Source organism: Pelodiscus sinensis, chromosome 2 (genome assembly GCF_049634645.1).
Source record: "Pelodiscus sinensis isolate JC-2024 chromosome 2, ASM4963464v1, whole genome shotgun sequence".
NCBI classification, from domain to species: Eukaryota; Metazoa; Chordata; order Testudines; family Trionychidae; genus Pelodiscus; species Pelodiscus sinensis.
In genome coordinates this window covers 205707127-205779215 of record NC_134712.1, presented here as the reverse complement: position 1 = coordinate 205779215, position 72089 = coordinate 205707127, and the positions used below count along the sequence as shown (strand labels likewise).

Sequence of the window (72089 nt, the reverse complement as noted above, 5' to 3'; positions counted from 1 at the left end):
AATACAGAAATTGGGTTGAAATAGATTTTCGTTATTTTGTCAAGGTGGAAAGATGCAATTTCTAAAGCTATTCTCAGTGAATCATTGTATGGCTGTAGTGCAGAACTTCTTCTGCTATATCTATTTGTGTATAAACTAATACGCTTGGTTGGCAAAAAGTAGCAACTGATTACAAAATTAGATTTTAGAATCTCTCAGTTAAGACTGGGACCATGAAATAAAACCATTATCATTACATTTGAAATGCCTGAGCATGGTGCAAGGCACCTCAGCTGGTGCCTAATCCAACTTCCAATGGAGATGTTTTTGTGGTAGAGCAGGAATTGCACCTGGATGTCTCACACATGAGTAGAGCATCCTTTGAGCTTCATCTCTTCTGGTGTAAAACAATCATTTCAATGACAAATGGCACTGAGTCATCATTTTTACCCTGGTCTGAACTCTTTCAAATCTATGCAATAACTTTGAAAGTCTTCATGGGCATTCACATAGAAGCTGAATTCCCTGTGTCCTCCTCTGCCACATAACAGTTACCAACTTGATTGCCAGTCTTGAAAATTACACAGAAGGCACCCTTTCTAATGTGATTTTCTCATTATAATTTGCTGTAGGGTGAAGTATTAGAGTTTTTGCTTTAATACCTTTTTTTCCTCCATGTTTTAGTGCCTGACAAATCAGTATTATAATACATTTAGGGGAAATCTGAAGTCTCTACCTCTTCTCCTAATCACACTTGCTGAATTGACTTTTTGGACAATATCAGGAGCCAGTGGTCAAGTTGTCAGTGTCAATTGTGCACAAGGCTTTTAGAACTTCAGGTTCAGTGCTGTGGAATGGGGTGACAGCTGTCTATAGTGCATTAATACAAATCAGCCATAAGCATAACGATTTTCCCCAGGTTTTAATCCTAGCTCATTTAGATAGGTCATCAAACCAATTTATTTTTATGTCTTTTTCCAAATAAAGTGTTTTATCAATAAAGATTTGAGAAGAAGCTATGAAAAAAAATAAATCTTTTTGCTGAGGAAACTTAACTAATAGCATTAAAATTCAGACTGCATAACCTTGTTGTTTCTTTTTCCATTAAGAGTCCATCCATTTTAATTAGTTTTAATTTAATGATTTTAAGTGCCCAGAAGCTAGGATAGGTCTAGTTTGTTGAGGAGGATACATTTTCCAACAAATTGAATTATCAACTTTGGATAGATAGGCTAAAAGATAATCAATACCCTCACGGGGATGTGTGTTCAGGTTTAATGGGTTTTACCAAAGAAGCATTTCTAAGTATTTGCAGTTGCTTTTCATTGGATTTTTAAGAAAACATATGTGGTGGCTGGAGTTTGTGATTTAATTGCAAAACAGCAAAGGACTCTGGCAATCTTATCCACTAAGCAATCAATGTTTGTGGTTTTAGTTATCTCTAGGTAATTTTCTTTGGCAGATGATACGTGTTTAACTCTTTATGACATTCCACTCTGTGGTTTAAAGCAATAGAGTAACTCAGTCTCATTGGGAATTACACCTACAGCTGGCCTGGGATGTCTTGAGAACTGATTGGATGGAACATTCAGAAGAAAGTCTGGTCAGTCATTCTCCTAGATCGGGGAGGTCTCAAACTTCACTGCATCACAACCCCCTTGTGACAACAAAAAATACTACACAACTCCAAGAGAGGGGACTGAAGCTTGAGCCTGCCTAAATCCTGTAGCCTCAGGTACAGGGGCAGGGGCAAGGGCAGGCAAATCCAAAGCCTGAGCTCTGAGGCTCTCGGTGAGGGAGCCTGAACCCAAGCCCCAGTGCTTTGGGTAGGTTAAAGGTCCTGAGCTCCAGGTAGGGAGCATGTAGCCTGAGCCCTACCAGGTGGACTTTGGCACTGGCTGGGATGGGGGCCAGACTTTTTGGCTTTGTCCCAGACTCTGGCAAGTCTAACACCAACCCTGGCAATCCCATATACATAAACATACACATTCTTTCCACCACTGAATGTCTCCAAAATTGATACAAAAGCTTCTACTGTGTGCCATGTATTTTTCCCTTAGGAAGACTATGCTGCAATAGCACTCTTGTGCGTTCTCTCTGGGTCATGAGGGTACCTTGCCCAGCACAGGAGTTCTCAGTACCTCACAGGATTGAGGACATACTTAACATTGGTTGTTCACACATCAGTAATTCTTTCTCTTCTCGCAAAGAATAATGTCCTTGAAGGACAGAGTCACAGACCATGATCTTTCCTGCCTCTCAATCCTCTTACAAACCTTCTTTAAGAATATCTGTGTGTGTTTCATGCTGTCCCCTCAGCTATGAACCTTTTTTTCTAGCTCTGATTTATCTTTGTCATTTCTGTGCAATAATTTGAATTACACATAACCATTCCAGGGAGTGAGATACATCTTGCTTGTGCTACCTGAATCTTGGATCCAGGCATGTACCTTTAAATAGGCTCTTAGGATCAGAGAAGCAGGGAGGGATGAGGCAAGGGCAGTGGGTAAAGGCCCAGTTGGGGAAGCCTAAGGCCCTGCAGGTGGCATGGCCACACCCTTCCCAGGTGGCCATAACACCTTGGGCAGCCTGTGGCCCCACCCTCCCCAGCATCTGGGGAGCCAGGCTACCATGCCATGGCCCCAGACCTCCTGGGCAGCTGGCAGAGAGCATAGGCAGTTTTGGGAAGGCAATGCCTTCCCTTGCCTACGTTGCCTGCCGTCCAAGGGGGAAGAGCTCCATTCTCCCATTCTCTTGCTAGCATACTTGAACTAGCAAGGTGTGTGTCAGAATTTGCTACTGAGATATGCTAGATTATTACCACCTGGAGCCACAAGGAGGCAGCAGGAAAGTGACCTTGACACAGAAGTGTGTTTTTCAGCTCTCGTGCTTCCTGGCTGGCTCAGCTTCTTCAGGGCTATGGCTTGCTTTTCACCCCATTCACCGGATGCTAATATCCCGTGCTTCATTTCCATAATCACGTTATGGCGCTATTTTGAAATGGCACTATTTTGAAATAACAGACGCTTTGTAGACGCATTATTTCAAGAGAAAACCCTTCTTTTGAAATAACTTTTAAACCTCGTTTTATGAGGAATAAGGGTTATTTCGAGAGAAGGGTTTTCTCTAGAAATAACGCATCTACCCAGCGTCTGTTATTCCGAAATAGCGCTGATTATGCAAATGAAGCATGGGATATTTAAATCTCGGTTTCATTTGCAATTTCGAATGTCTTCATTTGCATCCCTCTATCAAAAGAGGGTGCAAGTGCAGACATACCCCTAGAGACCAGGGGCTGTGTGCTCCCTTTCTTGAGTCAGACTGACTTGTGTGTGGCTTAAAGCGGGGGCTTGGACTCAAACCTGAGCCAAAGGCCAGGCTTAGTGTACAGAGAAGAGAGAGTATTGAGAGACGATGTACATGTCTGCGCAATGTAGTAAGGTCCCTTTTCCCCCACTTTTTCCCTCAATTTTTACATGCCTCTATGTTTTCAGGTTCTGTTTAGTTCCAAAATTCTGAAATATTACCAAAGGCTGCTTGCAGAAAATGTGTAGCAGACACACAAAGTTTAGATGGTTTTGATAAGCAGACAAGTACAAGTTTAGTTAGATTGGATATGCATCCAAATTCTTGGATTTGACCCAAAGTGACCCTCTGAATCCTGTTGGATTATTTCAACAATTTATTTAATGAATTTCCAAATAATTTCCTGAATAGATTATTTGGGTTTTTTTTTCATTTTGTGTCCAACTTGTAAAGTAGATGAATCCATAGTTGTTGACCAAGGACATTTTTCAATGGAAAAAATAATAAAACTTTCCTCCAAACAACAAATATGATGAAGGTAATTTTTTAAAAAAATCCTTCCCCAAATTTTACAATTTTTTTTTTAATGGAAAGCTCAAAATAATACAAATTGATGTTTTTCAATATTTTTGGTGACATACAAGTGGGCGACAGAGGAAACAAAAAAGGATAGAGAGAAAATAATTCATAACACCTGAGTTCTTTTTCACTTTTTCACTGAACAATTAAAATATTTTTATAGGAAATCTCTTAAAAAAATGCATTTTTTTCAGTATTACCATGAAAAGAGTTGGCATTTTAACTAGCTTTATTTATGAGTATATGCTCTTAATGAAATAGTCACAACTATTGACCAGTTCCATATCAGAATTGCTGAGGATCCATCTATTGCTTATTCATAGATTACAGAGGTACCATACATTTATTATGATCATGAACCACTTTTGCATAACAATCCAGATAAATTACATACTGGAGGCAGAACATGGTAATATTAAAAATATATATTTGGTCATTTTACCGACCTCATACCAAATTCCTGTGTGAGAGTCAATATAATGCAATATGCTTTATCTTTCTTGTTTTTCCACAGCTCACTTACTGTTATAAGGCACATACTAACGTAGCCAGAACTGTACTTTACTTTGATATCCCCCAGCACTTTTAATGTTCTTAAAATAGAATTGATAAAACTATTTACATTAATGAACTTATCATTAATAAATTACTAAATAATGTTGTTCAATCTTTTAATAATGACCCCTTTTCATTCACAAAGAATGGCTAAGTGCTAAAGGAAATGAATTCTCCTATTGTAGGTAACAGATACTGACTATTGACCTTAAATTATGATTTGTGTAAAACTGATTTGAGATTTAAAGTAGCAGGCTGTCAAAAAGCCACTACAATCTTTGAGAGGAAAAAATTACCATACAGTTCACCAAACTAGTCATCTATTTCTCTTAATGTAAAGTCCATCATCAGCTGGAAAGGTTTCAGATTTTATGCTAATATAATTGAAATTCATATGTCAAGCTAGACATAAACATGGCATTATGAACTTGACTTTGCCTTAGCAGAAATATCAGATTCAATTACTCTTAAAGTAGTTTTCGAAGATGATCTGTGGTTTTAATAAACATTTTGGATATTAAGTGCAAGTTGTCATTCTGGTGATGGATTCAGTTAGGCAGAGGCTTGTGAAGAGGAATAGCTCTATTTTGAAATTGTTATTTTGAGAGTTATTTTGAAATAACTTATTTTTAGATAAGCTTATTACTCATCACAAGCCGAGTTATTTCAAAATAACAAGCCCATTATTTTGAAATAACAGGATAGGTAGTGTGGACGCTCACCTTGTTATTTCAAAATAAGGGGAGTTATTTCAAAATAACTCCCCAGTATAGATATGCCTTTAGAGAGATGCATTCAGTCAGTGATGATACAATTCTTCCAGAATCTTCATGGTTAATATCTACGACATGTAGAACCCCCAAAAAACCCCATGCAAAGTACATTCATAAAAGCATTTATTGCAGGGTTCATTGCCTTTGTTTAATACCATAATCTGGGGGAGAGGCTTGTTCTCTTTTTAGTAACATAGCAGACTCAGTGAAGAGCAAAGCTAAAACTGATTTTAAGAAAGATGTCTTTAATGCACTCTAAGTCTTGGTCATTAAGCATTAAATAGTTCCATCTTTTTTCTGTGAAGATTTAACTGAGATGAAATATTAAAATGCCATGGTGCAGCCTGCATGATTCTTATTGATCATGTTTATTATGTTGTGTAAGAACCAATCTAGAATGGGCTTCCACTGTGCTAGGTAGTAGTATACAAACACAGAGTATGAGACAGTTTTTACCCTGAAAATCTTGAAGTCTAAATAAACAAGAGGTCAAGTGTCTCTGAAATGCTTGCAAATTGCTGCCTGTGTTAATCTTACTTGTAATGTCTGTATCCCGTGAACTAAAGTAATATGTGGAGAATCATTCTAGATAGCATGACAGTAGGGCAAAGAGTTAACACCTGGGTCCTAAGTCCCTCCAAGTATATGTGTGTGTGTGGGGGGAGGGTGGAGCGGGGGAAAAGGGGTTCTCCCTTGTGCATTTCTGGGTCCAAGAAAGATGACTTGCTGAACCTTATTTTTCTGCTAGTTCAACAGTGTCTGCTTTGGATGCTTCTGCACTGCTAGTATGGGCTAGAATTTCCAACTGGCTCCTCTCTGTAGTTTTATCCCCAAAATCACAGAGCTGGAGCTGCTTTTTAATCTAAATTCTAATATGTTCTTAGTTAGATGAAGCCTCTCCCACTTTTGGAAAGTGTCTGTGTTTTGCCAGTTAATGAATTAATAAATTAGATCCAGATCCTTTAGAGCATTTAGGCTCCTTTGAGGATCTGGATGCTAGACATTTCGAGTAGTTGGTACATCAAGACTTATTCAAGATTATTCAGTTCAGTCATTTTATATCATTGTATCCTGTGAGGAAAATCAGAGATCACTGGAATAGATTGTAAAATAATAGTACACTGAGTACATGAAAAAGGAATACAATATTGTGACAATTCTCCCTCCCTCCATGCTTTATGAAATTTGGTTTATGAATAGAAATGTGCATAACCCAAAGATGCTTTGGGAAAAATTCCTCGTGAAACCTATCAGTTTTCATATTAATTTGCTGGATCCGTTTATCCTATATTTTGCATGTATCATTTTTGTGTATAAAGTTAGGAATATGAAGTATAAAACTGTTTATTATTTTCTGTGTGCTAATGAGACTCATTACTGAGGCCCAGGAAGTCTTAACAATTGGGTGATCAACTTAACAACTCATAAACAGCCTTGTTTGTCTTGTAAGTCCAAAGGTGATTGGACTAATAAGGCATGTGACCATACTACCTGGTACTGGAATTCCATTTTTAGCCAGGTAGTTTTCATGGAAGGGCGGGATGGGCAACAAAAGATTCTCATCCCAAGGAAAAGACTATTTAAGCAAGGGGAAGTTATCAGGTCTTTATCTTTGTCTGGCATGACACACCCAAAAAGAGAACTGGGGACCTAGGTCACAGTAAAAGTGTGTCTGACCTGAAGATTATGGCAAGGACAAGAACATCTTTTTTAGGTAAGAATCTGTTTGCCATAAGTTTTAGTGAATTAGAATTAGCTATGCATTTTTTTCATTTTAACTTTGTAACTTACTTCGATCTGTCTGCTTTCACTTGCAATCATATAAATCCTACTGTTTGTACTTAATAAAAACGTGCTTATTTACTATCAAGCCTAGTGAAAATAATGTTATGGGGTGAGGGAACCAATGTGCATATTCTTCTTTCATTGATAAAGGCGGCTTACCTCAATGAGCTCTCACTGTGTAAAATTATTACACAGAAAAAGACAGATTTATTTGGGGTTTTGATCCTTTTTGGGGATTGGTATCTTGGGTTCTGTGCCCTAGAACTGCATTCCCCCAAAGCTAAAGTATTCAGTGTCTGCTCTGATCTTCAGGGGGGCAGGAACCCCAAATCTGTGTCTTGTCTGGGGGAGATGAAAGGATCTGCTCAAGCAGAACAGAGTGGTGGGGAGCCCCAGAGAGCAAGAAGGCAGGAGGGGACTTCTGTGACCACACCGCATCACAAATATTATCTGAAAAATCATTTTAATTTTAATTTTTTTAAATTTGGTAGTCCGTTGTGTCCGACAATGACATCCTGAGCTTGCACAGGCTCATCAGTTGTGGATTCGCATGTAGCTGAGGAATCCAAGCCTTGAATGGTATGGGTGTTCACAGTGGGGGCAAAGGAATTGTCCTGGCTCTGTCGGTGTGGCTGCTACTGTTGCTTTTCTCCTCTCATGAGCATCAATCAGGCGTATGCGTCACTACTCTTCGAAGTTGTCATATGCGTGTCGTACGAGAGCACGCCAGCCTGTTCGGTGTTCTGCATGTTGCTCTAGCTGCCTTTGCTTTAATCCTGCATTATTAATGTTGGCTGTTATGCAGTCCTTATACCTGTTGCGGGGCCTACCTTGAATCCTTTTGCCCTGGGAGAGTTCACCATAGAGGAGTTGCTTAGGAATTCTTGACTCCTCCATTCAAATGACATGCCCTGTCCAATGAAGCTGGACTTTCAGAATCATGGCTTCAATGCTTGTGATTTCTGCTGTGTCAAGGACTTCCAAGTTCATGACTCTGTCCTGCCATCGAATGTGCAGTAATGACCTCAGGCTGCATGTGTGAAAGCGCTCCAGTAGTTTCACATGTTTTCTGTACAAGGTCCAGACTTTACATCCATAAAGGAGGCTGGTCAAGACTACAGCCCTGTACACTTTCAGTTTAGTGAACTGTCGGATATTGTGCTGATTCAACACTCATGCTCTCAGACATCCTAATGCCTGATTGGCTTTGCAGATAAACCGCTTTGACAGGCGGGCTAAATTAGGTGAGGGTAGCCAACAGGTTTGAGACCTTCGGTGAGATAGGGACTTGCCTACCCCAGCATGCTAAGTCGGCTCCAGCTGACCGTGCGGATGAGATCAACAGTGAGATCCAAGGACCAGGAAGGCAGTTCTGCAATGCTCTGTGGAGAGCGAAGGACATGACAAGGCACTGAAGACGCCATGGCCATCCAATGCAGCCTAGGAAGTTTCCAGCCGTGATGACTTTTGTACCACTGGAAACCAGGTTTCTTAGGCCAAGAGAGTGGAACTACCCCTGTGCAACGGCTTTTCCACTTTAAACACTATCTGAAAAATATTATGGCATTAAAATGCACTAGTTCAAACTCTGCCCTGATTTACACCCCTGCTAGTTACTAAAGTGAATAGACATCCCCAGGGTACAAGTCAGGCCAAAATTTGGAGCTTTTATATATATATAAAAGCTTTTCAACAGGTGTCCTGACTTTATCTATTTACAAATATTATAGAAATATCAGACAGGGGCTATCGACACTTGAACATATGAAAGCAGTCTGCTTTTTTCCATGAGATAAACTAATATCCTTATGGGAAACAAATTGGAGACGAGCACTGATTGGTTCTTAAAAGAAAAAGGGAAAGTAGCAGCTTGTTGTTACAGAAGGTAAAAGGAAAACAGCTCACTCCCGTGACCATTGAGCAGATGTTTTATTAATACTAATTATTATTGCAGTTAGTTTGGAGTTGATAAGTCTCAGGGTTGTTCAGAATGGGGTTTGAGTTTTAGCCCATCTTTCAACAACTATGTAGCAGCTGCCACGTTACACACAGGCATTTCAGAATGGTGCTTCGTCCTAGAACATTATACGTTTCCATTATGGGGGACATTAAGTCAAATACACAACCATGAATCAGACTGTGGTTAAGACCCTTTGTTGGTGTGCAAAGATCTGGAAAAGAAAACAGGCCTTCTCTATCCCCTTTCACCCATTGTAGCACCCAAACAAGGGACATCTGGCCATCTTTACAGTCCCTGGTATCTCCTGAGAACAGGGAATTCTCTCTACTGGTACTAAGCATCTGCAAAGGAGTGTGAAGGTGGTAGGATTAGCAGTCCATTCTCCTCAGAACTAGTCACAGGACTAGGCTGACCACGTGGAGGAGCATATGCTGCATCTGTTGTAGGCAGGCAGGTTTCCAAGAGCACAGGGGAGTCTCCTTGAGGCACAAGGCCTCCTTGTGCTCCTGCTGGTGCAGTGATCTCTCCATACTACCATCAATGCCAGGGTGTCACTGATTGCATCCACACAGCTCCATATACAGTATCATGTTGAAAATGACAAAGAAGTCCAAACTTGAATTGTCCCAGAGTTGCTTGAATATGGCCTGGAAGCCATGCGTTTATTATAGTTAGCGGCTTGTCTGTGCTTTTACTTAACCCAAAACACTCTCAGGAGCATCACATATCACATGCAGTTACAGAAATACCATAAGCAAGTCGCTGTGTGCCCTATGATGGTCCAGCATAGCTGGACATGTCAGAATGATCCATCAAGCACTGACAATTTAAAGACAATTGCATCTGACTGAAAAGGGCTGATACAAGAGACTTTTAGCTGATTTTGATCAGGTAACCACAGCTAGTATGGCATCCATAGGCATATATAAACTGTTTTGCATTAGTAGCCATGGAAAAGATCTCTATTACAAAATGTATTAGTACCATAACAAGCCAAATTCACTTAAAGACTCTCAGTGGTATGTCTATATTTTTGGGCTGGCTCTTCAGCTAATTTCAATTGGCCAGGTTCTGGAGAAGTCAGTGAGGATCTGGCCTGTTCAATTTTCAAGTATCTTTTAAAAAACCATGCCTCTTTTCCTTCTTTCCCCATCAGTAGCAGCTTGAAATTACCCTGTATTGCTGATTTTACTTTGTATAATCAAATAATCTGTATTTAATGTGTCATTAACTGAGGCACATTGAATAACAAATCATTTGTTGCTTTTTAAATAGGAAAAGAGAATTTTTACATGATATTTTCCAAATGTCATAGTAATGCACAAATTACAGCATAAAGGGAGGCTAATAAATTAGCACAATCTCTATGGAAATAATCAGGCATGTTTGAGGTGCTCATTTTGTCTTCTTGTTAGAGGCTATAGTAAACCTATCCAGAAACAGTTAAATTGCACAGCACTGTTATTATTCAGGCACTTTACTTAAGCTATTTTTCATTGGCCTTCTATGCATGGTTTTCATGATTAGCCTTACTGCTCATTGTGCCTTACAAAACCACACTTGTTTTTGGACAAGTTCAAGAGTATATTTGTTAAACATAATGAATCACATTTCTTCCCTCTGAAAGTAGGTACATTTCCACTGAAGTCAATTGAAGTGGCACTCAGTTGTGCCAGGGTTGAATTTCACCTCTAGTGTATGAAGCGAGTCAGCTTAGTGTTTCTGAAAGGGTCTTTGGTGACAGTCCTACGCGCTGAAGCCACCACGCCAACAGGAATGGCATGATTCACAGCTGTTACATACTACCTCACATTTCACAAATAATTGTGTCTGAACCCTGATCCGTAAGACTCACATCTAAGCTTATGTCTACACTGCACTGCACTACCAGGGGTGCATAGAATGTGTCAGTACACACCACAGCATCCATGCTGGAATATGAAGCTACCCACATCAATGAAAGGCTCTGGCAGGGCTCTGGCATCTGTGTGGCAGGGAAAATCTCCAGCAGCAAACAGTTTCCAGAGTCTTTTCCCACTGTCCTTCCTGCCAAACCTTTTCCTACTGCTGGAGCGTTTCCCCTGGGTGGAAAATGATTTTTGGCAGCAGAACACTACACTGCAAGAAATAGCAATGTAGACACGGGAGACCCTGCTTGATCATGAAGGCTATTTCTACACAGCAGTGTTATTTCGGAATAAACATAGTCCACCTCTACACATGACATAATATTGAAATAGTGTTGAGCTGGTGGCAGAATCAGGACCTCAGATGTGGTTTTGTGAGGTGAACACCTATGTTCAGTGAACTAGTCTGAAATTGCCTAGTCATTATACATAGGCCATCAGACACACAATAGATGGAAAATCTTTCAGTCTATACCAGGCATGTCCAATGTCCGGCCCGCGGGCCAATTGCGGCCCGTGTTCCGGTTTAATACGGCCCCCGCATCCTCCCCCTCTCCTGGCTCCCCGGCGCTCTTTTGAACTGGCGCGCCCAGCGCCCCGCTTCCGGCCGCGCCGCCGCCGCCGCCCATGGCCTCCGCAGTCCTAGAGCCTGCCCTGTAGGGCACGTCCGCAGCCCCGCTCCCCCGCTCGGCTGCGGGTTCGCCCTGCCCCCAGGCCGCCGTGAGACCGGTGTGCTCTGCGCTCTCTGCCCGCCTCCAACCCCGCGGGCCCTCCGCCTTGGGGCTGAGAGTGCGGGGACGGCCCTCACGCATGTTCACTTCTTCAAATCTGGCCCTCTTTGAAAAAAGTTTGGACACCCCTGGTCTATACTGACCCTAGAGTGAATTTGAAGGAATGGTTTATAAGAATCCAGTATCTTGATCCATCTGATCTCTTCATTTCTCTTCAAATTTGGTCTGTCCTTCCACTTAAGCAGAAAATCATATTATGACCCTTGTAATATATTATACAAATGATTCTAAAACCTGTACTGTGACTAATCAAACTGATATATATGTGCCTATGCTATTTAATGACATGGAAGTCAATGAGGTTTCACATAGGTAGACCAATCTACTAAGTTGTCATTTGAGCTGGTTCCATCCATAGGACAGTTCAGGGCATCCTGGGGAGATAATCAGTGGGCCCACAGCCAGCAGCAGGATTTGGGCCCACTCCTGCACTCACCAGCGGTGGTAAGAGTTGCTCCATTTAATTATGGCAGCAGGAAGTGGAGCGACCTGGCCCCAGCCCACTTTGTTCCCCTGAGCAACACAGCTGGCTGTCGTGGGGAGTGAAAGTGGGCCTGACCCCTGCTGCTGGCACCAGGTCCCCCCAGTAATCCCCTGGGTCGTATGTTCAGGGCAGGGGGCTTGGGTCTGGGGTGGATTGGGAGCAGCACAGGGATGAGAAGAAGTGAGCAGAGGCAGGATGTGGGAAGTGTCCTGCATCCCTCCTAGGTACAGTCCTGTCTGTTAGTATGCTACCCCACAGCCCATTATGCTGAACAAAATGGTCTTATTGTTTTCTTTCAGTCTCCCATCAATCTGTCATGTTTCATATTTAGATTATAAGCCATTTGAGGCAAGGCCCATCTTTTTGGTTTCTGTCTGGACAGTGCCTGGCACAATGAGCTCCTGTTCCATGACAGAGGCTCCTAGATGCTATGTTCATACAAGTACATAATAAATGATTGGGTCTAAATGTTCCCATTTTGTTTATGTGGGAGACAAAAGTACTTTACAAACTGGGAAATGTCACGGAAAAAGAATTACAATTGCCAGGGGGGCCTTCAGGGCAGGTGTTGTACCTGAAATTACTTTTCAATTCGTTGTTTGAAAGGAACTATATTTCTAGCTGATGTGGCCCCTTTAAGTTATACATAAAGGTAACCTGCTGTTGACTAAATATGGACCTATTTAAAATATCTCACATCTTGCATTGTGTAGGGAACCTGCTGACAACATTATGCTGACTACCCCCGGCTCTCAAGATTTTCTTTGATTAATATCAGAAACCAAAATTCTTAACAACAAAAATCTTATACCGCAAAATATCCTAACTTTTAAAAATAATAACTTGAGACTGTTTTGGATGTTTTTCGCAGCAACTGAACTATTTTTCAGAGAGAAGAATTACATGTACGATCCCCTGAAAAAAATTGTCCAGGCTCCCCTATCTCTCTTTCGCTTGTCAGACATGTTACACTTGGTTAGCAGTGGAGAAGAAAAAAAATCAATCTTTCCTGTCTGATTTCTGATGAATAGTATTTACCAGGCCCCTCAGCCCTGAAATTGCTGCTAGTGTAGAAAACAATACACTCAGGTAATGCACAGAATCACTGCATTGTATTCATATTTTTAGTGCTACCCCTTCATTCATGATTTTATGAAAGCAACCAAAGATGGAGGGAACAGTGAAAGAATATACATTTGCTACTGGGACAAAATTAAACTATATTATAGGCTGTAGTCCTGCAATGAGCTACATGCAAGCAGACAAACTGCACAGGCCCTGTGTGATTTAGTTGAAGCTCCAGATGAAGGCATAGGGTACCATCTGTGTGGAGTTCACAGCAGGATTGGGGCCATATGTTGCTATAAAACTGTTCATTGAACACCTGTTGTCCATGTCAGATCAAGGACAACATATCACATGGCCCTTAGGCATGTTACTTTGTCACTGAATCAAAGTGTTTTCAACCTTCATTTTGAGGATTTTGTTTGAGTTCTTCAGTAAATGAAAATTAGAGGGTTATTTTTTTGTTTTTATTTTGCCTTTAACATTTGTTCAGACACCATATAGAATGAGAAAGATGTTAGAGTATTTGCATAGTTGAAATGTACATCCATGTGGATATCCTGGCATCTTTGAAGTGAAGGGATGTTTTGTCATTGACTTGAATGGAGGGATGATTTCATCTCTAGGGAATTTTGCCTTTCAGAAAGCCTTTTATTTTGATTGCTGTTGCAATTTCTGTTTTCTTTTTTTAGAAGTATCATACAATACCAAGTCCTGATCTTGCAATGGCTTAACTTTAAGCCTTTGAAAAACAACAAGTAGTCTTGTGGCACCTGAGGGCACATCTACACAACATCTACACTGCCGTTATTCTGAAATAACAAAAACCGTGTCTACGCTGCAAGTCATTATTTCAAAATAATGATGAGATTCAGGACTTCTTACTCTGACTGATGGTAACCCTCATTTTACAAGGAGTAAGGGAAGTCGAAGAAAGAGTGTTCTTCCTTTTACTTCCTGCTGTGTAGACAGCGCCAAAAGCTGAATTAAACTATTTCAACTTAAGTTATGCAATTGATGTAGCTGAAGTTGCATAGCTTAATTCGACTTTAGCCCTGTTGTGTAGATTTACCCATAGCGAATAACAAATATATAGTATCGTGAGCTTTCATGGGCAAAATTCGCTTTTTCAAATCCTAATCTGTAGCTGGAATAAAGGGCTGATTCTAAAAGGGTTTGATCCAAAGCTTGATGTAATCAGTAGGTTGCATTCCAATGACATTAATAAACTTTAAACCAAGGTCCAAATGTTCAGTGTAGTGCTAATGGGAAATTTTAAGGACAAAGACTAGCACAGAAAAGGTTTAAGAATATATCTATCTTGCAGATGAATAATTGTGATGATGCAGTGGCATGGTTGCCAGATGGTGCAGCAAACTTGTGCTGAAGTTCTTGCTTCTCTGTCTTCACTACTATTTTTCCTGTGCTGGTTAGATTAAAGCTAGAGCCAAGATGCATATGTACACCACTATCACACCTTCATTTGCACTTTAGATGTACCTTAAGTCAAGATGTTACCCTAGGCCAGTGGTCTCCAAACTTTTTATGCCCAAGATCACTTTTTAAATGTCAGAACAAGCCAAGATCTACTCCATCTGTCCCTCAAGACTCCACACCTTCCTTGAAGCCCCGCCTTCTCTGTTCTCCTCCTCTTCATCACTTGCTATCCCCAGCCCTTATATGCTCTCAGAGTATAGCTACACTGCTGCTTTTTTTTGATTCCTCTGTAGAAAGAGGTTTTTCCAACAGTTGGCCTGTCTAGACTGGGCCAAATGTCAGAAAAACCCCTTCTTTCAGAAGCTCCTTTATTCCTCGTGAAATGAGGAATACAGGGTTGACAAAAGAGCATGTTTGCTCTTCTGCTTAAAAAAAAGCGGAAGAAGAAATGCATCCCTGGACGCGGAAGAGTTTTTCTGGGATAACTCTTATAGTCTAGCCTTACCCTCACTAGGCTGAGACAGGATGTGTGGGCTCTGGGGTGGGAAGGAGGGATTTGGGTATGAGAAGGGGTGAGAGGAGCAAGTTCTGGGAGGGAATTTGGATGCAGGAGAAGGTGAAGTGGATGCTGGCTCAGGGAGGGGGCTCCAGGCTGGGGAGTGTTGGGGTCAGGTGGAGGGTTGGGGTGCTGAGCAAGCCACAGGCTTGTGGATGTGAGGGTGCAGGAGTTTGGGTTGGGCTGTGTGAGGGGCGCAGGACAGGGAGGTTGCGAGTCTGATGGGCTCGGACACAGTTTTGTGGTGTGTGGATGGTGCAAAAATGTTGTGGCAAAAGACTGAGGGTGTGGGGGTGCAGGAGTTTGGGGATGTGAGAGGCTCAGGACAGGGGATTCCAGTGTATGATAGGCTCAGATTTGGGGCCAGGAAGTGATACAGGAGTGTTATGATGCTGTGGCCAGATAGGGGCTTGGCCCCAATTGGGGGTTTGCTTCATTTTTAAATAAAATATTATGTCAAACACAAAAAGTTTCACCATTGGCTTTATTTATGGGAAGAGCGAGGAACCTGTTTTGACTCAGGGGCCACTGACCCACAGAAAAGTCAGTTGAAGCCACATAAGTGAGATGCAAAAAAACCAATTGTCCTCCACCCCCACACCTCACTAATGTGGCCCCAACTGAGCTGGTGGGAGCAGGGGACATGGTACTAGGGAAGGATGCTAGTGGGGGCGGGGTCAGAGTGCCAGTGGGGACAGGGTGCCAGTTGGGGCAGGCGACAGGGTGCTGTTGCAGGAAGTCCCCAGTATGCCATAGACCTGGGTTGTGGCTCCGTGCTGGCTGTTTGGGGGAGGGAAGCAGCCACCACACTTCCTGAAACCCTGGAAGTGGCGTGCAGCTGCAAGACTTCCATCCACCCAGCAGGAAGCCAGCACTACCTCCATTGTCGCTGAAAGTAGGTAGTGGGGCTTCTTGGGGGTGGGAGGAAATGGGGGGGCCCTGAACACCTCGTGATCAACTGGTTGGGCCCTCCCAATTGACCAGTCAATCGTGACTGACTGGTTGGTGACCATGGCCCTAGGCCTATTCTCAAAACTTTTCCCAGTAGAGCGTATCAACTGGAGACTGTTATTTTCTTTATGAGACGGCCATTACTGGGTCCCAAGTAATTCACACAACCAGCACTGGCTTGGGTAAAGTAATTTAAGAGTTTTCTCCCTTTGTTAAACTTTCTGGAGACCAACAGATGTGTAAGTGGGTTCGTGGCAATTTTTTTATATAAAGAAAGAAGCTCAGTTGTTTCTTAATAATAGACATATCAAAACTTGGGCAATACTATTTGATCATTAAGATGATCAGAGATCTTGGGAGATTTTGGCTGATTTGCTCCTGTTTTGAGCATTAAAAAGCAGTGTGAGACAGTAGAACTTCATATTCATCAATATTTTTTAAACATTGATACTTGCAGCATCGCTCTGATGCAAACTGCTAGTCTAGTACATTTCCCAGCTGCATGTACCAACAATTATGGATTTTATTAGCACACTTTGAGAAAATCATTACAAGCATGATAGCAAGAGCATTTTCCCCTTTGCCAGATGCACTGAATGACATGCATCCCATTTCACAGTATTTCAACAATTTTTATTACTGACTTTATTTAGTGTCTTTCATTCACCAAACCCTTTGTGCAGAAAGCAGGAAGCACAGTGTTTAAAGAGTAGCTGATGGCTCATGGATCCTATACAAAAGCGAATTCTGCTGTCAGACAGCATATTTTCTGTGTGTCACCCTGATGATTTCAGGGGCAGTTGTGTGAAAGCATACTCTTCATTGCTACAGAATTCCGCTCTTCTTGCTGCTTATTTAACCCCTCACGATAAACTTTCTGTTAATGGCAATTTAATAATCTCCATTTCGAACAACCGTGATGTCTCTAAAAGTGACTTATGGGGCTTCATTCTTCAAAATTTGCATTGATTTAATTGAAAATGGCATTGAGCAGGAATGTCTAATCAAGCAGGATCTGGTTTTTCCTATAAATGCGGTTGGGGCTGGCTTTGTGAATGCTTTCCTCCCACTGGTGATCAGTAAGGCCAAGATTTTGTCATAGATATTTTTAGGAAAAGTCACAGATCACGAGCAATGAAAAAAATTCACAGACGCCTATGACCTGTCCCTTGGTTTTTACTAAAAATATCCATGACAAGATAGGGAGCCCAGCTTCGAGGTCCCCACACTGCTCACAGGTGCTAGGCCGAGGGACCCCACCTTCTCTGAGGGCTCAAAACTCCAAGATCCCCACAGTGCTCATGTTGGCCATGAGCTTTGAGGGGTCCTTGCCACCTACAGTGGGTGGGAGCTGCAGGTGATGGGAGATCCTACAGCTCCTGGCCATCATGGACTGAAGTCACAGAGGCCACTGGAAGTCATGGATTCTCTAACTTCTGCAGCTGCTGTGAAAAAAACCCCACATCATGGTTTTAGTGATCATTTGCACAAAATACCCACTGAAATCAACAGGATTACTGGTGTATGTAACCAACCACCAATGGGAGTAAGGAGTTAACAATCTAGTCCTTTGAAATTGAAAATGAAGGAGCAGGTGGAATACAGAGAGCGGTGCTATTGTAAATAACTGGGCACCTGTAGCTTCAGGTTCCCTCTTGTGCTATGACTCAAAGTTGTTGGCAGAGTACACATAGAGACTATGTTTACACAGCAACATTATTTCGAAAAAATATAGTCCACATCTGCACAGCAGGCAGTTATTTCGACATAATGTTGAAATATTGTCAAGCTGGAGGAATTTTTACTCTGACTCCTGTAACCCTCATTTTAGGAGAAGTAAGGGAAGTTGAAGGAAGAGTGCTCTGTTTCGAAATAACTGCTGTTCTAACTGGTGTTAGAAAGCACCAAAGCTCAAAATAAGCTATTTTGAAATAAGCTACGCAATTGACGTAGCTCAATTTGCATAGCTTGTTTCGAGTTAAGCCCTGCTGTGTAGACACACCCTCTAGAGTTAAAGGGGATCTCCATTATCATCAGTAAGGAGTCTATGATTAATTCTGATTTCAATCAGGAAAAGCTGTGACATAAATACTGACTAGTTCATTATAATAGTGTATACAAACAAAATCAGATATGAGGAACTGAAGCTATGTTTTCAGTCCAGCCAGCACCTTTGAATGTAAAATGGACACACCTTGAATTGCAACTATTCTGAGCAGCCCAACATAAAGATTGTAGGCTCTAGGATCCAACATTTGTGACATTAGACCCTCTTTCTACCTCTACTCCCAACTAATCTTGCTTTTTCCCTGGTTTTTAAGTTTGGGCAACAGATCAAACCAGAAAACATCTTGAGATAAATGATCATCTACTGATCAAATGTTTTCCATTGCAAAGAACTTTGCAGATACACAAATAATACACATATACACCATCCAAGAAGGAAATACAACCACTTCTTCACAGCAGTGTTGCAAACCTTTCCTTATAATGGTTCTGAATGTTCACTATGTCTGAGTGTAGGGATGGGTCGGAGCCAAGGGCTTCCTACAGCTTCTGACATTTTGCCAGTAGAGGATCAGGCAACCTCCCAAGCCCCTGGAACACACCTAACGTGTCCCTTCTCTCCCTGTAAAGGGCTGGGGGCTGGCAGGGGTGAGCAGCTGACACAGCAGGAGGTAAAGCTGCTTTATACTCTCCCTCCCCTACATTGTGTTTGAACAAGAAACAAAGGGGGGAAAAAAGAGACAGGAAACTTATTGAAGCTGTATTGTCAAGCTCTGAAATAGCTCAGCTATTTTAACACTTTAGTTTGGGTGTGCTTTCAGAGAGCACAAGAGTAGCTGTCATCATCCTACTTTAAAAGAAACAGTGGCAAATATAGAGCGAGCAGGACTGTCCTTACCCATACGCAGAAGATGCAACTGCATAAGGCCCCCAAAAATTTGGGGCACCACTGGGTCCTAATGTCCACCTATCCTCCTCTTTCTATCCTGGGTCAATGCTTTGCTTCCTCCAGAGAGGATCTAGTTAATTTAAAAGTGAAAAATCCTGCCAGACCTATTAGCAGACATTGAGCCCGTGAAAGAGCCATTCAAGTGGTAGTGAAGCCATTTAACAGGCATTTGCCAACCCCAAGTATATGCTGTCAGTTTTTGAATTCTATAGGACTTCAGTTTAAAATTTACTTCAAAACTAATTTATTCATGTGTTGCTGAAGATTATAAAAACACATCTCTAAAAAATCATTATCTGCCATCTCCCCTTCCCTCGGCTGTTGTCAGGGAGAGGTGCACCAGTTTAATAGTACTGTATAGGGCCCATAAATCCTAGGGATGTCTCTGAGAACAAGGATGAAAGTGATGCCCACGCTCCTCCCTCCCCATGCTCAACGGTCAGGGTGGCTTGGGCCGCACGCCATCCCACCTCCCTATAATGGGGGCATGGCCTAGGCAGAAGGGGCGGGCCTTGGAGCAGGGGCAGGGGCTTGCCTACCTCAGCCCTACCTTCACCCACCGCCGAGGTCAGCTACATATGTATAAAAAGCATAGCATGTGCTCTCCCATTACTGCCCTTCTGTGGTGTGTTGGGTGTGTAGTTGAGGGTGAAGCCATTGTCACAGCCCTGTGTGCTTCAGGAGGTGCTGTGATGCAACCCTGCAACCTAAGAGCACAAGCAGCTGCATGATGAGTGATGCTTCCACGTGTGGATGTTCTGAGGGAATCTCCCCTGCACACTCATACAGGAGTGGGGCTACTATATAGTCTTTTGAGATGCTTTTGGTCCATCCAGTGTGCTTCTACAGCAATGACTTATGTTCTGGCTGGCCCTCAGAGAACAAAGCTTTGTTTGAGTGTCTCCTTCCTTGAGCAAGGCAAGATCCTTCTAAGTGCACACCGAGGTCAAAGAAAACTGAAGCTGCTCAGTGCTTCTCACAGGATCAGGGCCCAGCCCATCTATAGAAAAAAAAAGGATATGACCTTAATTATTTCAAACAGCAATGCTCCACACAGCTGCTCACAAGATTGGACCCAGGAGCTTTGCCCTTGAGATCAATGGGAGCAGGAGCACGGTTGGCTGATAGCCTCAAGGTTGGTCTTAATGCCCCTCCTCCCCTTGCTGATTTTCTTGACCTCATTACTCTCTATTTTGTAGAAACAACAAATGTGCAAATTGGCTCATTCAGCTATACCACATAATGGGAACTAATGATAGGGCAGTCTTTCTCCGCCCTATCTCTTTAAAAGGCAGCTGGAAAGTAGGTGAATGTTCCTCAGGGTGTGTATAATTACACAGCTGAGAAGCACTGCTAGCCCTCATGTCACTCCAACTGTCGCAGCTGCATGATCCACTAATGAAAAAAAAAACCCATGCTCTTTTCCACCATTCCCCTCTGGAACTGGGAAAGGATGTGAAAAATTACGATGGTGCCTTTAAAGCTTTCATTACCATGAAATGCTGATGAGCATTTGTGATCCCAAAATAGGTGTCGAAACAGAGATTTTTAATTCCGTGCTTAGAATGCAAGGCCCGCCCATGTAATTGAGTTCCTTTAACAGCATTCCTGAAATGGTTACAATCTGCATGGCAAGAGGGGGAAGGCAGTTGCAGAAACTGTTTTTTGGTTAGGGCTCAGCCTACTTGATAGTCTGTTTGAAGTGTTCTTTACCACAAACCGACAATGCTCTGGGAGTTAATACCAGGAGATTAATTTTCAAGATATTTAATTCAGCAGCAGTCTATAAAATGTCTTTTGCATGGTGATATGTCATGCAGCCCTGCAAGGTGCTGAAGATCTCTGACTCCCGCAGAAAGCAATTGGAGTAGTGGTCACATCGGAGCACTTTGCAGGACTGGCCATGTGGATTAATAAATATCATGTAATAGTTGCAGGGAGCGGAGTTCTCTCTAGCTAATTATTTTCACAAAACATGAAGTGCTGGTAAAGCCATTGTGCAGATGCACTTAGGAATTTTATCTGCTATTTCTCTGCTTTGTTTTCATTAGATCATGAAAGGCCAAATCCTATGAAATACAGTGCATAGAAAATCCAAGGTTTGCAGCAGCAGCTAGCTATCCATATCCTGGCCTCCCTGAAGACCTGCAGAGAAGCTGTTCTTTGGGCTCTCCAAAGTGGCAGCTATGCTTGGACATTCTGAGTATGGTTTATGGATCAAGAGAAAGATTGTCAAGTTTGTATGTTTGGGTCACCAGACCCAGTATCATAGCACTTTGTGATGCAGCGGTAGCAAACTTTAAGCACAGAATGCAATGGAAATCAAACCATCATCTGTATTTTTATTATAAAATTATAATATCACAGGCAAACAAACAATACTTCTCTCACACCAGCTATGAAAACCCAGTATATTTGCCACTCTGACTTCTAGTTCTTGAAAATATACACTTGTAGCTTAAGAACTATATACTCTGATTGCCTGATCCTCTCTGAATTTTCCACTTTAGCATCATCCATATATATATGTATAGATACCTTTCCCAGAATGCTTTTCTGATAGACACTTTAAATTAGGGAGAGGCAAGCACTTACAGTCCTAAGATAGCCATTTTATATCTGTTTGTTGTTGACTATACCATCCTTCCAGATAGTAGGATCTTTCATACTCTCTTCTTGTGGTTTCTATGTATTTTGTGTCTGACGACATATGGTTATTCTCAGCTTGATGAAATGTCTCTAGATATGTGCTGTAGATAGTTGGAGGCATTGAATGGAGGAAATCTTGCTAGTTAATTTTCTTTTCCTAATATTCATTTACCGGTGTGGGCTGAAGTTTGGGAGCTTTTGGTTGCTGGCAAAACAGGAAACAGTCTCTGGTATGGTTCTCTTTAGCACTGAAAACAAAGAAGTATTTCGGGATCTAAAGAGTCAGATCTGAAACCAAGGAATCTGAGAGGATTTGCATTAAAGGCTTCAGCATTGGCTTCTCTCTCTTCTTCATATAGAATGCTCTGCCACTTTCCTTGCTCTGATTTGATGGGTTCATTTTTTAATGATTTTTAATGCTGATGTGTGGTCTTTATTATGTCATTATATTATTCAGTATTTCCCAAATGTCTTCTGCTGACAATCTCTATAGATGCAGAGAGAGAAAGATAATGGAACTATATATTTTTATGAAAAGCAGAAGCTGAATAAAGATTTTAAGATTTTGACTATGACAACTGGGAGGATATTGGACAGAAAGCAGAATCACCTTTAAATACTTCAAATTGTGAGATACCCTCTCATCGGTCTCAATATTCATCCTGGAAAGTGAAGTCTCAACTTTCTGAAATGCACCTTCAATGTCACATGCCCTTAGCTGTTCTTTAAATAGGAAAAAGTGAGTCAGATTCAGACAATTGTGTTATTGAACAAAAGAAGATTTTAGCACCCAAGTAGGTTGCTGGCTTTCAGCTGTATACTATAATTTTGAATCTGGGTTTCAAACACTGACTATAAATATTGCTGCACATTGTATCCTACCTTGCAATCTTAGCAGAGAATAATTACACTGTATATGAAATTGGCCCTCTATAACTACTGATGAGTAAAATCACAGTATGGATGAATTTGGCCCAGCACTTTTTAGTATAGAGAGCTGAGATGCCAATAATCATATAATGAACTGAAGGAAAATATTCAGCCATTCTGCAACTATTTCTAAATATTCTAGGCAGGCTAATCAGTTAAAAACCATACAAATAAATCTGGGATGGTAGTCTATGGAGACAAGTTGTCCTTAGACCTTTTTGGACCCAAGCATGCTGCACTATCCCATGGTGATACAAAGTGGAGGATCACAAGGAACAATCAGTCATGAAGTATCCACAGGAGCCATGGTGAATTTGCTGTTCCTCTCATTCAATTCCATCTGTTATGATAGATCCCGGGTCTATTTTGCTTGAATCTCATTTGTCCATTATCTCTGCAAAAATCACTGAAAACCCCAAAACATTGTCTTTGCTCTTTACTGCTCCTAAGTATCCTTATAAAATACATGGTTTAAAATTTCTTTCTTGGGTTTGTTTTTTGATATTATTAAATCTCAGATACTTAATCCTCCCTTCCCCTTTCTCTTGGAGCATTTCAGCAATAATTGGAGCAATGGAAGCAGCAGCCTAGAACTTGAACTGCTTTTTTCCCTGCCTTTCATTTGAGGGAGCAAAAGGGAGTGTCACTTTCAGACTCTTTTTAACTGGCATCTTTCACAGCATAAATGATTTTCTAAAATAAATTAATTGGATCCTCCCTATAGCAATGCTAAGCCTGACAGAAGCTGGAAATGAAATAAGTACTATGGTCAGCTGATTGCTAGTTAGAACATGCCACCCTTCCCTTCCTTGAACTATCTCATGCAATTGATGGTAGAGTCCTAGGTAAACTAGAATTTAGAGTACTGCTTCCCTTTAGATTAGTACAGTACTTCTTTAATGTAGGATTAATATCATTTTGCACGCCTAACTCATGCTATCTGGACAATCCAATTGCATCAGTGCTTGTAAGCTGAGGTTGTAGTGGGGGGAGTACAAAACCATCAGCAATCTGTTGACTCTGTTATAAAAATGTGACACTACTCTCAATGCTGTGATCAAAGGAAGTTGTTATCCTAAAACATTGTTTCTAACGGAGGCTTCTGAATTTCCCTAGAAATTCTATTAAAGTAGGAAACTTAAAGTGCAGAAGATGTTTGGCTTAGTGGCTAGGGCACTAACCTAGGGCTTGAGAGAAGTGGATTTAAGTCTCTCCTCTGCTTCAGGCTTCTTGTGCAGCTTTAGGTGAGTCCCTGCACCCAATTTTTGTGTTTGTAAAATGGGAATAATAGCACGTCCCAGCCTTACAGGGAAGTTGTGAGGATAAAAATAGCGCTGGGCTTGGCTATTTTGGGAGGAAGAGGAGGAGGAAGGGTAAATATAACTGCTAAGACTGATTTCCAGTGTCATGACAGTGCTCACCAAAAAAGAGCATTGCCACAGATTGAAACCAGAGGTATAGCAGTAGAAAAGTATGTAAGTAAAGATACTCCTTGCTTTCTTGAAATACTTGGTACCTGTTGCTTAAAATGAATGAGTTGATGGAAGCCATTTAAATCATACTGAAGTTGCTCTATCTTATTACAAAGGAGTGCGCATTTATAACTGGTTGAAACATTAACTTGGTCATCTGTTATGCCACCCTGTTTAGCTGAGTGTCATAAGCTTTTTGAATTCTAACTTGATGCTATTCCTTTTGATTGAAGAAGGTTTCACTAACTTTTACTAGCCAGGAATCTTATGGAAAGAATCAATATTTCAGTTTTTTTAAAAAACCCTAATTTTTTCAAGCATAGAAATGGACAGTAAGAAAAAGTAGATAATGTACATATGAGATTTTATTGCATAGTCCAAAAAAACCAAACTCTGCCCACTGACTTTCTCTTTCATTCAGCGTATAAGCTAGAAATCTTTCATTTCAACCACTCTATGTGATGTACATTTCGAATATGATTTACAAACTCTCAGACAGATGAGCCTCCAAGCATGAATATATTCCTATGTAAAATAGCTTGGAATATGGCTTGTATGACCAAAGGAAATGTTTCGTTTCATTTTGAGATTTATTTCTACTGATAATTCAAGTCTACTGTATCTGCTACATGATAGCAAACAAAATTCCAATTAATTTTAAAACTAATCATTTCATTCATGTATGAATATAAGAATAGCTGGCAAGGGGGGATCACAACCTTTTTGACATTTCCCTGTGAGGAAGAGATACAAGTTTAGCAAATACAATATGTCTAGAAGTACAGTATGCTCTCTAATTAGACTTTTAATAGGACTGTTCTGTCCAAGTAATTCTGAACAAACTACCTTCCCACGCTTTAATTGTTTACTACAAGTAAATCTATTATGTACATAATCTTTAGTACCAGTTTAACATCTCTAGACATAATTGCACTACTACCAGAAAAGAGGAATTAGAGTTTCCAAATGAAAAACATGCAGAGAATGCAACTGTAAACCACATCAAGTGTTCTCCGGGAGCTGTGAAACTCAAAGGAGTCTAATAAAACTCACAACCTTCTTGCTCTTGGTCACTCCTGAATATTTCCTATATCTATTGAACCAGCTGATTCCCATTTATTAGTCAGCTTTCCATACGCTGTGTGTCTCATTTCACAAATGGTGACCTTTTCAGTTCATTACTGGCATGCGTATGTGATGGGATGTTCTCCCCATATTGGCCCCAAAAATGCTGAATTAAGCCAAATAGGCTCAATCAGCAAGCTAGGCTGCAAATGGGGGAAATAGAGGCAGTTAATTTTAGAGGCAAGCTCACCTGTGAGGGACAGACAGCGTTTCTACAAACCCAGGAGTCTGGCAACAGGGTAAGAGAAGAGGCAGCAGGGAACTAGGCCGCAGTTACTTCCTGGGAGAAAGGAAACGTGGTTGGGCCTGCAGAGCCAAAGTAGCCTATGGTTGCTCTTTGGAAGGCTGACGAAGCCGCAAAGGCAGCAGTGCCTAGGAAGGAACAGATGAGGGCTGCTCTTAAAGGGTCCTTGAGCTGGAACTTGGAATAGAGGGTAGGCCTAAATTCCTCTACCAGCCACTGAGGTAGGGACACCATAAGGAAGATTGCCTGAGACTGTGGTATGGAGGGTCTTGATACCCATGCTCCAAGGAGGGAGTATCTTGAGAACTGAATCATAAAGAGGAAGCTGTTGTTTCTGGAATAAGAGAGGTAGCTGTAGGGAAAGGAAGAGAGTGATACAATGTGCAGCCATATGAAGGGGTGTCCGCTGTGAAGTGCTAGTACCCAGAGTGGGCAGGAGGAGCTACCATCATTCAGTGAGGAGAGCACTCTATCACAGACTGCAGTAAGCCTACTGACAGCCCCACATTTGCAGCTATAGATGACTGGCTTGCAGGTGTAGGAAAGTACTTGCACCATAGCAACATTATTATAAGAGAGAAATAAATAAACTGGGTCAGTTGCTTAAGCAATTGTTTGGCAAACAAAACAATTTATTTCCCAGCAGGGGTTGCTAGCAGGCTGTTAGATTAGTGGATATAATTTTTAAGACCTTACAGTGTGGTTTAGAACAGCAATCCAAAAACAACCTGTCATAGGGCAGCCTTGCTTGGGGCCTTGGAACACCCTTTTGTGGCAGGCCTTGGCAAAACAAATGCACCTTCCTCAGTTTCCCATCTCAGGCAAACCAGTGAAGGTATGTGCAAGGTTTATCCTGTAGCTCATCAGTGTGATTTATCACCAGAACATAGTTGCATGGTTCAAAAAAATCCATAAGTCTCGTATCAGTTTCTCATCCCAGTGCAAGGAGTGAAAGGAATTAAGGCATCTTGTACCTGCTGCTGCACTTACCACACAATGGTGACTTCAGTCACATCCAGGCTCTTTGTCAGTCCTCTCCTGTCCTGGTGCCAGGACAGCAACTCCAGCCCTTCCATTATACTAGGGTGCCACTGTGCTCTTTCCAGCAGGAATCCACACTCTCTCTTTGCTGGGGAACATCCATAGCCTCCACCTCTCTCCTGGCCTCTTACAATTTCCTCTGGGTCTAGCTTAGTTTTGCCCTGGAAGGTCAGCAGGTGAGCCCCTCTGCTAGGCCCTTGCCTTTAACCCTCTTTGATCCTCCACTGCTTTTGGGTTTGGAGCTAGTAAGCAACTTCCTCTGCAGCTGCTGGTTCTCCTGCTGCTGCTGCTGCTGCTTCACTACTTTCTAACTTGTTTGGAGACATTGATCAGCATACCCTCTTGCTGCTCCCCAGCCTGCAGCCTTGTCCAGGAAGAAAAATATTGCTTCTAGGACATTCTCCAGTTCTCGTCTGACTCTGACTGATCTAGACAGCTCTCATCTATCTCTTTTCTTGCTACTCCAGTCTGTTCTCTGACTCCCTGGAACTCCCTCACCAGTCTTTCCATGACCCTTTAGAGATACTTTTCTGGCCTCTTAACTAGCCAAATGGGAGCATTGCTGTTGGCAAAGGGGAACTGGGCTTACTCTATTTATAGGGAACAGTCACTTTTTGACATAGGTGCAGCACTATGGCGTTCTGTGCTTTAAATCCTCTTGTACCCTCAAGTGTTATGCTCCAAAACTAAATGAGAGACACTTCAGCAGAGGTTTGTTTCATGAGGCTGCATCGACAACCACATAATCATGGTGTTGAAAAGATTTATCCTCTGTATTTTCTGGCCTCTCCTCTCTCAAGATAGGTGAAGTAACAGGGTCCTGGTCTACACTAGGACTTTATTTAGAAATAATCCCCCCCCCCACAAGGTTGAATTTATAAGTAGTGCGTGCATGCTATCAAGCCCATTATTTTGAAACAACGGGTGGCAAAATTCGAAATACTCTTTTCAACAGGAGTAATGCTAATTCCAATATAGTTATTTTGAAAGAATGGTAGTGTGGATGCTCTGGTGCCGCTATTTTGAAATAACTACTCCCCAGAGTAATTCGAACTAATTACTCCGCAGTGCTTCTTGGGATTCTAAGTCTGAAGTAGCAAGTCCACATTAATGGAGACTGCTTTGGGTTAATTTTGAGGTTTTCCCGTAGTGTGGACACGCTAGTTTGAATTTGTTAAACTGGGAGTTATTAAATCAAATTTAGTAATTTTGAAATATTTTCCTAGTGTAGACATAGCCTGGGTGAAATTTCATCCATCAAAGTCTCATTTTCTTGTATTTGTGTCCTCAGCTGTTATGAAGTACAAACAAAAAGGCCTAAGGCTACGATGCTGTAAGGGCATCACGTAAGGGCATCGTGTATATACACACACACACTAACTCAATGAGAGATTGTTTGAATAAACATAGTGGCAGCATGATTTAGCATGAGAGCATGATTTAGTCACACTTCATACATACCCATAGGGTTCAGGTGGATTTGTACTTGGCACAGGGCCTCTGCTACAGCCCATACTACCATGGCTACACTAGTTCTTATATTTATGCTAGATCAATGAGAGCTGGTGTGACACTGTGTACATGAGCCAGTAATCACACTTTATCTCATGTAGATGTAGCCTAAATGCCAATGGGAAAGCAGAGAACCAGAGCCAATGGGAGCCGCGAGGCTCCATGACTATGGGCCTGTTAGGACACAAAGCAGTGTAGGCATGTTAGCGGCTTTTCCAATGCAGGTTCATGGCCCACTTTGAGAATCACTGCTTTATAACGTGGGGCTGAAGTCACTTGCAGGTTTAAACTAAAGTAATTGGTGCCTTCTCTGTAACATAAAGTCATTAAAACATCATTTGAGGATATCAATAACTCAGGTAGCGGTTATATTAGGGGTGGGCTATAATTTTTGGCAGGCGGCTACTCCAGGGTCAAGGGTTGCACTTTTCTATGGAGGAGGTGCGGGGTCTAGGATGGAGGCTGGGCACAGAAGGGTGCATGAGAAGGTACAGGGGTGCAGGAGACAGTATGAGGTCCAAGAGGGAGTTTGCGTAAAGGAGGGGGTTGTGACATGGGTCAGGGAATGGAGGAGTAGGGTTAGAGAGAGAGTATGGGTGCAGGAGAGGGTTTCTGGCCTGGGGGAGGGGCACTATAAGAGGGTGCAAAGTCTAGGAGAGAGCTGTGACCTGGGAGAAGAGGAAAAGGAGATACAGACTACAGAGGATGTGGGTGGTGACTTGGTGCAGGATCTGGGAGGGTATTTGGGTCTAGGAGAGGATTTTGGCTGTGGTGGAGGGGTGCAGGAGAGTGTATAGGGTCTGGAAGGGAGTTGTGACCTGGGGCAGGGAGGTGCAGAGGATTTGGATGGTTATTTGCGGGAGGGAGTTGGGATGTGGAAGGGTCTAGGGTTCCAGAGGCAGGCTCTGGCTGGTAGGAGCTTACCTAAGCCAGCAGCCCGGCAGCACCCCAAGGCAAGCTGGGCTCTCAGCTCTGGGAGGAGAAAGAGATTTGTGCTGCTCCCATCCCCCAAGTCAATCTCTTAGCTTCTATTGGCTGGTTGTTTCCAGCCAATAGGACCTGAAAGATTGGCTGGGGTCAGTTCCTATTGGCAGGTTGTTTCTTGCCAATAGGGGTACGTCTAAACTACATGCCTCCGTCGATGGAGGCATGTAGATTAGCCAGATCGGCAGAGGGAAATGAAGCCGAGATTAAAATAATCGCGGCTTCATTTACATTTAAATGGCTGCCCCGCTCTGCCGATCAGCTGTTTGTCGGCAGATCGGGGCAGTCTGGACGCGACGCGCCGACAAAGAAGCCTTTCTTGATCAGCACAGGTAAACCTGGTTTCACGAGGCATACCTGTGCCGATCAAGAAAGGCTTCTTTGTCGGCGCGTCGCGTCCAGACTGCCCCGATCTGCCGACAAACAGCTGATCGGCAGAGCGGGGCAGCCATTTAAATGTAAATGAAGCCGCGATTATTTTAATTGCGGCTTCATTTCCCTCTGCCGATCTGGCTAATCTACATGCCTCCGTCGACGGAGGCATGTAGTTTAGACGTACCCTAGGAGTTGAGAATTGGGCTGGGGGTGGGGAGATGCATGAAGCTTCCCCCACCCTTCAGAACAGAGAGTCGCATGGACTGCACTTTAAACTGTGCAGCTGCATGCCTGACAAGGTGGTCCATGGGCCAGATCTGGTGGCTTGGTGGGTTAGGTCCAGCCTCCAGGCTGTATTTTGCCCAGCCCTGGACTATATGGATATATCACAAGATAAGTGGTGAGGTTCTGTGGCCTACAATCGCCTGCAAAACTGGATTTCCATAGCTGGTTGGTTAAACTCCCCAGCAAAATAAACATGCTCACAGGAGACACGTCTACACAGCAGGACTAGAGCCGAAATAAGCTATGCAACTTGAGCTACATCAATTGCGTAGCTTATGTCAAAATAGCTTATTTCAGCTTTTCGTGCTGTCTTCACAGCAGGAAGTTGGAGAGAGCACTCTTCCTCCAATTTCCCTTAATCCTCATTAATGAGGGTTAAAGGAGTCAGAGTAATAAGACTTCCAACTTGATATTATTTTGACATTATGTCGAAATAACTGCTTGTAATGTAGATATGCACTGTGTTATTTCGGAACAATATCAGTTGTTCTACGATAACACTGCTGTGTAGATGTCCCCAGAGTGAAGAGATAGTGAGTGACTGGGATAAGAGGAAGGAAAGCCACAAGCGGCTATCTTAATCTCATGATAGCTGAGAGGTCTGAAAAGGAAGCCTGGAGGGTGGAAGAGAGGGAAACAGTTAATGTGTGTGCAGTTTTACAGTTGGGAGCTTTACAGATTAAAAAATTGATTGCAAACCCTGTGGAAAAATGTAACGTCCTTTGTTTAGATGGTTGATGCTTTTTATTGGTGCACAAAAGAAACTCCAACCTAGCTCATCAAAGTGACTATTTCCTTGGAATATTGATGAGTGTATGCAGGCTGAATATGTTGGGTTCTGGAAGAGGGATGAGAAGTAGTTTATCCTCCATGCTCCTTATCAGATCTCAATGGTAATCAATATGCTATTAAATTTTAAAATACTTGCTATTTTTATTACAGCACACTCAGTTTCGCTACATTATCTCTCAGACTAAAGTGTCAATAGCTCTGGATTTCTACTTCACTTGTTCCGTGGTCTTGTTTTGGGTATTTAAAAATAACATTTCAATCATTTTTAACTTTGTGAGTCGTGTTTGCCACCAAGCACTTACTAAACTCAAGAAGGGCTTTTGGTTTGTTTTTTTTAACCTGGTTTACAGCACACGTATCTGTAGCTGAAGTAGGCACAGCAGCTGATCATCATATATATAGTAACCCAATGTCTGTGAGTCTGTAACACTGAAATGATGGCTGTTCTCCCCGGGAGGGTGGAAGGGGGCTGTTGCCTGAAATGCTGGCTGTTCTCTCTGGGCGGCCCATGCTGCATGGGGAGTGCGGGGCCTAAATGGCTGCTTGAGCCGCTTGCTTCCCCGCGGCGGCCCAGCTGAGCGGTGCAGAAGTCAGCCGAGCGCCACGGCAGGAGGGGAAGAGGGGCGGCGGTGACCTACATGGCCAAGGGGCAGGGCCTGGCCATGTATGTCACCACCCTGCCCCTCCTTGCCTCCCGCCATGGCGCTTGGCTGACTTCTGCACCGCTCAGCCAGGCCACCATGGGGGAGCCTAAATGGATGCTTGCTCCCCTATGGCGGCCCGGCTGAGCAGCGCAGAAATCAGCCGAGCGCCATGGCAGGAGGCAAAGGGGGGGCGGAGCAGTGATGTGCGGTGTGACAGTGGCTCCAGGCCCTGCCCCCTGGCCGTGAACATCACCACCCCGCCCCCCCTTCGCCTCCCGCAGTGGCGCTCGGCAGACTTCTGTGCTGCTCAGCCAGGCTGCCGTGTGGGAGCAAGTGGTGCAAGCGACCGTTTGGGCTCTGTGGTCCCCCAAGTGAGAGGCAGGAGTGGGAGGAGAAGAGAAAGAGAGAGACAGAGAGAGAGGCAGGAAGCGGAGGAGAGCTGAGAGAGAGGGGGGAGGGAGGCAGTAGTAGGAGGAGGAGAGAGAGAGAAAGAGATGGAGCAAGAGACCAAAGGCTCAGGAGAGAAGACCGATGTGGAGGAGAGACCTGAAAATCCCATCTTATGACGGGCTAATTGGCTAGTTCATAAGAGTTATTATACAAATCTAAAAAATGCCAAAATCAGAATGAGTGATTATTTTTTGTGGAAGTCCAGAATTATAAATAGCTCCAGTACTAGGTACCTAAGTTTAAGGGAACCGTGTGACAATGCAATATTATTCTCTGGGTCAGACTTCGAGAGAGGCTTCCAAGACTATATTCTAAGGTTCTTATCCAGTTCTAAGTAAGGCAAAATGTTCAATGGCTTAGAGCTGCATTAGTCCCCATTCCAAGTAATGTTGCTGCAGGCTGACCTCACTAATCAGGAGGATGGCCATAACAATGAAGAAGGAGAGGTATGAAATTGCTGCTCAACATATGCACGATAGGATTTCAGAGGCCCTAAATCCTAGAATTACTTTGCAATGTAATTTTAATATCTATATTCAACCATTCACTCAACATGGAAATAGAAGACCAATATGGCTGAGACCCAATAATACAATTGAAGGACAGTGTGCTGCACAAAAATGGGATCATTTTGACAAAGAGTTTGCCCTAGTGTCCTTTCTCTTACAAACAGCTCCATGTATCACCACAGAGCAGAAGACCATTTTAGTAAGGTCCCATCCAATAGAGAAGCTGTTTTCAAGAGAAATGGGTAAGGATGAAGGTGTGGCACATCTTAAGGGATTTTAAGGAGGAAAAAGGAAAAATCTTAGGGCTAGAGCAACAAAGAGATTTAGGTGTCTAAATTAAATGTTTAGGAACCATTGAAATCTTCAGAACCCCATTCAGCTGCTGCCAACTGTGGAAACATCTGAAGTCCTTAGGCACCAAGTTTGTGTTGATAAAGTAATACAAATTCCTTGCAGTACACACATGCAAAGCTATTCCGGAAGGAATTCTTCAAAATAGATTATTTTGAAATAGCTCGTCTAAACTATAGGGAAGCCTCAAAATTAGTCTGAGGCAGGCTCTCTTAATGTGGATGTGCTACCTTGATTTAGAGCCCCATGAGGCAGTGGAGAGTAATTACTATGAATGGCCCTGGGGAGGAGCTATTTTGAAATAGCAGCAGTGGAGCGTCTACAGTACTGCTATTCTGAAACAGCTATTTCGGAATAGGAGTTATTCCTCGTGGAATGAGGTTTACAGAAGTCGGAATAAGCCATTTTCTATTTCAAATTAATTTCAAAGTAACAGAATGTGTAGACGCTAGCATCATTATTTCGGAATAATGGCTGTGATTCCAAAATAACGCTGCTGTGAAGACGCACCCTAAGCTGCTTGGTGTTTAAGTTCTGGAGGGATTCTCAAACTAGGCAGTCCGCTTCCAATCTTGCCTGCTGGTCTTAGTCAGGAAAGCATTCTCTGAGCACATCAAGCTCTCACAAAAAAGTGGTTGTGGTCTACAATAGTGCAGTGGAAAATCTGGGAGAGCCCCCAGAAATGTAGATTGACTGACTTCATCCCTCATGTAGATAGTGGTAGATCAAAAGAAGAATTTTTCTATTGACCTACCTATCACCTCTTTGGGAGCTGGATCATCTATGCTGATGGAAGAACCTCTCCCCTGTGTGTTGGGCATGTCTACACTAAAGAGGAGCTGCTGAAGCAGAGCAGCTGTGCAATGTAACATATGAAGCCTAAAAATCCTTAGATCATAGAATTACAGGTTTGGAAGAGACCTCAGAGATCACTGATTCCAACCCCTTGCTAAAAGCAAGACCAATCCCAACTAAATCATCCCAGCCAGGGCTTTGTCAAGCCTGGACTTAGAAACCTCTAGGGATGGAGATTTCATCACCTCCCTAGGTAATTTATTCCAGTGCTTCACCACCCTCCTACTGAAATAGATTTTCCCATTATCGAAACTAGACCTCCCACAATACAACTTGAGACCATTGCTCCTGGTTCTGCCACCTCTCACCACTGAGAACAGTCTCTCTCCAACCTCTTTGGAACCCCCTTTCAGGTAGCTGAAAGCTGCTATCAAATCCCTCCTCATTCATCTCTTCTGTAGACTAAATAAGTCTTTCCCCTCAGTCTTTTCCCATAAGTCATGTGCTCCAGTCCCCTAATCATTTACGTTGACCTCCACTGGACTTTCTCAAAGGGATGTGGACACATTACTGTAATAGGTGGGAGGGAGCCCAGAACTGGACACAGTACTTCAGATGTGACCTCACCAGTCCCAAATAAAGGGGAATAATCACTTACCTAGATCTGCTGGCAATGCTCCTTCTAATGCACCCTAATATGCCTTTAGCCTTCTTGGTTACGAGGGCACATGGTTAACTCATGACTAACTCTTCCTATGCACTGTATAGAGAGCCTGGACATCTACAAATTAAATAATGCAATGCAATGCCAATGAGTATTGCAATGCCAAAGTCCATTTGTGGATCTAGTCCATAGTGAACAATAAATAATAAACTGTTCAAGTGCTGGGAAGAGCATGAAGGTATTTCTAAGTGAGTGAACTCTAGAGGTGTTCAGATCCAAGGTTCTAGTTCAGTCCCATGTCCATTCAGTACCAGCACTTGTAGTTAGGACACACACAAGACAATGCATTTAAACATTTATTAGATTTGTTTGAGGAAAACCCACCTCTGCAAGATCCCGCTCTCTCTCCAGGATTGAATCTTTCTCTATTCTGTTTACTTCTGCCTGAGTCCCAGAAGTCCTGGGAGCTGTAATGCTGCTCTAATACATGAGCTGCCATGATGACAGCAGGGAGAAGAGTGGGAGCTGGGGAGTCAGAATATGACTGCCTAAGGAATGTGAAGTTCATTTGCAGGACCAGCCTTGCATGTGGGTACACCAAAGCCAGGATTTGGACCCATAAGAGCTCAGTTAAGCTTTGAGTACCAGGGTACTCAGGAGACACCTAAGCAAGGGAGTCAACTGACTTGCCAGTCCCATAGGCAAGGGGTGCGTGTGTGTATGTAGCTGACTTTGCACTCCTGGAAGGCGCAGGGCTGGAGGTAGGCAGCCCTCAACACTGCCCAGATCATGATGTGTCAGCACACATACCCCCTCATGATCTGGAGCATGCTGTGTCAGCACCCGCCTTGCAGCCCTCAGTGCCGAGCAGCGCATGCCGTGTCAGGCTCCCTTCCCTGCCCCGCAGCCCTCAGCACCACCCAGAGCATGCCGTGCCAGCCCTCCCCAAGCCCTCGGTGCCGCAAGGAGAGTGCAGTGTCAGCACAACCCCCCAGCCCTCAGCTGTGTCTGGAGGGAACCACATGATGATTTCAATGGCCCAGGGCTCTGGACACCGCTGCTGCTGCAGTAGCAGCATCAGTGTCTGGGAGCCCCAGGCCCTTTTGGATTGCCAGGCCCTGGGGCAACTGCCCTTGGTGTCCTCCCCCATCCCCCCATCAACAGGCCTAATTCAGCAAAGCCATATAATCATGTGCTTAACTTCAGGTTCCCAAATAAGCCAATCTCTATTCAGCAAAGCACTTAAGCATGTGTTTATGTCTCATTGATGTTAGTGGGACGTAAGCACATAATTAAAGCTAAACATGTGCTTAAAGAGTTTTGCTGAATTGAGGTCTTAGGAAGCTTATTTTCTCCTGTAAGACATACAGATATCATTCCATTTCATTTCTAGGGAGTCTCCATCCCTAGAGGTGTTTAAGTCTCGGCTTGACAAAGCCCTGGCCAGGTTGATTTAGATGGGATTGGTCCTGCCTAGAGCGGAGGGCTGGACTTGACGACCTTCTGAGGTCTCTTCCAGTTCTATGATTCTATGATAAGGGGATGGTTGGATGAAATAACATGATCTTGGTAACTAATTGACCATTCATTATAGGGAACTTTCTGGGTGTCTGGCTGGTGAGTCTTACCCACATGCTCAGGGTTTAGCTGATCCCCATATTTGGGGTCAGGAAGGAATTTTCCTCCAGGGTAGATTGGCAGAGGCCCTGGAGGTTTTTCGCCTTCCTCTGTAGCATTGGGCACAGATCACAGCTGAAGGACTCTCTGCATGTTGGGGCCTTCAAAGTATTTGAAGGCTTCAATATCTGAGACATAGGTGAGAGGATTATTCTAAGAGGGGTGGGCGAGATTCTGTGGCCTGCACTGTGCAGGGGGTCAGACTAGATGATCATAATGGTCCCTTCTGACCTTAAAGTCTATGAGTCTATGAGTCTATTCCATTCACACATATTCTTATATTTTGTTGTCAGGAAACATGTAGGGGTAGCTCCTTAGCTGATAAGTTCATTCCCATAGCTCCATCTAGCCCCTAATCTTTCTAGGTTTAACAAAAAGCAGAGACATTTTAGTGATGCTCAGTTAATTTGGGGTTTATGGGAGAAGAAAAACAATTGAGGGAAAAATTATTACTGGTTCACTGCACATAGAGCAATCTTTGCATTTGTAATGACATCCTTAATAGTGCTGTACATGAAAAACTACTTAATGATTTGTGTAGTTCAGTTAACCTTTTAGCACTAAAGATTGCCCCTTTCCGGTTTTCATTTAAGAATAGGATCATTATTTCTCTGTTCTCTTGATTTTTCATCTGCACTTGATTTTTCTCCTCCACCCAGCCCCAACTCCCCACTCATCTAACAAACATTGCTCTTGTATCATGAAAACCCAAAGCACCTTAATGCCTCTATGACTCATGTAATATGATATCAGATACTAGGGGTAAGTCTAGACTACAGGCTTTTGTCAACAGAGGCTTTGTCAACAGATACTGTCGATAAAGCCTCTGTCGACAAAGAGCGTCCAGACTGGCAGACGCTTTGTCGACAAAAGAAGACACCTGGAAGAGCAGGTGCAGCCTTGAAGTCCAGGCACTGCTACATGCTCTTTGCAGAGACACATTCTTAAAGGGATCCTCCTGGACAGCCGTTGCTCTGCTCCTGCTTCTGGCTTGCCTACCTCCTAGAGGGAAAGCAAAGCTGCTGCAATTTTTTTCTCTGGTTGCCCTGCTTCCTCGGACACCACAGCAGTTTATTTTCATGTTTGGTTTTTTGCTTTGCACTGTGTTTTTGTCCATGGAGCCTGAGCTGCCCCTGGGCAGGCGATGGCCCCATACTGTGATGATAGAAGTTCTGCTGCATCTTCATGAGAGCATCCTGACGTTTGCGGCAGAGCTGGATTCAGAGCCCAGCTTTGAGCCTCTCACTCAGGCTGCAGCCCTACTCCCCTTGCCCCCAAACTTATTCCTGGAGAAGCGAATTTGGAGGCTGGACACCAATTCGGACTGGTGGGACCGGCTTGTTATGAAGCAGTAGGACGACGACCAGTGGCTCCAAAACTTCCGGATGCAGAAATCCACCTTCCAGGAGCTCTGTGCCTGGCTTGCCCCTGCCCTGCAATGCCAGGACACCCGCTTGCGGGCCACCACCCCCCTGGAGAAGTGCGTCGCTATTGCTCTGTGGAAAATGGCCATTCCCAACAGCTACCGCTCTATGGGACATCAGTTCGGCATGAGGAGGTCTACTATTGGGGCCGTCTTGATGGAGGTAAGTCACTGTCAGGGGACAGTCCATTGGTGTGGGGGCAGGTGGATAAGGGGAATGGTGAAGACCGGGCACAGGAAATAGGGGATGGGTTGGGAGTGGTAGAAGCCTGCCTGGCCTCACCCTGAGGTAGTCAGGCTGGGCACACGATGCTCGCATATTCTGGAACTCATACCTGTATGCCAGGCTGCAGGCTGATGCATTTTTCTCAGAGAGGAACTATGCGGTCGGGTATGTGCAGATGCCTACGTGCAACATGGCTGACGCAGAGTACCCCCTTATGCCCTGCCTCATGAAGCCCTATACTGGCCACCTGGATGCAAGCAGGGAACTCTTTAACTTCCACCTGAATTGGGCTCGCTTCCAGGTGGAGTGCACCTCTGGCAGTCTGAAGGGCAGATTTAGATGCCTGTTCACTCGGCTGGACATGGGGGAACACAACATCCCTGATGCGGTTGCAGCATGCTGTGTGCTGCACAACCTAGTGGAGAGGAAAGGGGAGGCCTCCCTCCCTGCATGGGGGACACGGGCTGATGTGGACAGGAGGCACTTTGAGCAGCCCCGGACAGCTGCCATCTGGCAAGCCCACCAGCTGGGCTTGCACATCTGAGACGCCCTGAGGGAGCAATTCTCCCAAGGAGGCCGATGATTTTCCCCAGGGCCTTCCAAATGTGGGATTGCCCCATGTACCCGGTGCCTTCCTCCCCAGAACCTCTCCTGGCCTCACATTCACACATTGTACTCATTCATTACACACTGAGAACAGAGACAGGTGTTGGTGAAAAAATGTTTACAGTTTATTTCACTGTTGGTTTTTTGAAAACTAAAATAATCTTTTGTTCAGAAAAATAAAGTGTTTGTAAATAAAGTAAAGTGCTTCCTTCAGTGACTCTCACAGGTGGGAAGGGGGAATGTCCACCTGGTGCGGGGGAGGGAGGCTCAGGGCTGAGGGTGCTGCCTTGATGAGGAGCCCCTAGCACTTTGGCTGCAGAAGCCTTCTCGCACATGGCCGCGCAGGCGGGCTGGGTCAGTAGGGGGCTGGGCAGGAAGTGGGGCAGTACCTGGGTCTGGGATGGCAGGGGTTGCGGGAGCAGGGACTGGAGGAGGAAAGGGGCTGGGGGTGCGGGAGGCAGGCTGAGCAGGAGGAGCAGAACCAGGCACAGGACTGGGGAAGGCCATGGCCTCCCGGATAGCAGCACAAAAATCAGTGCGTTGCTGGGAAAATTCCTCCAGCAAGCGCCTGCGCCACTCTGCCTTTGCCTCCATCCTCCTGTATCCTGTAAATGTGTCCTGTATCCCTTGTGGGACCGAGATGTGCTGGTGCACCAGGTCCAAGTATGTGCACCAGTGCTGATGGGTTCCCTGCAGCCGTCTGGGTAGTGAGGCAGGTGTGGCACCCCCGTCCTGGTCAGCTGGTCCAGTTGTGGCGGACAAGAGGGAAAAGTCGTCAGTCATGCATGCTCACACTTTCCTTGAGAAGACATGCCCTCCTTCTTCTCAGCAGTCAGTGCCAGTCCTAGGGTCAGAGGATGGTCATGTGCGTCTCAGTAAGTCCCTGGAGCTCAGAAGGTGTGCAGGCCACCATGCTGCCCCTCCCTCCCCCAACACACACCCCATGGCCGAGCAGCACAGACAAGTGTCAGGCCACAGTTGGGCTTACCACAGATTGCTGAGAGTCCTGAAGCTTTCTGGCAATCCCAGTGTCCCCAACCCATGGCTGCATCTGGTATCACTGCCTGCAGGAGCAGGTGGTGCCTAATAGCCATGTGGGTGCAGGGGTAGGATGGCCCTCCCTGAGGGCGGCCAGGGGTGTGCCCTTCCCCTCAGGCTGTGATCAGCATGACATGTCACAGCATGGCACCATCCACTTTGCTCCTGCCTGCCCTGCCCTGTGTGTGTTGGATCCTCACAGCACTCACCTGACGTTCCCTACCTGGGGTCTGAAGTTGTCTGGGAGGCCTCCTGAGTGTGGGCGTCTGGCTCCTAGGTACTCCTGGTGCTTTCTTCCTCCTCCTCCTCCTCTTGGTGCTCCTGGTCATCTGCCTGGAGTTGTGGCCACTGCTGCACAGGAGTCTCTAAGCCAGACTCCACAAGCCTCTCGGGAGGCAGGGGTTCCCCTGCCCCCAGGATCCGGTCCAGGTCCTTGCAGTAAGCACAGTAGTGTGCTGTTTCCCCAGAGCAGGAGCTGCGCTCACAGGCCCTGACATATCCCTGCCACAGCTCCTTCACCTTGGCTCTGACCTGGGGTACGGTGCGGGGGCGGTGGCCCTGCCTTGCCAGGCCATCAGCCATTCTGCTGTAAATGACCGTGTTCCTGCGCCTGGTCTGTGGGAGCTGAGGAGCCTTCTCCTCAGACCACAGCTCCAAGAGGGCTTTGATCTCGGGCCCAGACCAGGAGGGTGCCTGGTGTTTGGTGCCCCTGGCTTCCTGGGGGGATGTGTCCCTGGAAGGCCCAGGGGTATTTGGGGGGGGGGGGGGGGAGGGCTTGTCCCTGGGACATGGCTCCGAGTTTCCTGACCTGACAGAGCTACGTGGTCTCAGGGTCCTGGCTGTAGCTGGCTTGCTACCAGAATGGTAATTCTGGGTGCCTGTGCCTTTTAAAAATGGCTGCAGGCATGAACAATAGAGTTGAAAGCTGTGGCAGGAGTGTCCACCAAGGCTTCTTCCTGGAGGCCTTTATTGTCAACATAAATTCTCCCCTGCATCCACACTTACCTTTTGTCAACATAACTCTATCCACAAAGGTGTTATTCCTCATAGAATGAGGTTTACCACCGTCGACAAAACTGCCGCGTTCTGTCGACTTACAGTCAACATATCACGGCGGCAGTGTAGACACAGGTGTAGTTTTGTCGACAAAAGGCTACTTTTGTTGACAAAACCCTGTAGTCTAGACACACCCTAGGACATCACATTATCATGAGGAACTAGAAACTGTGAAAAGTACTTGTGATTAAATGGATTCCAAAAGTGATTGTTAAATCTGCTGGTGGTTGGCAGTTTGCTGCAGTAGCTTGAACTATATAGGTACAGTTGCATGTCATGTTTACTATTATTTGTTCAGTGCTGAATTAATAAGATGTTCAGAACATTTGTGCAAATATGCTAGCATCTTTGATTTACTTATGTAGTTATATGTTTCCTTAATTGCATCTAATCACCTTGCTTAGAATAGCATTTAAATTTGTTAGATTGATGGTTTTCTAATTTTAATAGATAAAAGCAAATTATTTTAGGTGGATTTCTACAAACCATTTTCTCAGAGCTATTGAAAGAAATGCAACTACAGTTTACTGAAAAGTTATTTTATCATGTCATAGGTAGCAAAATAATAGGGTATATAATAAGCACAACTTTTATATATAAAAGTAAAGCCTTTTGAAGGTCCAATCCCCTTCTAGTCAAGTCAGTGGCAAAAATCCCATTGATTTCTGTGGAAATAGCATTACACCATAAGAGAACACATAGAGTACACTGGCAGCTTCTTGTGCAAGAACAGCTGTTCTTGCGCAAAAACTTGCCTGCTGTCTACACTGCACACGTGTTCTTGCACAAGTAAATTTACAGTACAGTGTCAGAAAACAGGGCTTCTTCCGGAAGAGTTATTCTTCTCCCCATGAGGAATAAGCCTTCTTGTGCAAGAGCTCTTCCACAAGAGGGCAGTGTAGACAGGCAACATGAATTTCTTGCGCAAGAAGCCCCTATTGTTAAAATGGCCATCAGAGCTTTCTTGCGCAATAGCGCGTCCACACTGAAAAAGCACATGGCAGTGTAGACGCTCTCTTGTGGAAGATTTTTTGCACAAGAACTCTTCCGCAAAAGAGTTCTTGTGCAAGAAGTTGCCAGTGTAGACGTAGCCAGATTGTGTACGCCACGGGCACATCTACACTATACAATTTAGTGGATATAACACAGACCTGCTAGACTGAACTCAAAGAGCTCCCCGTTGGCACTGGTACTCCTACTTCTCACAAGGAGTAAGGGAACCTGATGGAAGTGTTTGCTCCCTTTGTCTTCCCCCTGTGTGGATGGCATGGAAATGCGGTGTAAGATACGTTGACATTGATTTACATAACTGGAGTTGCGTATATAGTGTAGACCAGGCCTATGGGTTCTATCCTGCAAAATGCTGACTATCTCATGTACAGCATTCAGTGCCTTCAACCTCCATTTAAGTTAATGGGCACAGGCATTATTATTTGCTTACATAGGATGAATTCAGTGAAGCAGGATCAGATTCTTGTATAGCATTCCCATAAATAAGATGCAACAGAATTGCTCCTTACAAAAGTAAAAGTGCCCAGTTTAACAGTGTATTCTTAGAAATAATCATTTCTATGGAGACTCCTCTTTGACTATTTAATACTGCACTTTTGAAATTTCTGACCATTGCTCCCATTGGTGTCTTTCTGGTACAATTAATTAAACATGGACTTGAGTCCAAAGCTGCTAGAGTAGCTTCAAAGTGGAGACAAGCTCTATAGACAGCAGCTAGAGTATTGGATTTGGCTTGGGGTTCACAAAGACAATTATTTTCTTTGAAGAGAGGGCACTTTTCCATTTTCATACCAGGAATTAATGAACTACAGAGAAAACAACACTTTATTTACTGATTATTAGTGATGGGAAAACAAAGTCCAACTATTAAGCATCTGGTCAGATATAGTAAATGGTAGTAGCAAGAACAAATGATAATGCCATATATTAAGACTGCTAATATTAATTTCGATTGAGTAGCGTTGTGGTATTCTAATAAATATGCATATTAAAATATATGCCTAGATCTTTGTGAGTTCAAGTTTCACCTACATGTGTGTATCCTCCACTAAATCACAGATCCAGATCAGAATAGTTGCATCTCTAAGGGTAAGTCTACACTAGCCCCCTAGTTCGAACTAAGGAGGCTAATGAGGGCGACCGAAATTGCAAATGAAGTGCGGGATTTAAACATCCCGCGCTTCATTAGCATGTTCCCGGGTGGTCGCCATTTTGGAAACTGACTAGCCCAGAATAACTGCCTGTGTCTACACACGGCAGTGAAATGGGAGTTCAAAGTAAACCCTTAACTCGAATTAGCTGTTTCTCCTCATGGAATGAGGTTGCTGCAACCCCAGGCCAAAGAGGCCCTACAAAAATATCCAGACTTTTGGCAGTCCAGAGATCTTTTTTGTGGGGTGCCCCTTTGCCAGGGACCCTGTCTCCAGCCTCTAAAGCCCCCTTCTTAACCTGGTCCTGTACACATCACAACATCACCATCACAAATTGTGTTAATTGGTATCCTTGCTAGCTGTGTCAGCTGAAAGAAGAGCAACATGACATTAAAGGGCATGTCTACATTAGGAAATTATTTCAAAATAAATTATTTTGAAATAGTAACTCCTGAAATAACTATTTCAAAATAGCATGTCCACACTATAGGGAAGCCTTGAAATTAGTCTGAGGTAGGCTTGCCTATAATGTGGATATGCTACCTTGACTTAGAGCACTGGGGAGTAATTACTTTGAATAACTCTGGGGAGTAGTTATTTCGAAATAGCAGCAGTGGCAAGTCCATACTACTGCTATTTAGAAATAACTATTTTGAAATAAGCATCATTCCTTGTGGAAAGCAGGAGTTATTATTTGGAAATAATCAGCCCCTTATTACAAAATATATAGTAGCCCAATGTCTGAGAGTCTATAACGCTGAAATGCTGACTGTTCCCTCTGGGCAATGCTGTTGCCTGAAATGCTGGCTGTTCCCTGTGGGTGGCGCTGTTGCTGAAATGCTGGCTGTCCCTCTGGGCGGCGCTGTTGCCTTAGTCACATCATTTGCCTTCCTCTGTGGCGCTCGGCTGACTTCTGCACTGCTCAGCCGGGCCGCTGCGGGGGAGCAAGAGGCACAAGTGGCTGTTTGGGCCCCATGCTTCCCATGCAGCACACTCCCCCTCAGCGGCCTGGCTGAGTGATGCAGAAGTCAGCTAAGCGCCACGGCAGGAGGCGAAGGGGGGCAGGGCGGTGTCGTGCGGCATGACAGTGGCTTCAGGCCGTTTGGGCTCTGCAGTCCCCCAAGTGAGAGGCAGGAGGGGAGAAGAGGAAGAAAGAGACAGAGAGAGAGACAGGAGGCAGAGGAGAGCTGAAAGGGGTGGGGAGGCAGTAGAAGGAGGAGAGAGAGAGACAGAGGCCGTGTCCAGACTCAGGGTTTTTTTCGGGAAAAGTAGCTTTTTCCCGAAAAAACTTCCCCTGCGTCCAGACTCAAGCCGCGTTCTTTCGAAATTATTTCGAAAGAACGCGGCTTTTCTTTCGATGGCGGTAAACCTCGTTTCACGAGGAAGAACACCTTCTTTCGAAAGTTCCTCTTTCGAAAGAAGGCGTTCTTCAATGTAAAGAGGCCGTCTTCGAAAGAGAGCATCCAGACTCGCTGGGTGCTCTCTTTCGAAAAAGCGGATTTCTCTTTCGAAAGATCCGCCTGCAGTCTAGACGCGATCTTTTGAAAGAGGCTCTTTCGAAAGATGCTTTCGAAAGAGCCTCTTTCGAAAGAAGCCTGCAGTCTAGACCTAGCCAGAGAGAGACAGAGCGAGAGACTGGAGGCTCAGGAGAGAAGACCGACGTGGAGGAGAGACCTGAACATCCTGTCTTATGATGGGCTAATTGGCTAGTTACAAAATAATGGGCTTGGTTGTTTTGAAATAAGGGAGGTTATTTCAAAATAACTTCCTAGTGTTGATCAGAGTAAAGTGAGCGACAGTATCTTCTGAGCCCTAGAAGGGTCCCTTAGATCAAGATTGAAGCATAGACTGGGGAAGCTTACCCTGAGCCATCCAAACTGCACACATTTTGTAGACTGAGCAAATGCCATTCTTCAAGATGTCAGTGGAACATTGCTCATGAGAACAACATTCCTCTTTTTTTTTTTTTTAAAAAAAAAAAAGGGAAAGCCTCCAATAACTAACAAGGGGTAATACAGTTTGGAATTCTAACCGCGCACTACTTTTGTTTGCATATTTCAGAGTTGTCAGTAATAGCAGCTATTCACAAACAGAACAAGAATCACGTGCATGGGTAAAACAAGGCCTGCATCATAGACTGCCAATGGAAATACACACCACTCAGGCAACTACAGAAAAAATGTACAGATTTCTTGCACTATGGAAATAAGAGAATTATCAGTTGGGAGATGGAAAAAGTCCCTGCCAAAGGTACTACTTCTGAATAATTATGTGTTTAATATAATTAATCATGTTTATTAGTGTAGTGCCTAAGCCTGAGCCTAGAATGGATTAGGGACTGTAGACACACAGGGTAGAAGGCACTTCCTCCCTGGAATTGTTTACAAGCTACTCAGGGAGGAAAGAAAGACAGAACACATAAACCGAGTGCACAATGTGATGGTGTCAAATGGTATAATAATTCCCTGGTTTTTTAAATATATTTTATTGGTGGGTTTAGTTAGGCTGGATTGGCTAAATGGAAAGAAAAGGGCTGAGAGGATAGATGTGGACCTTGATGTGAGGAGCCCTTCTCTAGGGCTGAGGGGGATAGATGTAAAGCTGACCTGAAGAGACAGGGTTGGAGCAAACAGTCAATAGCCCAGGGCAACGAGATTCCAGTCAGAACTGTAGAAGACGCGCTATACGTCTGGAGGTTCCTGCTTCAGTTGCTTCTGCTCCTACTGGTTGGAGTATGTGACTTCTGGCCCTTAGCTGCACTTGTCCAACAGAGCCATATAGGGACAGGGTGTGGGGAGGTGTCTCCTACACAGTTCTGGGTGATGGGGCCACAACTGGGCCCCATTTTACCTGCCCCTCGCCCAGTGCAGTAGGATATGCTTTGACTATTTATAGTGTGGTAGGATTCAGGCCCCCACCACAGCCCCATAGCACAAAGTCCTGTACTGAACACTACCGAAGAGAGAGTTTCTGCCCCAGAGGACTCTCAAGCTGTGTGTCTGACAGGATACAACAGATGGAAGAAACAAGCTGGGTGAGAAAGGGAATTCATAAAACAGTTAGCAAAAGTCCCAGTGCTGCCACTTGCATATTCCAATGCCAGATGGGAGTGAGGCATAGCTATTGCAACAGAAGATATTCATCTTGGGATTCATGTAAGTGCTGCAGCTGGGATTTGCTCCCTTCACTTCTCCCATCTGCCCACTCCCATAAAAAAACCCAATGCAGTATGCCAGGCCCCATGAGGGTTCATTGTCCTGCACTTCCATTGTTCAAGCAAACCTGTATCACATAGTTATGCATTTTATTTCAGCTCTTATGACTCTTAAATAAATATGATGGAAGGAATGTAGGACAAGCTTTTGTTATGCTGCATTAGTAAGTAACAACAATATCAAGCATTAAGGCAGGCAGCACTACTATTCAGTTCCCCAAGGGGATTTTTTTTCCTCTACTATAATTTGAAGAGGAGAAGACTGTGATTTCTCTCAAGTGCAGGTTGCAGAGCTGCAAATGTTTTAGCAAATGTTATTTTTGGAAGTTAGTATGAGGGTGATAATATAATTAGTAACGGTGGGAAATGCCATCATTGACAGAGAAAAATGAGAAGCCCTCCCATCTGGCAGGGGAAGGAGTCTGCTGGGGAAAGCCTTGTGCTATGTGATCTTGTCAATCAAGTTGTGTCACCCAAGATCTCAAATACCTCATAAGATGAAAAATGATCCACAAGTGTGGCAGAGTGACTGCCCTTCTAATTGTGGTCGGGACATGTCCTCATGGGGACACCCAGGAAAGCTAAACCAGATTAACTAAAGGTTTGAATTTAAGGCAGATTAAACTGGGGGAGGGGAAAGAGCACTGTTGGGAATAATTCTTGGACACACTGGGTGCAGGTGAAAACAAGCAGAGGATTTATTGAACACACAGCGCTAGTGGAGTGTGGGGTTAGCCCGGAGAGCACTAACTTAACCAAAACATACATTAGATTATATAGGTAGCAGATGGACGGAGGAGAAGTGATTTGATAGGTCTAGCAGCGGAAGTGAGATATGCGCATAAGCCAATGGTCTCCGACAGTTGCACAGCATCTTCGCCCATTGCCAATTAAACATGTTATCACTAATACAGGTAGTTATTCCTAACAAGCTAAATGAGCCAACATAAACAAAGGCATGTGGGTGGTCATTTTGTCTGCCGAAAATATACTGCATCTCCTGCGGGGGTGGTATTGCCTTGGCGCGATCTTTGGGATCCAAGCTTATTTTCTAGGAACAAAGCAGACAATGAAAAACAATCCTGCGTGGTTGTTTGGTTGTTTGGTACTGGTCTTATCAAAGTGAGGCCCTTTTGGAATGTGGTTGCCAGAGGAACCAGGGTCACGGTAACTGTTGAACTGTAGGCTTCTCAGGCTTGGCCTGATACTTTCAGATTTGAGTTTGTCAGTTCTCAGCAAGATACCATGGGCTGCCTCAATTTACCCTACAAGCACTCTCTTTCAGAGGTAATGCTATATCTACACAACATCCTCTGTCAGTGAATTTATGATGCTCGGGGGTGTCAATGTTCCACCCACACAAGTGAGATAAAGTAACTTTTACAGGCATAGCACTGTGTCAGCAGGACAGCTTCTCCTGCTGATGTAGCTTATGCTAGTCCTGGAAGTGGTTATTTATGCTGATGGGCCAGCATAGGGTTGTCTTCACTGGGCATGATACAGTGGTACAGCTGTATCAGTACAACGGTGCTGCTGAACAGACATGGCCTAAAGTGGCTTCAGTTTGCTTTAGTGTAATCCCCTCTGAAGGTAGCTTGACTTCTGAATGAGACCGTCCTCATGGATTTAATGCCCTTTAACTAATGTACTTTAGAGAGTCACCTTTAATTTTCCTTTTAATTTTCCCGAGTGTTCCAATGTACATATGTCACCTCAGAGAGCAGAGGAAGAAATTGCATGTAAAGAAAATAATCTCATTCCAATAGGGAACCAAAATTTTCACTGAAGAAGCAAACTGTGCCAGCTATAGTCAAAAAAGAATACCTCCATTGTGAAACAATGCGTTGCCGGACATTTCTTCCCTCTATAACTCTGGAGACTTTTTTGCCCCTCTCAAAGAAGGGTCTCTTTCCCCTCACTCCCATATATACATTGTATGTCAACATGGGGACACGCATATATTCATGCATACGCAAACACAATTATCTCTATATAGTGTATGTATAAGCTCATTTTCTCACTCGCTCTTGATAGATATGATATCCTAAAAATAAGTTTTGGTTTTCTTCATTTAAATCATTGCTCTGAGATAGAGCTGGAGATGAGGGGCTAAGGATGCAGACTGCTGTGGGGAGAAAGGACAACCACAACCCTCTCTCACCCCAGCAGCTTGGATGAAAAGCTCCAGTCCATTGCTGCTGTAGCTCCAGTGGTCATAACTGGGGAAGGAGTGCATGCCTCCCCCCTCCCCCAGCTGTGGGATGGACACACAGGCAAACAAACACACAAAAAGAGATACTCTCTGAAATATATAGTAGATAGCTGCCCCTTTCTTTACTCCTGCCCCCTGCTGATCCAATGGGGTTATAGCTGTCCTGGTCCCCATCTCTACCCCCTTGCTGCCCTCTGTGGTCCTTCTGCAGTATAAGTCCCTCTTACCACACCCCTCCCTTTCCATTTTATGAGAAACAATTGAATTCTGGGCACATCCCATTCTCCTGGTGCAACCAAACACTGATCTTGCTTTCAGTTATAGTAAGAGGAAGCTGCATACCAAAATTGGTAGTCTTAGCTCTTACCATTTAGGCGTTCTTGAATAAATGGATTCACAGACAGACAGATGCACAGTTCTAAAATATATAGTAAAATATAAAGTGGGGTGTCTGTCACACACATGTTTATTGCCCTTTCCAAAAAGCCCATCACAAACATTGTGTTATCAGATTTTGTTGGCTTTTTGAAGCCTCATACTAGTTGAAGAGTAAAGCCAATAAGAAAGAACCCTGTGGAACTCACAAGAGAACTCAGAATGAAATGCTGATCATTTTCACAACAAATATCACTGAAAAATATCCTTAATATTTGGGCAGCTCTGGTTCTAACACTCCTGCTCATCTTTCACAGCCAACTGCTGATAAGTTGTAATTTATGTCATAGAGTAATCTCAAAGCTTACCATTCAAAACTGCAGTTAAGACCTGCTGGTGTCATTTATCTCAAATATGTTCCTCAGGAGGCTGATAGAGGACACACTCTATCATGTAGTGTTCAAGTGTTTGTTAGATTCTCCACATTCACATGTGGGGCCATTCCTCAGCTTCCACTTGTTTATATTCTCACCAGTCTTTCCTATCATTTCTCTCACTCATTTTAGAGCACACCAGTGTCCCTCTTTGAGGTCAGTGTATGAAGGGTGTCGTTTTGAAGGAACTGGTTCTCCAAGATCACTGGCATTTCCTGCCATTTTGTGACCTCAAAATACTACAAAGTAAGGGATTTTCAGGGGGAAAAGCTTTTTTCTCATCTTCAGCAGTACAATGTGACCCTGAAGTGGATTCTTTAGTCATGCACCTGTTTTTGTATCTCCATTTTATTGAAGGCATCCTGTCTCAGTGATGGTACAACTGAAGATATGCTTATTTCATAGTGCTGGAAGAGACCTTGAAAGGTCATCCAATCTAATTCCCTGCCCTCACAACAGGACTCAGTACCATACCTGACAGATTTGCCCCAAATGGCCCCCTCAAGGATTGAGCTCACAACCCTTGGTTTAGCTCTTGGAACTAGCCTTCTCCCTCCCCCGTCCCATATAGCTACTGTGCAGGAGTGCATTTCAAAGTCCTAGGAGTAATTTTACAGGATTGTGTTCCACATCAATTTTTTGTGCATACCTTGAGCATGGCCATACTGAGGCACAATACTTTACAAATCAGTGACATAGAGTGACACTGTTGCTTGGAGTGTTTGGGAATCAGTTCCCCATTTTGTGTTAGTGAGTTACTGGAGCACACAATTCCTAGAGTTTGCTTTTTTCTAGCTCCATGATGTACTCTTTGAATATTAGCATTTAGTATAATGTGACACCAGCCATGCACAGTTCTCAAGGATTTATCTGATGTTTTTGCTTGGCTGACAATGTTTCTAGTGGAAGGAACACACTTGAATCTTCTACTCAAGGACTGAAGAACAATTACTATTTTCCAAACATGTTCAGCTTGAATGAGCTTAATGCCCTCAAAGCTTTCCAGCTGAATAGCAATGCAAAGATCATTTGCATAAATGAATCTCCACACATCAGGGAATTCTGGTTGGTCATTGGTATACTCATTAGGCAGCAAGGGTGACAGTTCTGAATCCTGGAGCAGTCCACTACACTGAACACACCATCAACTTTTCTGGCTATTATATCAACAAAGAAACTTTGATTCTCAAACAGAGATGATGAACTCAACCATCTTGCTATTTCTCAATTCTTTTGCCAGTTTCAGTAGAATTGTATGGTGGTTCAGTGTCATAAGCAGCCAGCAAATCATCAAACACAGTCCCTGTAACTTTAAAGTTTTCAAAGCCATCTTTTACGTAGCGAGTTGTCCACAGCATGAATGTCCTGGGTGAAAATGACTTGATCATCAGTCAGGGTATGTCTACACTACCCCGCTAGTTCGAACCCCGTGTAGCGCGGCTACACGGGGCTCGAACTAGGTAGTTCGGACTAGGTTCCTATTCCGAACTACCGGTACACCTCATGGAGGAATCCTAGTCCGAACTACCTAGTTCGAGCCCCGTGTAGCTGCGCTACATGGGGTTCGAACAAGCGGGGATTTAAAAATGGCGGCTCCCCGCTTATGCAAATGAAACCCGGGAAATTCAAATCCCGGGCTTCATTTGCAAGTGCGGTACGCCTACATTACCCTCCCTAGTTCGAACTAGGAGGGTAGTGTAGACATACCCTCAGATGCTCTTCTGCAACTTGTGCTGTATCATGCACTTATATAGTTTTCAGGTTGAGCTGAGAAAGGCTATTGGGTGATAACACTTTGCAGAATTAGAGTTTTTATATGGGTTAAATAGTGCAATCCCTTTGGCTGTCTCCATAGCATGGGTACCTGCATTGTCTCTATGTGGGAATTAAGGAAGTTAAGCAACTATCATCCTAAAGTGTGGTAATAGTTCATTAGAAGTGCAGGTTAGACCTCCCTTAGATTAGACCCTCAGGACCTGACCTTGGCGATGGAGCTCCCCAGCCACCGCGGCCCCATTTCTCCTTCACCTGACCGGGGATCCCCACCTGGGACGAGGCTTGCCTTCTGCCCCACTTTTGCCGCTCACTGGTTCCGCTGCTGCCCCACCCAGCTAGGGCTCCCCAGGGATGGGGCTCCCTAACCGCATGGCCTCACTTCTCCCCCATACAACTAGGACTCCTCAGGAACAGGGTTCTCACTCCACAAGGTTCTGGGGCTCTCTGATCTGGCAACATTCCGAAAATCTCAGATTTCAGAGGTTCAACCTGTACTATTAAGTCCAGTTATCTTTCCACTTTCACAGTTTTCATGGCTTGACATGAAAACTGCTCATACTGCTGAGCTGCTCGCTGTAGAGTTAGGGTGTCATAAAGTGAAAGAGTCCTCATACCCCATTAGTTAACTTCTTTTGGTTCTTATGCAAATCCAACCCTTACCTTATTTTTAATTGTCATGAGACTTTCTGTAGTCTGTGTGTGCTCCTTACTCTGTCACTGTATTAATTAAATGAAATTATTTTCAAACAATCTACCACCATCATATTTCCATTGTCATTTATCTCAAGTTTTAACATCTCTCTTTTCTTGTTTCCCTTTTTAGTGACCTTCCTTTAGCCCTGTGGAATTGGTTTAGAGCATGTAAGTAATCTCAATGACTTAGTAACAAATGGAATTTAAAAAGTTAATGATTACAACTATTATGGGACTTATTGGCTTATGCTAGTCTGTGCTGGCTCTGTACCGGCTCTGTACCATCAGTAGTAGTTAAATGATAAGAACATTAAATAACAGTTACACTCCACTGCTCTGACAACATTGAATGCCAATATGAATGTAAAACAAAGAAAAGTTTCTCAGTACAGCTTATCATTATAACAAGCCCCCTTCAATGTATTCTCAAAAATAAATACCTCATTTGAGGAGAAATGTATCACTTTAACAAGAATCCATGTATATATTTATCTTGCTGTTTATAGGGCCAACCCTTAGCTCCCTGGCATTTGCTAAACTGTTTTGCCTAAGGAATGAAGTTGATATTCTGAGGTACTTCTTTAAAAAATACATATTAAACCATGCCACAAACATTTATCTGAAAAAAATCTCTCTTGTAACAAGTTTTAGTTGCTTCTTTGGAACAGAGAAATACAATTATTAGGCACAATTATAAAAGAAATTTATTGACCTGATACCCAATGAAATCAGTGAAAACAGATGCATATTTCTGCAAATATACTAAAATGTTTTCTTAATTCAGAACAAAGCAAAAGCACTTATATGGATTATAAGAGCCCTTGCATGGTGCTATCTGTGGACCTCAAGCTAGATCCAGTGACTCGGAGTTAAGTTTACTCAACATTTCTGCAGAATTTTTGCAAGTTAGCTGCAAAATACAATACCAGCATGCGTTGTACATACTCTACTTTTTTTACCACTGTGTTGCTGTTGATCTATCACTAGCAGATGCTTTGTTCTAGTATGGTGGGAGAGTGGATGTTATTAAGGATAGAGGGCCGATTCTTATTTCACATACACTATTTGTATACTCCCATGATACCACAATTTTCAGTTGTAGTTGCTCTTACTTTATAGAAATGAAAGAAAAAAAAAAGAGAAGAAAATCAGGAAGTCCATAGCCCAGTTGCAATATGACTTTTTAAAAATTATTATGATGGCTTCTCTTTTATGAGTGCTGCTTTTCATACTGCACTTCATTTTCTCCCTGAACCATTGTGCCAAATTCTGATAGCAAAAGAATGTCTATTGTTAAGAATGTTAATCCCTGGCTGTACTATATGAATAACTAATTTGGGTTTTGACCCTCTCTTCTAAATTAAATCTGGTGAATAATTAATCAGTTTCAAAAGATTCTAAAAGTACCTGTGATTCATAATCTGTTGTTCCTAATGTTTTAATTGAAATCAAAATTCTCTTTTCCATTTCTAGTTTGTTTGCTGCCCATCCTTCTCCTTCTCCTTCTCCTTCTCCTTCTCCTTCTCCTTCTCCTTCTCCTTCTCCTTCTCCTTCTCCTTCTAAGACCTTCTTTTACTCATTTGGTATAATGAGTTTGTTTGCACTTTAAAAAATAAACTATTCTATTCTGTTTCCTTATTCTTTTTTTTTACTCACACTCACTTTAGTATGCTCCATCAAATGCATCCATTACTGATAGTGTTCATACAAAATAGTAGTTAAAAATCATGTTGAGGTCCCAAATGCTTCTACCTACTTTCTGAGTTTACTGAATAGTTTCAGTGCCCTCCTAGCAAAATGGAGGTTACATTGGGATTGTACTGCTAAGATATATCCTCCAGAGACTTCTTACTACTGGGGCCTCAGTCTGACCCTAGAAATACTGCAGAAGTGGAAACTGAGGAAAGGGAATCTACAGGGTTTTTTTTTTTTACAAGTTCTGAAACTTTAAAAAAAAATTATTTGTATACTGTCCTTTATATCTTTTTATGTGAGTTTGATTACTAAAGAGTGATGAATTTGAACGCCTGTCAAGGAAATGCATAACCATCTCATATGGGAGTTCCATCAAATATTGTGTATATTATTTGTTTTTCTGTATGATAAATCAGCTTTATTTCATTAGTTATTTTTTAGAAAGTCATCACTGAGTGAGTCCTTTAACGCATGGAAATCATTTTGCTTTCTTACCTTATAGTTCTGCATCACATGGTTTGCCTGGATAAGTAACTTGTCCCAAAACCATGTCAGCCATCAAAGGATCAATCAATTGTTCAGCCATTTTTTCTGCACAGAGTTAATATTTCTAGAGATCCCAAAAGAAATGTGCTGGTCCTTTAAATTCTACAAAAGAATGAGGCAATATATGGCCACAGAATAAAATGCATTGTATACATGGGCTGTTTACAATGCACTATGCTAGGTACAGGGCTGTGGAGTATTTTTAACAGTTACTGCACCAAGTACAAATATGTTATTATGACCCAGTGGAATTTGTACAATGTCTGGGGAGAAAAGAGAAAGAAAGAGAAGAAGAACACAAAAATGACTGCATAATGCTGTTCTACTATACAATCAACTTTACTACTTTAACACACAAAATATGCTTGGCAAAACATGTGCTGAGTAAGTAAACCGTTAGTGATCCATTTGGGATTGTACATTACTTTGAAATTAATTGTTTGTGCAGAAAATCTTCATTTTTAAATGGCTTCTGAGAGACCTGCTGTGCTGTTTGACTGAGTAAATGATTTCTGCTTCTTTATCAAACAGTGCAATGACATTTAGAGGGAAAAAAGAAGAATGAACCAGTATTGCTCTCCCACTTCCTGTAGCCTCACAAAATGTCATTTGTATCATGCTGGGAGTTAGTCATACAGCAATATAAAACACTTAAAATGTTTTGACTTCTGAAGTGCTTAGATAACTTAGTTTTAAAAAAAAACCAAAACCATGCGGCCATCACCTCAGCTGAAAGTCAGTGGAGGATAAACAATATATCAGAGGATCTGGCCCATTGTTTTGTTTCTTTCAACTATAACAAGTTTTTCAGCAAACAGTAAAATGTGTTTCCAAACTTTATTCCACAAGGACATCCCCTGTCCTGTTCTTGTTGTCCCTGCATTTTTTAAATCTTTGTTTTTTTCCTGTCCAAATCCTTATATTGCAGTGTCCAACTCACTTCATAACGAAGGCTGTATAAAGCTTCCTTTGGAGCTCATCAGCTGGTGGGAAGGCTCACTACTGAGTAACATGAGATGATCTTTCCCCTGCAAGAATTTAGAGCTTTCTCTCCACAGGTCAAAGCTCATGCTACCCTAGGGAGAAGTACTGATTTTTTTTTTTAAATGTCAGCTTCCTCATATCCCCAGGTCCAAACAGAAAACTACGGAGGTAGCCTGAAAATGTGTTTTTATGTTCCTCAGGGGTTCTTTTTGTTCCCCCTCCTGTTTTTTATGAGGAGCCTTATCTTTGGGTAATCTCTTCTGCAAACATAATTCAACTACCATCTCTATGTGATTCATTCTCAGATCCACCTCCTTACTCCAGACCTGGAGCCTTCTATCCAAACTAAAATCTCGGCCTTTCTCTCTGACATCTCTGTATGGATATCTAGCCATAAACTCAAATTCAACACGGTTAGAACAGAGCTTCTAATCTCCCACTCTAACCACACACCATCCACCTTTTCCCATACTCTGCCCACTGTGGACAACACCACTATCCTGCCTGTCACTTAGCCTGTAACCTTTATGTAGCCTACAATCAGGACCTTTCACATTCTGACTACGTCTCAGTCTTGCTAACACTTTCTGCATATTTTCTGCAAAATACAGCCTTCACTATCCATCCACACAACTAACTCTCTCATCCAAGCACTCATCATCTCACATCTTGACTACTGTAACATCCTGGTCTCTGCCCTTGACAAATGCCATCTTGCACCACTCACATCTGTTCAGAGTGCTGCTGTAAAAATTGTTTTCCTAACCCATCACTTTGATCATACCATCCATCTCTTTTGCATCCCTCCATTGGTTCCCCACTTCCTTATTGTATCAAACATAACCTGCTTGTTTTTACTTTTAGGGACCTTCATAACCTATCTCTCCCCATTCAGCAGGTCAACTTACACCTCTGATCAAATCCAATGTTGCCAGCCTCAACCATCCACATTTAAACTTTCAAGCAAGCTAACACAATATTCTTCTTCAAAACCCTCCTTTCAAACTGTCCATGAAACCTATAAAAATGATCTTTTTTACAACTGTTAGGTTGCTGGTATGCTGAGAGCTAACCCAGTGTTTCTCAACCAGTGGTACGAATACCCTGCGGGGTACTCAAGAGAAGTCTGAGGGGTACGTCAACACAACTGAAAATTATAGAAAACTGAATTTTTGTTTTACAGTGCTTTATTATTTTTGTTTCTTTTACACCCCAAAATTTCATCACCCGTCCGGCTACGATTAGGTTTTTTAAACAAATATGTTGCAATGGTAGAAAAAAAATGTGTGTGTCTGAAAACTGTAGTTACTGGGGGTACTTATAATTTTTTAAAGGGGTGCTTCATAAAAAAAGGTTGAGAAACACTGTGCTAACCAGGGTTGTCATATTTTGCTTCCCTCTCAGCAGGTTTGTGTCCATCTATTGCTTATACTTAGGTAGTATCTTTTGTGTGCATGTGCATGCATGTATGCAGTGCCTAGAGGGTTCCTAGACATGATAGTATACAAATAATAAAATGAGCTTATATTTTTGTACCTCAGTTTTACAACCCAATCCCTGAAGTCTTGTCATGGCCATCAACCTACTGATTATTGATGGCTAGCTGATATTCTGTTTGGAGCCATTTAGCACAACTGATTAGTTTTGCTCAAGGTACATAAGAAGCTTTGTGTTGAGATGTCTCCTCTCCTGTGAGGAGTCAAGCAGCCATGCTCAAATCCCCCTCAGCCTTTTTTTGGCTCAAAGAGAGGAGAGCAGAAAAGGAAATTTAACTTATGTCTTCCATATGGCAGCAAGCTACCACCCCTCTATCATTAAGTAGAGAAAATCAACCTTAGATCCACAGTCCTCACAGACATACTTCTGAGAACTGGTTCTCTAGCATGTTAAGTCAGGAAGGGTAGAAGTCCCAGTGGGACTTAGAAGACCAAGGCTCACTTCCTTATTCTTTCACAAGCTTCGTGTGGCCTTGCCCAAATCACCTGCTCTCTCTATACTTCAATTACCCATCTGTAAAATGCAGCTAATAGAACATTCCTAACTCATGCTATGGGAAGGGGGCATGTAAGCCCCTTAGGTATGTTTGTGAGTCTCATATTTCAGAGAAACTTTTGCTTTATGCTTCTAGTACCCCATATGTTTTCATCTCGCCTTTTGCCTTTGTTCCACTTCTTTATGGTGTAAGCAAAATGTATGAGCCCCATTTACATATTTCTCCTAATTTTTTTAATATCAGACTTAGATTATTTTTGTTAAATGAAAAGTTAAGTTTAAAAATAATAATCCCCTTACCCAAAAGGAAGAAATGGCAGCTTTACTGCAAAACAATGTTAATGTAGTGTTTTTGCAACTGCAAGGCTATCCAAAAGTATCCTGCAGTGAAAGACTGTGGTTTGCCAATGAACAGACATTAGCACAGTTGTCAGACAATAAAGTAATATTACAGCAGTTTTATTCCTAGAAAACAAATTTAAATACAGTGGGCCAGATTTACTCCTAAAACTGCAGTAATAATAATAATGACTATACTTAGCTCTTTATTCACTTTCCATTGGTAGAACTTAAAGTGCTTTACAAAGAAGGATTTCATTATCCCTGTTTTACATACGAAAAAACTGAGCAACAGAGAGATGAGGTGATATCCCCAAAGTCACCCAGCAGGTCAGTGGTAGAGCTAGGAATAACTCAGATTTCCTGAGTGCTAGTTTAGAGCTCTATGTAATAGAATACACCACATCTCTGTAAGAGGCACAAATTTGGTTCAGGCATACCACCTTAACAAGACACAGAACATACCTCTAAGGTTATCCCCAAATCATGGGACTCACTAGAGTAAGAAACAAAAGACAGAACTATGTAGCACTTTAAAGATGTAGGCTGTATCTAGACTGGCAAGTTTTTCCGCAAAAATCATCTGCTTTTGCGGAAAAACTTGCCAGTTGTCTACACTGGCTGCTTGAATTTCCGCAAGAACACTGACAATCTCATGTAAGATCATCAGTGTTCTTGCGGAAATACTGTGCTGCTCCCGTTCGGGCAAAAGCCCTCTTGCGCAAATAATTTGCGCAAGAGGGCCAGTGTAGACAGCACAATACTGTTTTCCACAAAAAAGCCCTGATGGCTAAAATGGCGATCGGAGCTTTTTTGTGGAAAAGCGAGTCTATATTAGCCACGGACGCTTTTCCGCAAAAAGTGCTTTTGCGGAAAAGCATCCTGCCAATCTAGACGCGCTTTTCCGAAAATGCTTTTAATGCAAAACTTTTCCGTTAAAAGCATTTCCGGAAAATCATGCCAGTGTAGACATAGCCTAAGTGCTACATAGTTCTGTCTTTTGTTTCAGCTACACCAGACTAACACGGCTGCATCTCTATCACTAGAGTAAGAAAAGTGATGTTTCACACACACACAAAACTGTCTATTTTCAGTTTGGGGCAAAATCTGAAATGTAAATGACAATTTTCATAAAAATTGTGAAAGCTAGAAAAAACTGATGTTTCCCCACCTTTTTCTGATTCCCATTGAGCAGATGTAACTGTTCACAGTGGAATAATAAGAAATCTGCTGAGTTACCAAAAGTGAAAACCAGATTGATGATATTCTGTTGGTAACTACACTAGTGCCATAATAATTACAGAATTTTCCTAATAGATCAATACAAATAGCTTTGGAAAAGAAAAGAGATGCAACTGAGGTTCACTACATAAGTAACGCCATTAGTCAAAATATGGTAATATTAATCCTATGCAATGCTGCAATAAGTTTATACCTTATAATGTCAATTTGTAGTTTATTTAAATCTATGTCTAAGTGACATAGAAAACTCAATTTTATTTCCAATAGTAGCTTAGCCACTTAGGCACCGATTTTTAAAGGCAGTTAGGATTGTGGCTCTTAGTATGCAAAGCTTAATGGATTTAGGGACCAAAATCTCATTTTCAGAAAAGATTTAGGCACATAGGTGCCAGAATCCTATTATGCTACGTGCTTATCAAATGTGGACTCTTTATTGAGAATTAATTAGTATTGTTTAGTATTACAGAGCCATAGCCCATCAGTAAAAAAAACTGGTAAACAAGTTTTAAGATTGACTTTTCAGCAAGAAGAAGGAAATATTATTCAGTCAAGATGATATGATTACTTCTTTCATTCACTTCATTGTTTATACTTCAAACATTGTTACATTGACTGGTGCTATTTTCTCCATTTGATAGCTTACAAGAAATTGTCATCGGAGTCCACAGATCAAATGAAGCCTATGTAATTTGCAATATTAAAACAGGTATTTTGCTACTGACATGGGCATTGTCCTTAATCTGGTAGTTTACCATTAATTTAACATAGGTTGGGGATTTTTTTGATCTGTGAAAATGTGTGCCTTTTTTATATCTATTCTTGGAAAACATAATCTTAACCAGACAAAGACATATATCCCTCTGTACATCCCAGCTGTGCCATTATTTTCCTGACTGTTTATGGAAAACAAGATAATGTGTTTGACAGCCTTATTTTTTTTCCACTGTACTGTTCTAACCTAAGGAATGTTTCTACCACAACCATGTGTTTCCACTTAATATTCACTGTTCTCTGACAATATTATTATTCTAAGCAATGCATGGGAGAGTGATGGAATCCATTCTCCAATTTACAAACATGAGTTGTACTAACTCCTCATCTCCATGGCACCTCTTAACTGCTGTACCTGGTGATTTACTCATGAAAAATTAAAATGCATAACAGTGTCATGTTGCAATTTTTACAGAGGCTGAAAATACCTCATTGTTGATTTCTTGCAGGAGGAATACTGACATTGTCAGAGTGAAGTCACAGCAGACTTTGAGTTCCATCCTATTTGCAAAATCTGTCATAGCTGTAGCTCTTGGGGAGGCGGTTTGATCCACCCTGATCTGCTATGCCCTCTCCCCTAAATAAGATGCAGAAGATTAAACATCTGTGAATGTAAAAGGTAGAAATTCATCTAACATGCATCCCATACATACACACTTAATTTATGAAAAACGAATTGTGACAATGCACGGTTTTATAAAGGATATAATACCATGTATTGCTAGCTCTGTGGTACACTGACATGCATTTTATGTAGGTCTATGCCCTAGAAATTGTCAGCTGTAAAACAAAGCCAATATGCCAAATGCTCAGACTCATCTACTACAAGTTCTTCCCTCTTGAAAGGGAACATAAATGGTACTTACCCATATCTCTGTATTTTCTAGGAATTTATGAGTAAATACACAGGATTTAAGCATTAGCTTTTTCTAAAAGGAAGAGACAAGAGACATTCTCTTGTGCATGTATAATTCTGGTAAATGCGCACATGGAGTAAGCAGTAATTTTCATATGCATTTTTGCAAATTCTAAAAATCCGCTTCAGAGCACACTGCTGTGTGGTATACAAATATGTTCTAGCATCTTCCACTTGCCAGTGAGAAACTATACCCCAGGGTGGATTAATGAATTAATGTATACTTGAAACTCTTCTTCCTCCACGTGCCTTGGAATATGCAGCCACCACTGAATACTGATGTGGTAGCAAAATCCTCATTCTGTTAAGTCAGTTGAAGTCTCTTTGTCTTCCATGGGCTCAGTATCTGACCCATGATTAAGGCTGAGATTTAGTTATGGGTATTTTTAATAAGTCTTGGACAGGTCATGGGCAATAAACAAAAAAATCATGCCCCCATTACCTGTCCATGATTTGTATTACAAATACCCCTGACTAAATCTTTGTTGAAGATCCCTTTGGTAGAGCTGATGGGGGTGGGGATGGAAATGGGGGATAGTGAGAAGTGAGGGACAGGGCCGGCAGTACCACCTGCCAGGGACTACAGAGCAGTGGCTACTTCAGCCCCCCCCAAGACCATCCCCCCCATCCTATCACTGCTCCTGATGCCCCTGACTGCTGCTCTAATGAACCCCAGGACAAACTGCCTAGGGCCATGCAAACAGCAGCCAGTGCAGCTAATCCCAGGAACCACCTTAGCGACAGCTGGTGCGGTTGACTGTAGAGCCGCTCCAGCAGTAGTCATTGTGACTATCCCTGGAGTCAGCCACACTGGCCACTGCAGAAGTTACAGAAACGTCTGTGACAGAGATAGCCAGGATGCATGAAAAACAGAAATTCTAGAAGTTGGGATGCCAGAATTTCATGGTTCAGGGATTTCTACCTCATCTGAGCTGGAGAAGGAAAAGAATTTCAGACTCAGGAGCCTCAAGCCATTATTGTAGAATCATAGTACTGGAAGGGATTTTGAGAGGTCATTTAATCCAGTCCACTGTATTCATGGCAGGGTTAAATTTATAGACCATGCCTGACAGGTGTTTCTCTAACCTGCTCTTAAAAATCTCCAGTGATGGAGATTCCACAACCTCTCTCGGCAATTTGTTCTGATGCTTCCTAACCGTTAGGAAGTTTTTCCAGGTGTCCACCCTAATAGACCCTTGCTGCAATTTAAGTCATTGCTTCTTTTCTGATCATTAGAGGTGAAGGAGAATATTTTTCTCCCCTCTCCTTGTAACAGCACTCTAGGTACAGTTTTGTCTTCTGTTCTCCAGACTAAAAAAACCTAGTTTTTTCAATCTTCCCTCATAGATCATGTTTTCTTGACCTTTAATCATTTTTGCTGCTCTCCTCTGGACCTACTTTAGTGTGTCCCTTTCTTTCCTGAAATGTGATGTCCAGAACTGGACACAATACTCCAGATGAGGTCTAATCAACACTGAGTACAGCAGAAGAATGACTTCTCAGGTCTTGTTTACAGCACTCCTGCTACTGCATCCCAGAATGTTGTTTGTTTTCTTTTTGTAATAGTGTTACACTGTTGACTTGTATGTAGCTTGTGATCCATTATAGCCCCAAATTTCCTTCCACAGTACTCTTTCCTAAGCAGTCATTTTCCATTCTGTACTTGTGCAGCTGATCGTTCCTTCCTAAGTGGAGTACTTTGCATTTGTTCCTATTGAATTTCATCCTGTTTACTTCAGACCATTTCTCCAGTTTGTCCAGATCTTTTTCAGTTTTAATCCTATCTTCCAAAGTGCTTATCTCCTCCTAGTTTGGTATTGCCCACAAACTTTATTAGTGTACTCTCTGTGCCATAATCTAAAGCATTCCTGAAGGGAACTGGACCCAGAACTACTCCCCGCAGGATCCCACTCATTATGCCCTTCCAGCTGGACTGTGAACTACTGATAATTACTCTCTGGAAACAGTCTCTCAACCACCCACCATACAGTAGCTCCAGCTAGGTTGTATTTTCCTACTTGTTTTATGAGGTCACGAGACACAGTATCAAAAGCCTTACTAAAATCAAGATACAGGTAGTCCTCACATTTCTGATGCTTGACTTACAGTGAACATCACTTACAACATTTCTGAATTTACCCCCAGATTTGACTTACGGACATTGGTTTAAACTTTATTATACTCCATCCTGCAAGGGACTGTATTGAAGTTCTGAATTGCAATGTTTTGGCTTATGACTCAGTGTTCAGGAACTAACTGTGTCATAAGTCCGAGGTCTGCCTGTATACATGTAGGGTGCGTCTAGACTGGCAAGATTTTGCGCAAAAGTGGCTGCTTTTGTGCAAAAACTTGCCAGCTGTCTACACTGGCCACTTGAATTTGCACTTTGTAATGTACAAAATCAGTGCTTCTTGCGCAAATACTTTCATGCTCCCGCTCAGGAAAAAGCCCTCTTGCGCAAGAGGGCCAGTGTAGACAGGGAAGAACTGTTTTGAGCAAAAAAGCCCCGATGGCTAAAATGGGGATCAGGGCTTTCTTGCACAAAATCGCATCTAGACTGGCCACAGATGCTTTTGTGCAAAAGCACTTTTTGCACAAAAGCATCCGTGCCAATCTAGACACGCTTTTGCGGAAATGCTTTTAATGGAAAAATTTTTCCATTAAAAGTATTTCCACAAAATTATGCCAGTCTAGACGCAGCCATACTGTATACTACTGCTTCCTCCCTATTCCCAAGGCTAGTTACCCTATTACAGAAAATAATTGGGTTGGTTTGACATCATCTGTTCTTGACAAATCTTGACTCTTATTTATCACAATTATCTTATAGGAGTTTACAAATTGCTCAATTATTTGTTCCATTATTTTTCAGGATAAACTGACTGATCTGTAATTCCCCCCTCTGTAAATATCTAGAGCCTCCTGCACTCTTCATCTAGATTAATTTATTTTCCTACTTTGTATCTCCGCTGTCCTGAAGTTTCCTTCCACTTCCCAGTCTCCCTCATACACAATCTCTAATGTCATCTTCCTTGCTCAAGCCATCTTCAATTTAGTTCTGTGCCTAATCATGTTCTTGGCCTAGTTTGAAGACTGAAAACCCTCTCCACCCATCTCTTTGCTACAATAAACGAAACTAACAAAAACCTGGGATTTAATACTACTATTTGTATAATGACACCTTCCTAACCTTCTCGGAAGCAATCTCATTAAATAACTCACTCCAATCTATCCTCCTTTGCCTCTGAGGTCTCTATCGAAGTAACTGGCCTTCTTAGGTAGGTCTTTATTAATTTCAGCTCACTGAAGCTCCTTTCATTAGCAGCCACAGTTGCTTAAAGACAGCAGAAACTACTCAGTCCATTTCTGTGTTAGGGAAACACTAATTTAAAGACCTTTTATTAATCTAGTTAAGGCAATCAGTGGGTGCCTTTGTTTCCAAATAATCCTTAAAGTTTTACTTACACAAACCAGTGAAAAACTCAACCTCCATTCACAAAACTCTGAGTTTAAGTGGTCAGATTAGTTGCTTGCTAACTTTCAAGCATTCTTTTAGGGGTTTTCACTGCTGAGTTTTTTCATTGTCTCTCCGTCAAAAAAAGGAAACCCTACTCTCATCTTCATCATACTCATCTTCTCATCTAATAGCAATAATAATGTGTGTAAAATGGAGTTGGAGTGGCATTAAAAAACTCTGAGATTTTGCATTACTTGCCTTTTATTCTTTGAAATTCCTAAAATGTTGTCTTGTACAGCAGCTCTTTCCTTACATGCAACAACAATACCACAAATCACAATTCCAATGCAGCAGTTTGAAGGCCACCAAATAAACAGTCAACCATTTGATCAAGATTTTGCAGAGTCAAAATCTGGACTCTGCAATTTTTTCTCACACTGTTATTTTTGCTAAGGTTTGTGGATTACCTCTCTGTCAAAATGAGGAACAAAAACTCTAAAATGTTTATTTGCAAGCTGTCAGCTTCTGACTTAAGATTGTGTGAAGTCTTGATCTCTTTAAAAGCCTCAAAAGCATCCTCAAACTGATTTTTGTTGTGGATGGATGATCATTTAATCATACTTTGGCATTTTCATGTATTGCTGATATGCCTTTTTAAAACAGCTCAATGACTTGTAGAAGCAGAAAACAGAGTATATGATCTCTGAACATTCATTTTGACATACTTGGAGCTAAAATGGAAAAAGTTGGTGAACCCAGTTTTACAGTTCAGAAAAGGAAGATGGGGAATATGACTGCAAGAGCAAGCAAGTGAAAAAGAATGAAGAGGAAAGAGGTGAACTGTACATTAACCAATACTTCTGGCATAACTCTCTCCATTAGGAATTTTGATAAAGAGGTAGACTTGCCTTTCTATGCATTCTCTAGGCAAAAAAACCCCCCAAAAACTAAAGTTCTAAATTAACAAGGCAATTTTCTATCAAAAAACAGCAAAAAGAATTAATCACATATGGCCAGTAGCTGAGCATGTTCAAAGTCAAAATTCTGCCACATGCTTTCAATTATCAAACTGCTTTCAGCATAATAACCTGAGAATCTAGCAGACCTTTCTGTCCTGCAATCAGAGTGTCCTGGATACAACAATTCACCACCCAGCTTCATGCAGCAATAGGCACTCCAATACCCAATAAGCTTGACAAACCCAAATCAACAACTTCACTTGCTAAGGGGAAGGCTCAGAAGAACAAGTAACAGAGTCCTCCATGGATTTTTCAACAGGAGCATGATCAAACTTCATTCATTGAAAGAAACTTTAAAGCTCAGTCACAGTTTTCTGATCTTTTTTTTCCGTGGCCTGCTGTGGCAATCCTTTCTGTGACAGGTTAGTGCCACAGATTTAAAATAATCAAATAAACATAGATTGTGATCAAAGCTATGAGGAAATTTCACTGTACCCCAAATCCAGCCCTCACTCTCACTACATCATGAAAGGAAATTCTTGGGCGGTGGGGAGTGGGATGCACAAAGGTGTGCTGGGAATTACACAACCCCTTTATGAAGGTCAGCTGTGGTAGACTCCAAACATAGCTATGCTCAGGGGAGTTAGTGTGAGTTGGAAGCAAATATTTATTTCTGCATGGGGCTTTTTCCTTTTAATAATGAACTACACAGAACATGCAATGTGGTTCAGTTAATATGACTAGGCAAATTTTTAGCTTTGTCTTGATTGATAAGCATTTACATTGGTAACCTTAATGTTTCACTTGAGTGATTTTTTTTTATCCATACTGTACTGAAAAGGTGGATTGATTTTACCTTCCTGATAATTTGTTATGTTATGAAATAACCATTCCAATACGTAAGTAAATTTTCCTCATTGTTTTTGTTTGAATAGATGATCAATGAATAAATGACATGATGTGAATACATGTGTATATACTACCTGTGTGTGATGTCACAGCATACATTTACTACTACTGCATACTGCTGATGCTTAATCAGTGTATCATATAAAGCAGAGCTATCCTCCTGGACTACATCTAGACTGGCATGATTTTCCGCAAATGCTTTTAACAGAAAAGTTTTTCCGTTAAAAGTATTTGCGGAAAAGAGCGTCTAGACTGGCACGGAGTTATTGTTATAATGATGCGCTTTTGCGCAAAAGCACGACTACATTGGTGGCGTGCTTTTGCACAAAAGCAGAAGCCCAGAGCCATTTGAAGAGGGCAAAAGGGCACCAGCCCTTTCTGGGAGTGGGGGCTGGAGCTCCTTTCAGACATGTGTTTAAAGGGATCTCGCCAGATAGCCATTTGTCTCCTGCTCCGTGCTGTAGGACCTCTTGCAGGGACTGCCAGCCCTAGCAGTTATGGTGGTTGCACTCTGCCTTTTGGACACCACTGCCTTTTGCCACCTAGTGCTTTTGCCTGTTTTTTTTTCTTCTTTTGCCTTGTTTTGTCTGCCATGGAGCCAGGGGTGGCTATGTGCCTGCTCTGGCCACTACCGGCCATTTTGGAGTGCCTGCAGCTGCTGCTCCAGGCTGGTGCCCTCCTGTTCCAGGACCAGGAGGCGCAGATCGCTTTGGACTCCCTCACCACGGAGGCCATGGCGTCCCTGTGGCATCCCCACCCCACTATGGAGACTGGACACCAGCACCGACTGGTGGGACCGGCTGATCCTGGGGCAATGGGGCAACCAGCAATGGCTCCGGAACTTCCAACTGTGAAAGTAGACGTTCCTAGAGCTGTGCGCCTGGCTCGCCCCCGCGCTCCAGAGTGCCACCACCTGGCTGCGGGCACCCATCCCCGTTGACAAGAGGGTCGCCATCGCACTTTAGAAACTGGCCACCTCGGACAGTTACCGATCGGTGGCACAGAAATTCGGGGTGGGAAGATCCACTGTCGGTGTCGTCATGATGGAGGTAAGTCCTGGGGGGAGTGGGGAGTGAGGTGGGGGGAGGGTGCTGCACTCCATGCCCAGGGGCAGCCAAGACTCCAGGCTGGATCACCCAGGGGTTTGGGCCATCCCTCCCTTGCACAGGCCTGCTGGGGGGGGGGGGGCGTGGGGTGAGGAGGCCCTGGTGTGCGTGTGCGTGCGTGTGTGTGTGTGTGCGTGAGGACAGAGGGAATCCCGGGGGGGGAACCAAGGGAGTGCATACTCACCCCTGCCTTATGTGATGTGTTCCCCTGTGTTTCTCTGCACCCTTCTGCAGGTCAACGATGTCCTGCTCCCGAGAGTGATCCTCCTGCGCGACGTGGATGCTACGTTGGCTGGCTTCGCTGCCCTCGAGTTCTCCAACTGTGGGGGAGCCCTGGATGCAATCCACATCCCCGTCCGGGCCCCAGAGCATCAAGCAGCCCATTTCACAAACAGGAAGGGGTACTGCTCGATTGTTCTCCAGGCCCTCGTGGACCACCAGGGCTGCTTCCTGGACATCTATGCAGGCTGGTCCGGCAGGGCACACGACGCCCGCATCCTCCGCAACTCCAGACTGTTTTGCAGGCTGGAGGTGAGCACCTACTTCCCCTGGCAGGAGTTGACTGTCGGGGATGTGCCTGTGCCCATCTGCGTCATTGGGGATGCGGCCTATCCCGTGCTGCCCTGGCTAATGCGGCCGTACACAGGGTGGCCGGACCAGAACCAGGCCCAGTTCAACGACCACCTCCACCAGGCCCAGAATCAAGTGGAGTGCACCTTCGGCCGCTTAAAAGCCCGCTTCCATTGTTTGCTCACCTGTCTCAAAATGTGTGAGCGGAATGCAACGGAGGTAGTGGCCGTGTACTGCGTGCTCCACAACGTTGTTGAGCGGAGTGGGGAGGCCTTCCTCCCTGCATGGATGGCAGCCGGGGCACAGACTTATGAACAGCCTCACACAGCTGCCATCCGCCAGGCGCACCAGGATGGGGTTCACATCCGAGAGGCCCTGATTGGCATGTCCGCACAGGCCCCATAGTAGGGTCACCTCGGATTCCCCCTACAACTTCCTCCCATCCTTTACCCTTCCCCAACTCCTCCCCTTACCTCCCAATTGTAAATTTACTGCATTCAACAAACCAACCTTGGTTATACTTGTTTGGGTACGAAGACTCCTGGTAGTCTTGTCTGTCAGGTCAGGTCAAGCGGAAGACTTGCGCCTACCAATTTAAATTGGGTCCAGAGTTAGGTTTAGTTAAATTAGCTATCGTCGTCGTGACTGTTCATCAGGCAGTGTTGGTTTGAAGCATATCGGCCGTCATCGTGCATGTTTGTCGGGTGCGTCGGATGTAGCTAGGGTTTTTCTTTTAGTTTAGGCTAGGTTTTAAGCCACCATCACCTGTTCGAGCTGTCCCGAAGAACAGGAAGAGGGTTCGTGGTTCGTGCGGAAGGCTCGAGTCAGCATACCCGATTCCAGTCGTCTTCGAGGGATCTCCTGGCAGTTCCTCATCTGAGGCCCGGAAGGACCAAAGACTTGAGGTCGCCAGCTTTGGCGTCGTCTTCCATCGAGGGACTCCTGGCTGTTCCTCTCCCGAGGCCCGGAAGGACCAAAGGGTTGAGGTCACCAGCAACACTACAATCGTCCCTGTGTCTAGACTATGTACATGTTCTTTGTGTTCATGTTTTAACCTTTCTTGCTTGTTTGTTATCTATGTTAATATAGTCTTGTGGTTTAAATTTTACTTACAGTGTCAGTATTTATTTATGTGCCACAAACCAATGACCAATTAAAGGAACGACTGGTGATAGATATGGTATTTGGTGTCCGCATTTTGTAATCTTAAATTTAGTTGGCTAATTCGCATCTCAAATCAATTATTTAAGTTACCTCGAGTAACACAATAAACAACACAGTTTTGTTTTCAACAGAAAAAAACTTGTATGTTTTTATTTACAAGGGGGAAAGGGAGAGGAGATCTTGAACTGTGAGGGGGAGGAGACCTTCAACCGGAACAGGGAGGGGGAGGAGGAGGAGACCTTCAACTGGGAGCGGGAGGAGCTACTCCTCGGAGGGGTGGCCCCTGCGACCGCTCCTGCGGGGATGGACTTGGACATAGGGGGCAGGCCGCATCGGGACAGGCTGCACGGGGAGGAGGGCAGGAGGGGCAGAGGCAGGAGGGGCCATTGCAGGAGAGGGCAGGGGCAGTGCTAGGGGATGGATGGCGGGGGCGTGGGGTAAGGCCATGCCATAATGTATGGCATGGCCAATGTGGGCAGTGAGGGTGGCGATGGAGTCGGCCATGCTTGCGCACTGGGCCTGGAAGGCGCCCCAGGCCTCCTGTCCCCACTGCAGGTCCCCCTCGATGCGTTGTGTAATGGCAGCCTTGATGCACTCGACTGCCTGCAAATGGCGCCGGAGGAGCTGGACCCAGTGGCGGAGCCTCTGCCTCGATGGTTGGGCAGCTGGAGGTGCCGCTGCTGCTGCCAGACTGGAGGGTCTCCAGCTTGTGCTTGGTCCCGCTGCAGGGAAGAGAAGAAAGGACGGGTCAGTCAGGCAGCCCAGCCACTATCCCCACACCTCATGCCCTCCACCCCTGAGTCCAGGTGACATCACAGTAGTGTGGCTTGGGCCCACTCGGCTCCCCCTCTGCTCCCTGTGTTGTATGTTTGCAAAGAGGACCACCCCTGGAGTAGGGTCCTCCTCCATGTATTGTAACCACCGGTCTGTGTCGTGGCCCTGTGGAGGGTGGGAGGGCGCTTGTGTTGTGTTAACCTGTGGAACTCCCTACCAGTGGAGGCTGTGAGGCTTTGGGCTAATCAATGGTGTTTGAGAGGAAGCGAGATGAATCCCCGCACAGTGCCTGGGAGCACATCTAGCAGACGTGGTCTGGGCTCTCAGATCCCCATCGCGTGGGATGTCTCCTGGACGGAACCAGGAGAGTGACTGGGGAGTGTCCCATCCTTGCAGCAAAACTCAGGTGGCCATAGGGGCGGCCCGAGCACTTCTCCCCCTTCTCCCTCCCACTATCCCTCACACACATAACCCAGGGACTTGTGTGGTCGTAGTGGGGACTTCCCTCGGGGAGCCAGCCAAGGCACCGGGAGCAGGCAAGGGGCTCAGTGGGGGCCACATTCACAGGGTTGTGACGCTGCGGTTTTCCCAGGAGCAGCTGGCTGTGCCTCACAGCCAGGCATGGGACAGTGTGCCGTTCTGTGTGCTGCACCCCTGTGGAGGTGCGGGCTCTGGCCTGAGCCCCTGGGGCCCTGGCTGGTTCCAGCCGGCATCCACCCTTCCCCCTGGTCCCGCTGCATGTGTGTGAGCAGCACGGTCCCAGGCGTGCCCTGCAGCTGCCTGCCGCGGCCACATGCCTCTTGGTCACCAGGCTGCATGTTGTTGCACGTGCTGCTCCCTGCCTAATGCTACACAGCGTGCAGCTCACGTGGCCTGAGTGACATGCTCTCCCCCTGCACGTAGCCCAGGCACAGCTCCTTCACTTTATCCCGGACTTGCTCGAGGGTCCAGGCTGAATGGCCCTGCTGGGAGAGCACCTGAGCCATACGGGCGAAGATGTCGGTGTTCTGGCGCTGGGAGCGGGTCTCATGGAGGGCCTCCTCCTCCTGCCAGAGGTTGAGAAGGCTGTTCAGCTCCCCCAACGACCAGGATGGGGCCCTTCGTTTGCGGCCCCTGGGGGCCTCCTGTGCTGGGGGTGCGGGTGGCTAATCCTTCCCTGGAGCTGCCATCCTGCTGCAGGGTGGCTGCTGAGGACGGCAGGGGCCACGTGGCAGAGCTCTGGCCAGAGGGCTCCTGCCTGGTGACCTCAGCAGCCTGCGTCTGCTTTTTAAGGAGTCTCGGGTTACCAGGAAGTCCGAGAGCTGATCCTGGCTACGGAGCCTCAGAGCGCCCATAGGGCTTTTTTCCGTTTAGCCTGCTTTTGCGCAAAACGTCTTAGCTGCCTGTCTACACTGGCCCTTTTGCGCAAAAGCATTTCCGGAAAAGGGCTTTTGCCAGAACGGGAACGTCAAAGCATTTGCGCAAGAAGCACTGATTTTGGACAGTAGATCGTCAGTGCTTTTGCACAAAATCAAGCTGCCAGTCTAGACACAGCCCTGCAGATTACTGTACCTCTTGGGAACAGAGACAAGAACAGAGAGTAAGTAGATTAGCTCTGGCCTCAGCTTTTCCTCAGTTGAATGTGTCATAGATTGAACTCACTGCCACAAGACTTCACTTTTCTCCTGAGGACTGTATAGTAGAGGCAGCTGAGGCCACATTATTAATTGCTTGTGAACTTTTCTAAGGTCAGTGTTGGGGAGACTGCTGTAGCAAATCCCATTCATTATCTCTATTGACTGGACCAGACTATAGATCCAAATGAGTCTCTGGACTGGAAAGTGTTTAAATGTGTCACTGGCTGTATCTGAAGCTCTTACGTGAAGAGAGTAATACTGTGCATGACAAATGTAATGTGTTTTCAATGGTTAGCTGTTGCCTAAGAAGATGAACATTATTTCTGTGACAGTTCCTAAGCAAACTCATTTTAGATACAAGCTCTAACAGACTGGTATTGATTTCCCCTGCATTCAGATTCAAAATCCCAGAGCATGCGTTTGACAAACAGAAAGATAGACACATGCATTTTGCTGAAGTGCTCATAAGAATTCAACAGCAACAAGAAACTATCAAACTCACAGTGTGGGAGTCACCAGCTGCCTGTGTGTCAGTGTAATTTTGCACCTGCTGCAGGTTAGGTTCAAGTAATAGATTGGTGGGGTTGCACAGGTGGGTAATGACTTCAGTGATGTTATATTGCTTAAACTGAGAGCAGAATTTAGGCCAAAAGGTTTGATGCATTTATTTAGTTGTAACTATCATATTTTTGAGCTGTAAATACAAAGGGTAAATGCAAGCAATGATCAAAATATAGCAATGCAGACGTAAGCAGGGTCTGAATCCAAAGCAGCTAGCTGGAATGGGAAAGGAATCCTGGGTGTGGTTATGCTCACTCAGTTGTTTAGCCCTGTAAGATATTCAATTGTTATTATGTAAATATACTTCAAGCTGGAATGAGAGAGAAATCCTGGGTGTGGTTATGTAAATATAGTTCAGTCAGTGCTATCAGCCTGCTAGATAGTCAATTTAGAATGGCATTTTGCCTATTGAAACTAATTTGGCTGTTGTGGGGTCACAAACCATGTTAACCGTAAATGTAGAAATTGTAAAATATGACCACAAATGCTTGCAGGAGAGATGATGTCATTGTAAAGAATCTTGGATGAAAAGGGCTTTCTCTTCCAGACTCAGTGAAGTCAACTGGGGAGAGGGGGAGAGCAGACTGATGAACCTGCAGGCTACATGCTCTCAAGGCATGAGCTGTAAGACTGGTTCAACCTGTTTCTCTCCCTTCTAATGATAGACCTAAAACAGACTCCATAAGGAGTCTATTTTCTGCTTGCCTGTGCTGTGGGCCAAGAGCTGGAATAACAAAGAGCTGAAATCACTAGTTCTGGCCCAGATCCAAATCCACCACAAGACCAGTGGGAGCAGTGGTGACTTTGGCACCTAAGCCACTTAAGTGTTTTTGAAAATGTTACTTCTAGTGCTTAAGCACTCATTGCTAGATTGGCGAATTTACTGTCTAAAAGACAAAAGTATACTTTGTATGTAATAGAGTTGTAACCAGAGATGCAGACATACTAGAAGAAATGTTGGCCCCATTGCAGGTAACAGCAGAACTCTGATTTCGGTGGGGATGAGATTTCATTTGCGTCCCCACCCAGAATGTTCTTCAATGAAGTGGAAGCACACATTTTTGCAAAGAGACTTTAAGAAGAATTTTTTTTACAAAAGTGCTCAGTGTTAAGCCAATACTTAGGCTATGTCTACATTGTGCTTTCTTGCGCACGAATATATGCAAATGAGGCATGGTGATGAATACTTGCATACTTAATGAGCTGCCATTTTTGCACAAGGGGCTTTTGCACAAGAGCCATTCTGCTGCTTATTTTCAGGCAGAAAGGCTCTTGTGTAAGAGGGAGATTCTCTGCAAGAAGGAGCAGTGTAGACTGTTCCTTCTTGCACAAAAACCCCTTTCGCAAAAATGGTAGCTCATTAAGTATGCAAACGAGGTGCAGCAATATTCATCACCATGCCTCATTTGCATACGTTCTTGCGCAAGAAAGTTCAATGTAGATGTAGCCCTGATGTTTTGGTAAGGCTGATGAAACTTTTTTTTAAATCTGCGAAATTTCACACACTCATTTCTGCAGTTCTATTTCTGATGTTTAAGCCCTCCATTTTATTTGTTTCTTTCTTTGAGCATCTGAAATTTCCAAGAGTGTTTCATAGATTAGTTAGCTCCTTTTACTCCTGGCTTAAAATGTCTTGATTTTACAATATAGTCATTTGAAATTTTTCATGAAAGTTTCCATGGCAACAATA

The 72089-nt window shown here is 43.6% G+C and overlaps 1 long non-coding RNA gene across 2 annotated transcripts; it reads left to right on the top strand.

Annotated features, from left to right (window-relative positions):
* The first annotated feature begins 24035 nt into the window (after nt 1-24035).
* LOC112543694 (uncharacterized) lies at nt 24036-71545 on the top strand. 2 transcript variants are annotated; one of them, XR_012902025.1, is made up of 5 exons: nt 24036-24138; nt 44156-44344; nt 50929-50966; nt 58235-65657; nt 65949-71545. It is a non-coding gene; the product is annotated as an uncharacterized LOC112543694 (long non-coding RNA). The 2 variants fall into 2 exon arrangements; XR_012902026.1 differs by having other exon boundaries at nt 52272-65657.
* The last annotated feature ends 544 nt before the right edge of the window (nt 71546-72089 follow it).